This window comes from Benincasa hispida, chromosome 3 (assembly GCF_027475165.1).
Source record: "Benincasa hispida cultivar pf3 chromosome 3, pf3_genome.v1.1, whole genome shotgun sequence".
In the NCBI taxonomy this organism is placed as follows: Eukaryota; Viridiplantae; Streptophyta; class Magnoliopsida; order Cucurbitales; family Cucurbitaceae; genus Benincasa; species Benincasa hispida.
The window spans coordinates 3606999-3679087 of NC_143480.1; the positions used below are offsets into that span (position 1 = coordinate 3606999).

At 32.7% G+C, this 72089-nt stretch overlaps 4 protein-coding genes across 5 annotated transcripts; all 4 read right to left on the bottom strand.

Moving 5' to 3' along the window:
* Positions 1 to 11446: 11446 nt before the first annotated feature.
* LOC120074544 (uncharacterized) lies at positions 11447 to 16941 on the bottom strand. The gene is made up of 8 exons (XM_039027699.2): positions 16669 to 16941; positions 15488 to 15632; positions 15230 to 15398; positions 14137 to 14407; positions 13144 to 13409; positions 12834 to 13049; positions 12540 to 12642; positions 11447 to 11990 (listed from the first exon to the last, which is right to left on the bottom strand). Exons 1-8 carry the CDS (start codon positions 16817 to 16819, stop codon positions 11929 to 11931), a joined length of 1383 nt encoding a protein of 460 aa, XP_038883627.1. The 5' UTR covers positions 16820 to 16941; the 3' UTR covers positions 11447 to 11928.
* A 7726-nt stretch (positions 16942 to 24667) lies between these two features.
* Positions 24668 to 26927, bottom strand: PSAK (photosystem I subunit K). Its single transcript, XM_039027693.2, has 3 exons — positions 26790 to 26927; positions 26626 to 26709; positions 24668 to 24993 (listed from the first exon to the last, which is right to left on the bottom strand). Exons 1-3 carry the CDS (start codon positions 26868 to 26870, stop codon positions 24766 to 24768), a joined length of 393 nt encoding a protein of 130 aa, XP_038883621.1. The 5' UTR covers positions 26871 to 26927; the 3' UTR covers positions 24668 to 24765.
* A 4492-nt stretch (positions 26928 to 31419) lies between these two features.
* BRCA1 (breast cancer susceptibility1) lies at positions 31420 to 38431 on the bottom strand. Of its 2 annotated transcripts, XM_039025197.2 has the most exons (14): positions 38265 to 38431; positions 37952 to 38005; positions 37773 to 37843; positions 36929 to 37042; positions 36051 to 36517; positions 35556 to 35669; positions 34151 to 35464; positions 33930 to 34030; positions 33395 to 33581; positions 33203 to 33300; positions 32982 to 33102; positions 32732 to 32897; positions 32423 to 32541; positions 31420 to 32013 (listed from the first exon to the last, which is right to left on the bottom strand). In XM_039025197.2, the coding sequence occupies exons 1-14, from the start codon at positions 38318 to 38320 to the stop codon at positions 31663 to 31665; spliced, it is 3333 nt and encodes a 1110-aa protein (XP_038881125.1). In that variant the 5' UTR covers positions 38321 to 38431; the 3' UTR covers positions 31420 to 31662. The 2 variants fall into 2 exon arrangements, with proteins under 2 accessions (XP_038881125.1, XP_090167678.1); XM_090311552.1 differs by lacking the exon at positions 38265 to 38431 and having other exon boundaries at positions 37952 to 38188.
* A 5181-nt stretch (positions 38432 to 43612) lies between these two features.
* LOC120073941 (Tetratricopeptide repeat (TPR)-like superfamily protein) lies at positions 43613 to 45536 on the bottom strand. Its single transcript, XM_039026863.2, has one exon. The coding sequence runs from the start codon at positions 45466 to 45468 to the stop codon at positions 43639 to 43641; it is 1830 nt and encodes a 609-aa protein (XP_038882791.1). The 5' UTR covers positions 45469 to 45536; the 3' UTR covers positions 43613 to 43638.
* Between the last annotated feature and the right edge of the window lie 26553 nt (positions 45537 to 72089).

The following is a 72089-nucleotide window of genomic DNA, read 5'->3' on the forward strand; positions in this document are numbered from 1 at the left end:
TCTTATTTACGTCACCACAAGATAAAGTATTCATACTATAGCCATGAATTTATTTATTCGATTTTCATAATAGAATGCAATATCAACAATTTTATTGAATGAAATATTCAATAATATTTTATTGATGAGTAGAATGTTTAGCATGAAATTTATGAACTACGAGTTTTAGGACATTCCCAACATAAACATGTATGTAGAAACATACAGGTGAATCGTGTTTAAGTGATAATTTTAATGGTCTGTAATAGATGAATAAGTGGTGCAACCACTTTCAGGTGGATCATTGGTCCTTGATTGGGCGACCACTTTTGGCGCATCCTTTTGTTCTTCAGTAGTTGGCTCTTCGATGATTCTATTTTCCTTAGGCCTCGGCGTTAGGGATGTCTCCAAATTATATACGTCATTGATTTTCTTGACACCGAATTTGATTGTTGCATCGCCAATGTCTGCTCTATATCTATCTAAATGCAGCGTCCCATCATAGAACGCGCAAACCACTGCTAGTTTGACCGTTCTGGTTTCCTCACAAAAATCTCTCCACCCTATCACATCTACAATGTTTGTGACGTAGGTGGACAATGGTGCGTTTTCAGGGAGAAATCCTATCTCAAGCAAGATTAGTGGCCTCTTATTTGGTGCTCCCTCCTCCTTAACTATGGGCGCCTTGCCTTTTTCTTCCCTCTTCAACGCCACTTTTCTCAACCCCGCTTCTTTCTTTGTGGCTTTTGCCACCTTGTCCTTTGGCTACTACTTCTTGCCCGCCGCCTTTTTCTTTTGTTCTTCCTTCTTCAAGATCCTCTCTTCACCAAGATGACCATAGATGACATGATCTGAATCCTGTGTGAGATATGAACTCCTACCTATGAAGGCATTCTTTTTATTTGTATGAGCGAGAGTAGCTAGATCGCCGATTAAACACAAGCAACAATTTCTATTGTTGATGATCCAAGCCTACCAACTCCTACATTTGAAGTAGGTGGAGGATCAAGCATTGATAAGGCCGACGGGCATAAAGCCGACAAAAGAAGCCAACGCTAGAACCTCAATGTGTCTAAAGAATAAGTTGACCCAAAAGTTGATGAATGGTATAGATTCCTTCATGATGACCTTCGTGAGCCTATCTTAGGGGGTCTTGATGAATGGTCGCGGCAGTAGAACATGATCGCAACTCATATGAGCGGCTTGATGCAGCAACAACAAAAACTCATTACGCAACACAATAAGTTAAGACAATTTGTCCAACGCCAAGTTCAAGATGTTCAACGACAACAGACCGTTACGAGAAATTTCATTCGCTAGCAAATGCAGAGGCAACACGAGCAATTTCACTTCGTGATTCAGTTTTCCAAGACATCGTGGCTCGCCTTGTGGTTGGACCAGCCATTCCCCTGCATCTTCAAGCTCCTTTACAATTCCCAAAAGAAAATGCACCACTGCAGGAGCAAATCAACAATGATGCAAATGAAAATTAAATTTGGGGGTGTTTGCTTTTCAAATTTTTTTGTTATCTTTTTATTTTTCATCACAAACTTTTATAATTAATCTATGATTCTATTTTAAGCGCCAACTTTTCTTTGTCTTTTCTTCTAGTTTGTCTTTTGCATATCTTTCTTGATCGTTTAATAGTCTTTTGTGTTTTGTTATGTTCCACAAATGATCTCAATGATGATACTGTGTTACCAACGTAATGATTAATATGACTAGTGTTAGTGCTAAGCTTTAGGACTTTTCCTTAGGAAACATTTCTTGAAATTAATATACGTGCAAACTTTATCTCAGACCTCTTTTGCGATATCTTTTTGGAGTAATCGCATAATTCGATTTTCAACGAGGACCTTACTGCCCTCTAAATTTAGGGATGGGAGATTGGAGCTAAATGCGTTCAAAATCAAGTTATTTTTAAAATCTCCTAAAATCTCATTGTTATCTTTATCCAAATAAAAAATCATTAAAAAGAGTTTTTTTACGCAAAAAAAAAAACAATTAAAAATGAATTATAATATGAAACATCATTCTTGGGCATATTAAACAATACACAAAGTACAATAAAAAGATAACTCAAATAATGATTACACACAATTTAATGATAAAAAACGAAAAAAAAAAAAGTACTAATTATTATTATACGACGAACAATTATGAACGAAAATTTAAAAAATGGTAAATTTGTCCAAAAAAAAGTACAAAAAGCCTCCATTGGAAAAATACAAAATAAAAAGACATTTTTAAAAAATATGACTCAAACATGATTATTTATGTAAAAATATCATTTCTCTAAAATCTCCATTTTCTCCAAATTTCATAGATTTGCCCAATGCATGTCTTCCAAAACCCATAAAATACCACTATTTATAAACAATTTAACAAATATGAGGTGGATTACGTGTACACTAATAATGTGTAATGTTGAGACACATACACAACACTTTGAAAAATAGAGGTATAATACATGGTCAATGGACACTAATCAGCATCTAATGGTATATATTATCATGATATTTTTAATAATAAATACTTTTTTGAGGGGCGGAAAAAGACCCTTGCTTTTTAGTTCAACCAAAGACCATTTATTGTTTAGTTTTATAGAATGGATATTTGAAAAATACGAGGTATGTCAGGTGACCGTGGAAACGCGAGAGCAATAAATTGGCCATTGCGTATCTTTGAAATCCGACGGAACGTGTTTATCGTTCTAAACGTGTGTCTCGATGACCGTTGGATCTCTATTACATGTCGAATATATCCATTTTACCTACGTTTAATATATATATATATATATATATATATTTGATAATTGACGTGTATTTTATATTTCTTTAAAAAAAAGTTGACACTATTTTGTTACTTCAAGTCAGAAAGTAAAAATCAATAAATAATTGACGTGATAGAAGTATATCATTGATTGATAGAGGCTGATAGAGTCCATCGGTATCTATTAGTGATATAAACTTATAAAAGTCTAAAGTGATTAAATTTTAGGAAAGTTCTTATAAATAGAAAAATTTCAAAAATATTTACACTTTATAGCAAAAAGTTCTAAAAAATACTTTTTGGAACATTTTGCTATGAAATGTAAATATTTTTAAATATTTTTTTTAATATTTAAAAAGACCCATAAATTTTGGTATATTGTGTAAATAATTTTCCTTATTTTTCTATTTTTGAAAATCTTCATAAAATTATTAATAATAATTAATTGATATTACTTTATTAATTAATCAAGTCTTTATTCATCTCCCTCATATAAAAATGGAAGTATAGATGATATTAAAAAACTCGTGTCAAATGGATTTTAAAGCTTATAATAATATTCTGAATTTTAGAAAGTAAATCTTATGAAACAAATACAAATATTAAATATAAAATATCATGATAATATATGGGAAACAAACAGACTCTTGATGTTAGTTTTGGATGAAAATCTATGACAAGTTTTATTAAAAAAAATATATTCAAACTTTCAAAAGTTTAAATAATATTTAAAGATTAAAAATTAAAAATAATATTTTTACTATATATATATATATATATATATATATATCGTGAGTACCTTGTTTGAAAAATAGCTCGACTTTTTTAAGTTATATTAATTCTCTAACTTAAGAAAAATAAGCTAAATAGACATTTGTTGGAAAATAGAAAGAGAGAGAGGGAAAAAAAAGGCATAACCAAATTTGTATACCAAATAACTGCTTCCTAGCAACACGGGTGAGATGCATTCGAACTTTTCATAGATATATTATTTTAAGCTTTTTTTTTCTTTTTTTTCTTTTTTTTCTCACAAAACTATAATTTTACTACTCACATTATGACGTATTGGTGTCTAATTTGTAGATCACTCATTAGATCTGCTACTTATCTAGAGAATTGATATTTATTTATTTTCCTATTATTATTTGTATTGTTATATAAAAGTAGGGATATTCATAGGACGGGATGGATTTGATTCAATGACTTTTTAGACTCAACCCAATTATCACTTCGAGTGATAAATTACTTTAACCTAAATAATCCTCATTAAAAAATGAATCCTACCTATCCCAACTCAACTATGAAATGTTTGAATTTGGTTAGTTCAGGTTACTCGGATTATTTATTTAATTTTTTGTTCTAAAAGAAATAAAATGTTAATACATAAAAATTTGATTTAGTTATTTTTATATATAGAAATTAAGGTTAACAACTCAATTCCAATTTATATAATATAAAATCTCTGTCCAAAGTACTAAAAACTATTTGTAGGAGTTGTTAGGGAATAAAGCATTCAAAAGAACTAATGAAATTAAATAAAATTAAATAAATGTATGTCTAATTGTATCATAAGTAAAGAATTTGTTCAAGTTGACTTGGATTCTTTTAGATGAACTCATAACTTTTTCATTTATTTGAATCTAATTCAACCCAAAACAGTTGATAACCTAACTGTATGAATTGGATTAGATTGATCGGTTTTCTAGACGGTTTTTTTAATATCCCTGATAAAAAAGGAAAAGAGGGCAAAGTTGTCTTTTGAATCACACAAGCGGCAGGTCAGTGGAGGTTTCGTCAGTGCATACTGCATACGGCAGCCGTGGTGCTATATTAAAATAAAATGCGTAGCAAAGCAATGAACAAAGAACCCTTTATTTCTGCAAAGTCAAATCCGGCGGCCTTGACTCGGAACTAAATAATTCTTTATCAAAAGTAAAATTACTTTTGGGCTTATATGTAGATTGTTTCATTATAACAGTCAGAGAGATCCAATTTCTTATCGCTAACTTAATATAATTTCATTTGGGGCATTTTGGTCAAGATTATAATAACCATATCTTGTTATAATACACATTATTTTATATCTTTTAACTAACTACATTTAACATTATTTCAAAACTCTTATTTGCTATAGTTTTTACTATTTTACATTCATAATTTTTTTTTCTTTAATATAGTATTTACCGTTCTTTTCTCAAACTAAAATAGTTTACATCTCAAACATCCCCAAATACTAGGGGTATTCATGGGTTGGGTTGAATTTGATTGAAAGAGTTTTTAGACCCAACCCAATTGTTTGGACTGTAAATTTTTTTAACCTAAATAACCCTTATTAAAAAATAAACCTAACCCAACCCAACCATGAAATATTTGGGTTGGGTTGGTTTGGGTTAATCGGGCCATTTATTTAAAAAAAAATTCCAAAAAGAAGCAAAACGTAAATATGTAAAAATCTTATTTAATTATTTTCATATATTTAATTAAAATTAAGTTAATAATAATTTTGGGTTGGTTTGAGTTATATTATGTGAACTCATGAACAATACAATCCATAAAATTTTCATTTATTTGAACCCAACTCAATCCAAACCGCACGGGTTGGGTTGGGTTGATCGATTTTATCAAGTCATCGGGTTTTTTGAATACCCCTACCAAACACAGACTATAATAACCTAGGACTATAATAACGAATTCATGGCTCCAAATATCTCCTTTGAATTATGCTCGTTTTGACGACGAATGATTCAAATTGTTTCATACAGATTGATTTGTGCATGTATGTCAACTTAGTTCGTGTATTTTTATTTTTTATTTTTATAGTAATCTTATTTCAAAACTACAATACGATATTTTATATGTTTTTTAACCAAGTAGAGTTATCATATTTTTTTATCACGAAATAATTTATTACTAAAAGATCTATAACACAGCTGATTTCAAGCAAGTTTATTAATATCTCTATCAAAACATTATAGATTTTAACCCATTACACTATTACGAATTAATAAATTATTGTTGTGTTGTGTGTGTGTATATAAGGTAGAGTACTTTAAAATATATTATTTAATTATATTATCATGTCATTTAATAAAAACCTGGTTAAGCCTTTTTTTTTTTCCTTCTTATAAGTCTAAAGATTTTTATTTATTTTTTTTATTATTGATGTCACGATGAATTATGTAAAAACGAAAAGGAAAAGAAATAATAGGGTAGTTGAAGTATGGTATGGTTGACGACTAATTTCTTGTTACAAAACTTCTAAAACTTTCACGAGCACAAAAAAACTATTTTAATTTGGATATAAATAATTAAATTTGTTTGAAAAGAGATCTTATGTCATTTCAAAAGTAAAAAATAATGAAATTGTGTTCTGATAAATTACCATTGGATATTGATGTTGCATAATAGTTCAACTTATTTATTAAGATTTTTTAAGTGTTAATTAATATTTTAAGTTGAAATTTAGTTTATCTAACCCACTATCAAATTTATCACACATGATGTTATAATATTTCCGGAAACATCATAAATAAAGGCAAAAAATTAAAATCATAACAGAACACAAAGTTTGGTAACCCAATTCGATGCAACACCACTTACGTCCGAGGGATAGTTTGTCCATGGAAAGATATATTCACTAATACAGAGTCAAACAATTACAGCGATGTACTAATTTATAAATAAACAACAATTACAGTGACACTCGAATAGTCCAACTTAGAGAGCGATCACTTAGGTTCCCCTTAAGTGTGAGACTCCCTCTCAATGATACTTAGGCTTCTCCTAAACGTAAAATCCCCTCAACTTCAACGTACTTAGGTTCTCCCTAAGTATAAGAATACTAGTGAATGATCACATAGGTTCCAAGTGCGAGACTCATTTTCTATTAGTATATTTTCACCTTCATGTGAACATCTTTTCGAGTTATAACTTAGGCTCCCCCTAAGTTAGAGAATCTTTTCTCAAGAGATTATGTCATAGGCTTACCCTAAGACCAACTAATATTTTCATGAGTACGCTTCAATAACAAATAATGACACAACTTAAAGATCGACAAAGATTCTAAATCAAAGTTCTACAACCACAAAAACAAAACTCGTTTTGAACGAATCAATAAGATCTAGAGACACTCGAGATCGACAACGGCAAAAGCTTCACAATCTCATAGATTGACACGCTTGTGTTTTTTTTTTACACAAACATAAGACAATGACTCGTATATTTTTCAAAACGACCAACCCTAAAATTGAACAAAATCATCACATATTTTTTGATAGGGTTGAGAATATATTGAAGAAAATAATAAATCAACCCTACAAAGAAAAATACAATAAACCACAAAATCTGAAAAATCCTGCTGGCAAATAAGGAAAAAGTATTATGCAGATCACGTAATAATGTCAGAGGCATGTTGTATAACATATCGCAGAGGACAAAAAAACACACCAGCAAATACGCATTACAGAAATCAATATATAGGAACCAATCTCAAGGAAGAATTAACACGACATGGAACATGTTACATAAATATATTATTTAAGTTTTGCCTATAATACATAAGTCAATCACACTCCAATAACAAACACCCTAATATAAGTACATACTTTTTGGAAAAGGATTTTAAGCACATACTTTACAATGCCGAGTCCATTGGGAAAAATATATTTCGACTATTTTTTTAAAATGGAAAAGTACCCAATGAGTAATTTTTTTAAATTAATTAATATGTATTAACCCCAATGTCAAGAGTGAATAAATATTTAGTGAAAAAGTTGAAGTTAAAAGTATAAATTTTGAAACTCGTAGATAAACGAAAAAATAAAACTAATCTCAATATTAAAACTACAACATTTCTAAACTTTAATTTGAAATCAAATTCAATAAAATTATAATGTTTTAAAACTTAGAAATCAAATGAAAATAGAGCAAAATTTTAGAGGTAAAAAGTAATTTGATTTTGAACTTTTTGAGATTCGTGCCTTTTTTTTCTCCTCCTTTTTTTATCTCACTTCGTTTGTCTCATAAAGTTGAAATGGATATGCTTTCATTCATTTGTGGAAAGATTGGTGAGATATCAGCATCAGTTAGCATCAGCGTTCAACTTTTGGCCCCAACAATTCTGAATTAACTAAAAATAATCTTTAAAATGATTTTCTTGATTTTTTTTTTTTGGTGGAGATTAATATTTTTTTAACACAAGAAATTAGTTCATTTTTAAGAGAAGTTAAGTGGACGGAAAAAAATTGGGAGAATGCAACTACAGAATATGTGTGGATAGAAAAATTGAGAAGAGAGGAGCATATTTAGAAGAAAAATATTTGAATGCATTTTCGGTTGTACTATTTTCGTACATTCCATCTAAATACCTAATTACAATCTGTCAAGTGATAAATTTTTCTTTTTTCAAAAAAAAAAAAAATTATAAAAAATAATTTTTTAATATAATATATATATTTCGTGATTGGAAAGATGCATAGAGAAAATAACTGTTATTTAAAGCTCATCTAAATATTGTTCTATTAAAAAAAAAAGAAAAAAGAAAAAAAAGGTGCAAAGGCAGAAAAAAACAGTGAGAATAGGAAAAGGTAATGAACGGATAAATTGGAAGGAAGTGTATGAACCAAAATTACTTGTAAAAAAAAAAAAAAAAGTAACAAACTATAAATATTTGGACTTGTTGGATAATCATTTGATTTTTTGTTTTTTTTATATTAAGCCTAATCGTCTCCAAATTTCTTTCATTATTATTTACTTTTTATCGATGATTTAAAAAATCAAATCATTTTGAAAAAAATAAAAAAAAAAGTGGCTTTTAAAAATTTGTTTTTGTTTTTGAAATTTGGCTAAGAATTCAACCATGTTACTTAAAAAAGATGCAAATCATTGCAAAAAATTGAGAGGAAGTAAACTTAATTTTTAAAAACCAAAAACAAAAAACGAAATGGTTATCAAATGAGGACTTAATTATTTGAAATAATAGAATAAAAACTTCTTAATTAGGGTTTAATATACACATATACATGTATGTATATTCACACACATTAAAATACCATTTTGGCCTATATAAATTGAGTTTCGTTTCATTTTGGTCCCAGTATTTTTAAATGTCTAATTCTAGTCTATGTGTTTTTAATAAATATTAAAATTAGTCACTATATTTAGTTTATAGTTGATTTTTTATTTAAAAAAAATGTAGTCTCTTTTGAAATTTTCTTTGTAAATCGTGGAAATATATACGCATAATGTTTTTTTCTTACCTTAAATTATTATTAATATTTAACGAACAAACTTTAAAAATTTAAGATTGATTGAAAGAACGCTCGTCATCCTATACGTACATACGTATAGTATGTAACTTCATTGTTATATACATTCTTAAATCTTCATCTCTGATTTAAACAACAATATTCATTAGGGAAAAAAAAGACATGTAACCACTAATCACACATTTAATCTTAAATATATGATATAAACCTTCATTTAAAGTTTAATAAAATCAAACTTTATTGAATTAGTTCATCATTTTATCATTGACCAGAGAGACATTTGATGAAAAAAAGGGGTTCTAAACCTCATAATTTAACTCATTGAAGTGGGTACCATATTCTCATCTTTTAATTGTTTTATTCTATATGTGCATTTCTCATCTGCACATGATCATTACAAAAAAAAAAGAAGAAAAAGGACAAATATCAAGTTATGCAATTTAAACTCTAAATTAAGAATGGTATCAATTTAAACTATAAATTTTGAAGACTATCAATTTAAACTCAAAACTTTTGGAGTTATATCAATTTAAACTATAAACTAATAATTGTATCAATTTAAACCCTACACTTTCATAAGTACATCAATTTAAATCCTGGATTTTCATAAGTTTATCGATTTAAATGATGAACTTTCATAACTGTATCAAAATAAAACATAATAATGGGTCTAAATTAATACAATTATAAAAGTTTAGGATTTAAATTGATATAACTACTTATTTAACACCCATCAATACCTATCCATTGAGAAAATGACAGAAAATGACAAGACAGAGGAAAAGGAAAATGCTGCATGTTGGGATAATTTACAGGAACGAAGGTTATTTATTTATATTTATTTAATTTAATTTTAATTTTATTATATATATATATATATATATTGCATAAAAACAATATAGGAACGAAGGATTGACTTGGATTAGGATGGCTCAATCATTTTCATTAAAATGGTAACAATGTTGTCAGATTTACTTTTTGGCCAAGATATATAGCCAACCCATGGAATGGAAGGGTGCAGCGATGGCTTCTGCCATTAAGCAATTTTGGGTTAAAATATCACCTTTATTTATTTTTATTTTTAATTTGATCCCTATATTTTAAATTATTTAATTTTAATCTACGTCCTTTTTATAAATCTTAAATTAGTCCTCAATACTACTTTATTATTGGTTTTTAATTTTTTTTTATCTATATCATTTTTACTATATTTTACTGCCTACTATATGTAAACATATTTTATTTTCTTATATGAAAATTATTATCATTATTTATTTAATTTTGATAAAAAAAATAATTTTAAAGGACTCAATTTAAGATTTGTTAAAATTACCGAACTAAAAATAGATCATTAAAAATATAATGACTAAAATTGAATCAAAGAACCAAAATGGTATTTTTGACCACTAGAGTTCTACAAAGTTCTTAGAATCTGGGAGAATTAGGATTTTTCATGTATCAAGCGGTCTCAGTATAAAGTCTCTTTGGAACTCTTTTGGAATAACTCTTTTAATGAAAGAAAAAAAAACCCTTTAAGTTATTCCAATCTAGCTCATAATATTATGTAAGTTCACTATTATCCAAAGTTAATAATATTAATATTAATTTTCAAATAAGCCAATTTTAACATGGTTTTTTCTTTGAAAATTGAGTTTTTTTTCTCTCAATTTTTTAATATAATTTCCATCTCACTTAAACGAGTATTTTCAATTTATTTTTTTTAAAAAAAAACATTAATTACCAGAGGCTTAATTTTATTTATTTTTTTGGATAAAGGTATTGTAATTAAAGTGTGGAGTGGGAAATAGAACATTTGACCTCGAGCACTATACCAGTTAAACTACACTCATATTGGCGATGCTTAAATATTTATTTCCAATAAATAATCAAATTTCCTTGTTACATGTAATTCCCCAACAATACTAAAAATTAAAGCAAACTGCCCTTCATTGTCTGCATTTTTACTGCCTAGTATATTAAACATATTCTTTTATCTTTCTATAATTTTTATTTGTCTAAGTCTTAATCAATGATTTTTCTTGTTATTTTAGGAGTAATTAACCTGATACCAGTTTCTATCACTAATAAACTTTTATCACTTTCTATTATAGATTTCTACAATTTTTATCAATGATAAATTTCTATCCATTTGTATAATTGATAAATAGTGATGACTTCTACCAAAGTCTATTTGTGATAGACATTCACAACTATAATTAAATTTTGCTATTTGTATAAATATTTTATCTTATTTTTCTATTTTTGAAAATTTTCCTTATTTTAGTTCTTATCACAAACAAATAGTTTTCCCCACCCCCATAAGTAGGCCAGATTTGTTGTGAAAAGCCCACAACTATTAGTTATGGCTATTCCTCCATAACTAAAGCTACCAACACTCATATCACCCTAAGAAAGATTTAAAAGCAAAATTCAATAAATAAGTTACAAAAATTTAAATAATATATAAGGTGATGCATTAAGGCACAATAACAATTTCCATGGCAAAAAAAAAATAAAAAAATTGAGCATCTTCACCTAGATTTCACTGGGAGAGCACCACCAGCCATAGGATCTTGATTGGTAAAGAATAACAATTGCACTACAAAAGGCAGATTGATATCCACTCTGAAGATAATTCTTTGGAGGATATCATCCAATACACAACTGATAACTCAAAGAATAGAAACAGCCATGTGATGCTATATTCAAAGCTTTTCTCCTCCATCCTCTGTTCTTCTTTCTGATGAGTTGAGTGGAAAAAAAATGAGATCTCCATCCACTTTATACATTTTTAATCTTCACTACTATATAAATACCAAATCAAACAGTTATTTTCCGCTTTTTCGGTATAAGAATGAGTGAATTTCCAATTCTTGAACACCACATTTGGCACAGACATGCCCTTGTGAACCTAGGCATTCAAAGGCTCCATCTCTGCATCCTTTTCCCGGAAAATAGGCCTGATTTCTGTCTCTGATATAAGATGAACAATGTCGAGTTTAACATGAATTACACAAACAATGAAATCCTAATAAGAGATATGTATTAAAAACCAAGGTAGTATGGGATTCCTTTTTCCCACATTGGTTAGAATGGGATGGCCAATGTGGTACTTAAGTGGTTTGGCTCTCCCACCCCAATAACTAGCTTTTGGGGTGTGGTTCTCCAAGATGCTTAAGTACCTAATAATGGTATTAGTGGCCGAGTAAAGTACCGCCGGAGTAGCCGCCGGGACGTTTGCTTTCCAGGAATGGGGTATTGTTAGGAACCATGGTAGTACGGGATGCCTTTGTCCCACATTGGTTAGAATAGGATGACCAATGTGGTACTTAAATGGCTTGGCTCTCCCATCCTAATAGCTAGCTTTTGGGGTGTGATTTTTCAAGGGGCTCAAGTACCTAACAATCTCCTATGAGATGAAATATTTAAGCAATAGCAGTGCAGGCTTGACAAGTTTATCCCTCTGAATTCAGTCAAATTCATTAACTGAAAGGAAAAAGCTTGGGCGTCGAATTGACTTACTTAGCTTGTCTGCTATCACCATGAGGCGCCTTTGCAGGATGGAGGCTACAAACAGGAAAATTGAGCACATACCAAACATAACGGTGATCGGGAATGCATCAACCTTCAAGGAAAATGATAAGCAATCAATAACTGACAAGGGATAAAAAGAAAGAATATATAAAATGTGCAGAGAAATGTGCTTTCCTACTACCCAGTGGTTAGCTTCAGGTGGCTACACAACAGGAAGCTCGAAGGCTTCAAACCATCGTGAGATCATGAAATAGTGGAGAAGTATAATGAGATTATACGTACGTTATACAGCACGACACACACGAAGATATTGAGAGGAATGCGGAAGAAATTCATAATGGTGCTCCTCGCCTCTTCGGGAATGTACTGGGATCTCATTTTCATAATGGATGGCCAGAAAATACCCACACAAGCCTCAAAGACACAGAATCCAATCAACTGGATGCAGCCCGAAAAAGAGATGCTCCCACCTTTTACTTGGGACGGTGCTACTAAGAACTGTTCGGAATCCAGAAAAAGAAGAAAGAATGATAAATTGGAAGCTTAGTAGATCCTTGGAAATATAACGGGGTAAGGCATGGAACACACTTACACTTGTAACTATTGGGAGAACAAGAGATGCAGCCGAGACAATGAAAACAATCTGCATATAGTTCTCCACCCTTAACGATGCACGGGCCAGTAACCTAGAAGCTAGGGAGCTTCCTAACATAGAAGCTAACATGAACGTTGCAAAGATAAAGCCATGGGGAATCTCCTCATTATTCGGGCTAAGAGCAGGAGTCCAAAGGAAAACAAAGGTATACATTGAACCTTCAAACAGGGACTGAATAGCACCAAGGAGGGCGATTTTTTCATCTGATCAACAAGTAAGACGAACTAAATAATGGGAGTAATAATGGGGGAAAAGCCCACCAAACAAAAATAACATTTAATGATCCATGGACCATGACCAGAACAAATAGAATGGACAAGAAAATAGAACTCGTTCCCCTGAACAACTACAACATCTATGAAAACGTGGATGGATTCTATTAGAAATATGGGCTGCTTTTGAACTTCTAATAACTTTTTTCATTGAAGTGCCTAAATCTAATGTGTAGATAAACTAAAAAGCTTTTTATTTTTTATTTTTAATATTTATTAGAAGATGTTAAAAGGCAATAACAAGTAAAGCTAACCCTCGTGATCTTTCAGAACCTTTTAAGATCCCAGGGGGCCATTTAAACTGAGTTCATGGATCAGTAAAAATTAAAATGAGAAAAAAAGAACAATGCCCCTTTTTGGTTCCTTGTAAGCAAGTGAAGTGGGAGTAGGAGATAATTTTCAAAGTCCAGATGCATGTATACTGTATACTGTATAGGTAACCCTCTTGATCTTTTAGAACCTTTTAAGATCCTAGGAGACCATTTTAACTGTGTTCAAGGATTGTACAGATAAAAATGAGAGAATAATGGCCACTTTTTAGTCATTATCACTTCACTGAAGTGAAGATGCATGTATAATGTCAAAAAGTTCAGAGAGTGAAATCCAATCATTTTACTGATATATATATAAAGAAGAAGAAGAAGCATCAGGACTCTACCAGAAGCAATGGCCACGGCTGCACCCCTGAATTGCGTGAGAAGGTCTTTGTTTTCAGATGGATCTCCATAATTCTCTATCCATGATGATAAGATTATGGCCATACCAAGGGCAAGAAAGCAAGCAGCAGCATCAAAAGGTGCCACTGGCCCAAGAGCCAAGGAGTCAACTAGTACGTTCCCAAAAAGCCCAGATAAAATGGCAATAAGACCATTGCCAAGAAATATTGCTTTAGAGAATGTAATTGACAGCCATTGTTGCTCAAAGCCCCTCTGTTGAAAATGAACAGAACACTCGCAAGATTCATACTCATAGCAATTGACAGTCACAGTTGAGAAACATCATCATTATGAGAACCCAAATTGACGTGAAGAAACATACAATATACAGATTGGTAACCAAAATTTAAAAGCAGAGGTGTAGAACCAGACTAATCATTGATTTTGGAACTAAATTGAAAGACAATCTTTATTTATTATTATTATTATTTTTTTTTTGTAAGAAAAACACATTGAAAGACAATCTTTAAATAAGTTAAATGGCAGAAATGGGAAGATGAGCTGGTAAAACAATCGGCATAAGTGCTCAAGATTTCAGGCAGAGCAAGAGGTTGAAAAGACAAGCTCTGGAGTAATCAAGAATGGTCACAATTAGATTTACAGATCCAACAGTTTGAAAGCATACACACTAATTCAATGTGAATATGCACAATTGTTAATTTATATCCATTACAAAGGCCACCGTATAAAGAACAACTATGGGTAAGAAAATGTCATGTCACATCTGACTGCCTAGTTGGGCTGCAAACTTAAATTGCATCACCTAAAAAAACGTTACAAATTTAAATACTTATATCCATTTTACAATCTTGAGACATGCTAAGTTCCACATACATGTTCTTTATAGGTTCTCAATCAACTATAGTTGAAAATCATGATAGCTACATAGTACCGATCTCCTCTCTCTATCGTCCCAACCATTTACAGTGAAGAGGGGAAGAGAAAAGGGGAAAAAAAATTTGCGTACAGGATAATACATGGTATCCAGCTAAAAGCTAATATAAACTGGGAAAAGGCAGAGCAACAATGAGTTACCTTATTATGTTCTGCAACAAGCCACGACTCAAATGCTGAAAAGAGGAGAGAAGTGGCAATACCTCCCAAAATACGGCCCAACATCAAAACCTTATATTGGGGCGAATGCTTTGTGAAGCAACTCAGTATGTAAGTTATACAATATGTCACACAAGCTCTCTTTCGACCCCTGAAATAACAAGCATGGAAACAATATTAATATTCCATTTCCTTTGAAAAAGCACGATGGTGTTTCAAAGCTCAAGAGGGAAGAATTACTGTTTGTCAGCAAGTGATCCAACAATTGTCCCAAACAACATAGAGGAACCAAAACCAGCAATAAAAAGCTGTCCAATCTCCCCTTTCCCATAGCCATACTGACTGTAAAGATAGTACACATAAGGCCCCTGCAACCAATCCCCAGCTATGGCCAGAGAAGCACGAATATATATCAGAAAATCACTGAAGAAGAAATTCAGATACAGACAAGACACCGTCTAAAATTTGACGGAAATAGCTTTCGTTTTTTACAAAGGAGATAACAAGTCTAACATTTATTGTACAAATTTCGCAGCTTTATATTATATTTCTTGGCAGCTTTATCATATCCAAACAAGTTTACACGTGTTCAAATTTGAATATATTTTCTCTATTACCAATTTGTACACAATATTCGGCATATGTTCTTTAAGACATCTAGTATTTGCTTTGTATATTTGGAATGTGTTCCTTAAAACATATAGATAAACTGGTAGGGAATGCCACTTCTGCAAAGGGAAGGACCTTATGTCAATGGTGTATTAGCCACAGTGTGGGATTTTTTTGTTGGAAATGGACATGTAACTAAACTATTAAATAAATGCTTCACTAACAAGATATCTTGTGAAGCTTTTGACATGAATAATATCTATCCAACCTAGTGTTACTACAAACGAGTTTTTACAATATTATGAGATATATAAAAACATTTTCCCACTTTCCACATAATTAAGGAGTATAAGAAAACAAACTCGATGTTTATTTCATTGGCAATACCAATGGCTACCTAAGCCATCTCAACCCCATGTGAATTGCTAAACAAGAGTATCATATCATTAACGATAAGGATTTCGATTCCAACATGAGGGGGCAAAAAAAAAAAAAAAAAAAAAAAAACACCCACAAAGAGACCACCAATCTACTTATCTACCTCAATCTCACACCCATTACTAAATCAATTATACCAAAGATAGATTCCAACAAAATGGCATAATAAACGATCAATTGATCCAAATAACAACCTCAGAAAGCACAAGAAATTAGATCAGATCCACGACAAATCCCAGATACATCAACAAGGATAAGCTCGGTGAAAATAAACAACGAAAAACAACAATGGCGATGTCGAGTGAGATCCAAGGACCATGAAGGATAAAGATTCAGATCTGTAGATGAAAAAAGAAACCGGTGGACGTACGTACCCATCATGAGAGAGTATACAAGAAGGTAATTGTTCTTGAAGGAATTGAAAGCGGTGGTGGTGTTGATTCTGTCCCTGTTGTTTTTACTCAGCTCGATAGCTGCAACTATGGCACCCAGTGCCCCGAAAACGAGATAGTAGAAGACCTCCATTGTTGGAGAGAGATCAGGAAAAGCTTCAGAGCTCGAAATTTGTTGTATCTTTATAGCGAAAGCAAATTGGAAAATAACGAATGGGGCGCAATGTTTGGAGAGGAAGAAGAAAGCGGGGGTTTTCGTCTGGGGAACGAAGTAGAGTTGAGCCTATGTTATGTTCGCATTTAATTGGTCGCTATTTCTATGTATGGTTGACTCTGGTTTCAGTTTGACGAGTGTATCCGTGAGTGCACGTGGATTGCACCTCACTGTATTATATTTAATTTGCATTGATCTACTCGGGTAACTTAACAGGCAAATTATTTTAAAACACGATTTGACGAAAATATTTATAAATAATAATAAAATATCACCATTCCTAAATAATGATAGATTACTCTATCTATCACGATCTATATAGAGACAAATAGTACTCTATTGCAATCATAGTTCATCATATATGTTAAAATTTTACTATAGTTGTAAATATTTTGATCAATTTTCCTATATTTGAAAACAATTCTAAATTATATATAATATAAAATCTAATTGTATCAATTTAAACTCTAAATTTTAGAGTTATATCGACCTTAAACTTTCATGAGTATATCAATTTAAAACCTGAACTTTCATAAATGTATCTAAATAAACTATAATTGATGGTTTTAATTCATACAATTATATAAATTAATTTAAATTGATACACTCACAAAAGTTTTTGGTTTAAATTAATACAATTATTAGTTTGTGGTTTAAATTGATACAACTCCAAAAGTTCACGGATATAAATTGATATTTCATGAGTATATCAATTTAAACCCTTAACTTTCATAAATGTATCTAAATAAACTATAATTGATGGTTTTAATTAATACAGTCGTATAAATTGATTTAAATTGATATACTTACAAAATATTTGGGTTTAAATTAATACAATTATTAGTTTATAGTTTAAATTGATATAATTCCCAAAGTTCACGAATATAAATTGATATTTGTCCTTAATTTTATTTTAGTCTTTATGGTTCAATTTGAATACATTAATTTTAGTCTTCGACTTTTAATAGATCTTAAATTTAGTTCGACAAATTTATTGTTAACTTTTTAGATTTTTTTTAATCACTTATTGGTATTTTTATTATAAATTTGAAAAATGTATTTGTATATTATGATTTCTTGAATTAAATTATTATGATTATTTAGTCAATTTCGTTCAAAATTAACTTTAAAAGACTGAAATTTTACTGGAAATTCAAAAACTGAAATTAAACAATTAAATAATGTATAGATTAAACCTAAACAAAGTTCAAAGGATACAAATCAAAATAATATTTTAATATGTGTTTCTATGTTCATGCCAAAATAATAATAGAAAAATTTATAACTTGCTTTTGGTGTCTTAATAATTAAATTTTATATTTTGAGATTTTTAGTTCAATATATATATATATATATATATATATATATATTTTTACAATATGTGAGATGTAAGAGTCGAATATTTAAACTCGTGATCGATAATATAAATTTTATGTTAGTCGAGTTATATTCATATTACCTACTATTTTATTTATTTTATTCACAAATATTTAACGAAGAAAATGATGTACGTTAAAATCGATGAATAATAGGTTTGAAACGTGACCCAATTTAAAGATTTACATTCAATATAAGAATATTCAAATCAAAGAATGTTATTAACAACATATACTAAATTAGACTCGGATGATCATATTAAAAATAAACAATAATTTTTTAATAAAAAAACACATATAAAACAAAATAAAAATGCATGCAACCATTTAAACGTAATAAGTATTGTTTTTTTTTTTTTTTTGATTTTTTTAAATAATGTTTTTTTTAATAGATAATGACAAAAATAGGGTTGGAAGAAAACAATTTCGAAGAATAGGTGTTTTGACAAAGTATTGACAAAACTAAGGTAGTGGAATCGTGTATTGAGAACATGATTTTCATGTGGCATACTCGTGTACCCGGTACACAAGTACCATTTAATCCAGTCAGCTGACCACGTCGGCTGATTGGTTGACCGGTCAAGCAAACTCATGTATTCGGTATACGATTTGCTTATATATTTTTTTTTCAAGCTAATTGTTAAACTTAATTCCTTTATTGTTGCTTATGATTGTTTTTTTTTTTGTTAAACTTAATTATTAAACTTAATTTCTTATTATTAAACTTAATTATATATTTAATCTACAATGAAAACATCTTGCACACATATTTAAAAAAAAACCATGATATTAAAGAATATTTACAATTAGTTCTTTAATTTACAATTTGAAAATGATACAATGTGGGATTTAAAAACGACCCCTTGGCCCTTACTCCTTATGCAGTTGTCTTCGTGTCCCTCTAAATTAGGTTCACCCTATTGTCGTTGTCGTCTACGATGAATACGTCTTCGATCGATGTCAACAACATTGAGTTGTCTTGTTTGTTGAATAATATCTTCTATGTTAATGTTTGTTGACACATAGAATCCAATTCTGGTAAGTTGTTCTGCACTGAATATTGTTGAACATCGCCGACAAAATTATTCTGTACAATAAAAAATATATATATTAAACAATATTCATATCATATATATGGAAAATGTCTGATTTTAAATCTCTTACCATGCAGTAACAGTAAGCGTTGTCAGGTGAGATAAATCGCATTGTGATCAAATTGTACCAGGAAAAGTAGTCGTCTGATACAGCTGGCCCATTTGTTAATTTGCACAATGATCACGTCGTTCATGCCAGTAGGATAAATATTCCGAATGGATTTGACGTCAGTCTTGGTCATGCTTACCTCTTAAATCGATTTGGTGTAGTACTGGGAGTATATAGGACAACGAATGTATCGTTTGTCACATACCGAGCTGTCTCAGCACACGATCTGGATGATGCCACTCTACTTAATGGAAGCATATAAGAGGGCTAACAGTCAACCAGATGTCTTCACCGTCACGACAATAATCAGGCAAGGATGACCAAATCTGTGTGTATGACGTCCAAATAACCAGACAAAAAAATAATAATAAGTAAACATGTAAAATGTTTTAAATATTCATTTATATACATATTTACTACCTGATTGGGCATCAGCATGTCAAATATTGTTCTATATACGAGCAACATATTTGCTGACTATTCAGAGGCAATTAATACACCACTCCATCTAAAATTATAAAAAATACAATTAATTTATATTCTTACATAAAATGGTAACGAAATAATTATATAAATAAAATAATATCTAGTGGATGATGACTGGGGCCTGTAGTTGGACTTGTGGTGCTATAATTAGAAATCGATCATAAGCCATCAGTGGTCCCGCTATTTCCAACGCTTGTGCTTGGAAGCCTGATAAAGTTCCTAGTACAACCATGCAATACATGCACCGCCCCACGAGAAAGTACCAGTGTGCTCGAAATCAGATAATAATGAAAGGAACATGAGATGCACCAGAGTATTTGACTTGTTGGCAAATAAAAATCCTCCAATAAGTTGCAGGATGTATGCTCGTGTGTACCTACATACGCTAATATCATCGGCATCGGAAGGCAATTCGGGAAACTGGGACACCAACCAAGGGATACTCAATATTGATCCCTTCAGATCCTCTGGTAGAACGCCTAAGAGCTATTCACAAACGTTATTCCAGTCATACCATAATGAGCCTATCAGTGGTTGCCCGTCCACTCGTAACCCAAATTGTATGGTAACATCCTGCAACATAATCGTACATTCCCTATAGGGCAGGTGAAATGTGTGGGTCTCTGGTCTCCAACGATCAACTAAAGCAATAATAAGGTGTCAATCAAGCTGTATGAAACTAATTTGTGCAACCCCAAGAAAACCTGCCTCCTGAACATATGGAATAATGCAGTGATCAAAATGAGATAGTGTGTTGTGCAGCCTCTCTTCTTCGACAACTTAACGCTATAATGGAAGAACTATCCCATACTGTCTGTGAACGATGTGTGTTTTGTTGGTACAATTGTACATAATTAGAAGGACCATGCTCCATCACCTAAAAAGTTCAAATTATATCACATAATAAAATCCATGACATAAAAAGTACATAAAAAAATACAAGTACATAAAATAAATTTATTACATAAATTCATTAGAAATACATAAAGAATACAAATACATGAAAAATATAAATACATAAAGGATACAAATACATGAAATATACAAGTAAAAAAAAATACACATAATGACCCGGAGACGAAGCACCCAGTGTATGGTGTGGAAAAGTGTGTCTGTTATGTCCTTCTCTTTTACAAATTGTACATCGCACTTTTTTGCTTGCTTTTCTCCAATCCATTTCATTATGAATGCGCGTACTTTTTGGCCTACATCGTTCTCTTAATCATTTTGGACAAATTTCTATAAATGATAATTCTGGCCAATAATCTGGGTGTTGAATTGGATGAAAGCGGCCTTCATGACAACGCTTGAAATTGGACAATTTGTAGCACTCATCAATAAGTAATGGAATCTTGAATAATTGCCACTTATTGCAAGAACATGTTTTTATTTCAAACTTAAAACTCGGGTGTGTTGTCCTTTGTAGGGAGAAATCATACTACATATTCTGTATATATGTCCCCACGATCGAGTGCTTCATTGATTTCTTGTATTCGACGTTCAAAATACAATATTGTGTGATAGAATGTTAGCCTAACCAAAGAAGTAATTGGTAACATTCTAGCACATTTGAAAATATCGTTCATCCATTCCGCTGCATTGTTGGTCATCCACCCATAGCAGTACCCACCATCGTGTGATTGTGTCCATTTTTCCAAGTCAATGTCTGGAAAAAATTCAAGACATGTAGGGTGCAATTGTTTCAATTCTTTCATGCACCGAATGAACTTATGCTTTTGGTGTTGATTTTCGACCTTAAACACCAAATTTTTTAATTGCTTCGATTTGTATTTTGTATTGAAATTACTGGCAACATGGCGAAGACAATATTAATGGTACGCTCTAGGTTCATTCCAACCAATTTCTTCATTATTAATTGCAACAAGAATGCCCTTATGTCTGTCAGAAATCAAGCAAATACCCTCTCTTTAGATAACATATTCACGCAATGCCCACAAAAACCATGACCAGCTGGACGAATTCTCACCTTCTACGATAGATGTCCGTTTGCATCAATAGATAAAGCTGTCAATAATTTTCCCTTATACTTTCCGTAGAGTTCTATCAAGGATTAATGGCCTACAATGGTTGAACCCTTCTCTTGCAGTACCAAAAAACCAAAATACTCATCCAAAAATAGTCGTACCTAACACATCAGAGGGAAGGAAAAACCAAAATGTTTGTGTTCTTGGATTGTAATGAACAACAGCACTCAGCCAATACGGAAGCTCCGAATATGATTTCTTCCAATCGCCAAACACAGCAATTAACGCTTTTCTCTTGGCTTGCCACACCCGTCTATAATTGACATTATACCATATTGTTTTTTAATAGCTTATTGAAGTAGGGCCACAGATCAGCTTTAACCAGATTTTGAATTTTGATACTCATGAAATTTGAATCCAACTGTGAATGATCCCGTGTCAATTATGCAAACAAACATGAGTGTTCTCCTTGAAGTTTTGTAATTTCGAGCATCCCATGAGTTTTGCGCCGACATGCCCGTAGCACAACCGTCACTCCATGATTTACATTTAACATACCAAAGATCCTGATTTGATTCCACTACAACAATTTCGTAGTGTTCTGCCACACGATATTTTTTTTACAGCAAGTTGTAAATTTATTTGGCATTAAACAACATTTTTTTTTTTTTTGTATTAAACTACACTTATCTACTCCTACATTCATTTCTTCCAAAGTAGACCCTAGTTCACACGTTGATTTGTCATTTTCCAATCTATTTGGGTGAACATTTATACCGGTACCAACTCAAGATCATGTTTACCACTACTGTCGTTTCCAAATAATTCATCGACTTCAACGTCAATGTCACTATCTCTATCATTTACAGCTTCAAGAATTACTAAATCTTCACATATTTATTATGTTTTTTTCAAGTGTTAGTTGACAAAAAATATGTTAATATGTCAACCCAACAAAATCCAATTTCTAGTTTTAACATATAACATCTAAATATTATACATTTAAATCAGACCAGATCTAAGATTTATAAATTATATATTTAAATCCGCCCAAACAAATAAACAAATATAAGATCTAAGATTTAAGATCTACAAACAACCCAACAAATACATATAAGATTTATAAGTTTAACATACATATATTTCTAAGTTTAAATCAACCCAACTAAATAAAAAAAAATTAAAAAATATATATATAAGATCAGCCCAAAAACATACATAAAACTAGATCAATCCAAAAACATACATATACATACAAATAAAAAACATACATAAACTAAATCAGTCCAAAAACATACAAATAAAAAAATATAAGAATTTCATCGATCAGCCCAAAAAACATACAATAAAAAACATACCAAAAAACATACAAAAACATACATATAAATACAGATCAACCCAAAAATATATATAAACTAGAGAAACAATTCCAAAAACATACATATATTTCTAAGTTTAAAATATATTGAAAAATAACTAGAGAGAGATATATACCACAAAAGCGAAGGTATGAAAATCGAGCAACACGACCACTATAATGGAGGATTCGGTGAGGATCAAATGAAGGACTGAAAATCGAGTAAAATCGAAATTTTAGAAGATTTCGGTGAAATGGAGACCTTGATGAAGAAAATCAACGAGATTTTGGAAAGTATAAAGCAAAATAGAAGAAGAAATCGAAAGCAAAAATCGGTGAGAGGAAGAAATCGTTCATGCAAAAACAATCCAAACGGTTTCGGTGAGGAAGAAGAAGGGGCAAACAGAGTTTTTGGTAATCGTGGACCTGGTACACGATTCCCTTAGTCAAACTTGCATGACTGTCACGCTAGACTGTGTGTGCCAGGTGACTAGGTACTCGTGTACCCGATACACGATTAAAAACCTGTTTTTTGGAATAATTTCCCTCAAAGCCTATTTTTGTCATTATTTATTAAAAAAAATATTATTTAAAAAAATCTTTTTTTTTTTTAATACTAAACCTACGTCTACTTTTGATTAACCAATTAATTTTATCGTATAAAAAATGACTAATCTTTTTAGCATGGTTTCGACGCTTGTTATCTTTGAAAAACTATGTGGTCGGGCAAGTCTATTGATACGATGATACAAGGTATTTCACTCTCTATATCTATTAGATTAGAGCTATGATAGAAATGATATCTTCGATACAATGTAAAATATGACAATACCCTTTGACGTAAGCATAATCTTAGGGTTTTTTTTTTAAAAAAAAAATTGGGACATGTCATTAATCGTTTAGGTGGTTGGAAATTGGCCATCTATACAAAAATTTATTAATTTGCTCAAGTTGTAAAAAATTTAATATTGAGACATCTATCAATCAAATTGTGTTATTTCATATAAATTTGGATGTGAGACTCACTTTTTTATTTCCATCGATTAATTATGTTTTAAGTGGGGTACAAGCGGCATCAATTCAACGATTTTCTTTAAAGTTAAAATTTTTTGTAGATATAAAGTTCAATTTTGTGTCAAATAAAATACTTACTCTCAAATCTGAATCCAAACAAAATTGGACTTATTGAAAACATAATTAAAGCTCACAAATTTGTTAAACACAAACCAGTGATTTGAGATTTTTTTAGACATCTAAAGTATATACTTATTAAACACCAACACTTAAAGAATTAAATATTTATCTCCAATATTAAAAAGTGGAATTAGAAGGTGAAATTATATGTAAACTAGACTGAAAATGGCAAAGACATCATTAGATTGAACAGCAGAAACATACATGTCTTTGTATTTTCTTGAGTCATTTTAATTTTTTTTTTTTTTAAAAAAGAGAATTTTTTTACAGTGAACCAATGCTCTTAAGGCCAAGAACGACACCGACGCCAATGATGTGGCCGACACTGCCACATGCCAGAGTGTCAGCGAGGGTGAAACCCGCTGGGTCACCCGTCTGTAACCCAGAGTCCCTCACCTCCAGCTTCAGCCCTGCCGTTGATTTCCTGTTTGCAGATGGAGCCAATCCGAACCGTCCAGCGAACAGCATCAGGCTTGTCGATATCACCATTATCTGTGACGTGTACACATATAATTCGTCTGTTATTTTATGTCACTTGACTTGCTCCGTAATTTTATCACTTTCAGAAAAATAACCCATGGAAAAAACAATTCAATTTTAACCACAAGGCCCATATTTCTTTTACTACATTCTCTCTCTTCATTAAATTGAATATTTAGATTCCAAACCTATAAATGTTAAGAGGCTATTGGGTTGAGAATCTGAAAATAAATGATTAAATAAAAACGAATTTGTTTTTTATATTTTTAAATATGTGTTTAATAACATAATTCAAAAATTGAATTCTAATTTAAATAATTGAAAATTAGTTGTAGTTATCCACTAAATATTAGTTAATAATAAACTATTTTAATTTATTTATGAACATTGTTAAAAAAAAATTAAAATTATTATTTTGTATTAATGTATAATTTATAGGATAAATTGAAATTTTTGTTTCTATAGTTTGGAAGAAGCTAAAATTTAGGTCTTAAGGATTAATTTGAATTTACCCATGTGTTTGATAAAAGCTTCATAAATAGTCCTAGGGTAGAGACTAAATTTATACTAACCATAGGGACCAAATTTGATATTTAACCTAATTTATAATATATTACATAATAAATATTTTAATTATTTTAAAAAAATTGAATTGAGTTTATAAACATATACTATATTTCTAAATATCTTAACATTAGTTAATATAGCTTTATTATCATTTTTCTTTAAAAATTTATTGATCTCATATTGCACATATGCTTTATAATTTATTGTGCACATTAAAGAAATGTTTATTTTGACAAACTTGAAGCCATAATTGGATATAGAATTAACATGACAACAATTTTTAAAATTAAAAGGTTTAGATACAATCCTAAGTTTAAAGTGTAATTTGATGTGAAAATGAATGTTTACCATTAAAGTCGAGTGAAAATTGTTTTTTTTTTTTCTTAATAAATATTTCAAACCACATTTAATTCTTTAAATTAGCACCGATGGTTTATAAAAACAAGATCAAAGACCTCTGTTTGTGAAAATAAGGAATTACATTTTCCTCCACATATTCAAATCCAACGCGTTTTGTTTTTATTGTGATTCATTGTCTATGTACTAAAAATTAAAATTTATCTATAACATCTAATTTGATCTATAATTTTTAATTTTTGAAAAATAAGCTCATCACATATTTCTCCATGTTACTAAATGGAGTTCTATTTTTTTTTTCCTATTGCTCTATTAAACGCACCTTACTCCTATAATTCATCCTCAATTTCTACGATCAATATTCAGACAATAATAAATATTAACGAAAACATAAAAATAATTTAGCCTCTATTTGGTAACCATTTGATTTTTGAAAATTAAGTCTATTTCATTCATATTTTCTTACCATGATTTGAATTTTTTTAAAATACAATTGTTGAATTTTTAGCCAAATTTTAAAAATAAAAATAACTTTTTGAAAGTTGATTTTTTTTTTAATTCTCAAAATTTGATTTGATTTTTTAAAAATTAGATAACAAAGGAAAAAATTTGAAGATAAAAGTAGTATCTATAGACTTAATTTTTTTTTTTAAAAAAACAAAATGATTAAGAACTGAGATCTTAGAAATTAAAATATTAGTAATGAAATTTGAGAGTTACCAAGTTGGTGGGTGAACCAATGTAATCACCACAACGAGCACTGAGAGCGCCGCCGCCCCTCCGCCTCAGCGGTTGCACCGCCACCTGCAAAATCAAACAACATCAGCCATTTTCCGATCATTCAAAGTCCGACAACGACGACTACGGCGGCGATGGCGACTTACCAGGCTGCGAACCGGAGCCATTGAAACAGTGGGCCTGAGCCCATTAAACTGAGGGATCGAAGTCATCATAGTAGCTGCCATTATCTTGCTGCTAATTACCACAATATTTTTTTCCTCCCTTATTTTTTGTGTTTGTTTGTTTGAAGGATAAATGGATTTAAGAGGAAGAGAATGAGAGATTCTTCTAATTCGACATCCACTCAGCCACAGGGGCTAAATTTGTGGCCTCAGATTGGTGGATTTGGATACAGTTTTAGATCCTTGTTGCTTACGTGGCTTTGTTTTATTGGATTTCTCTCAACGGATAAGGTTTTGGGTTAGAGGCCTGTGGGCCAGGCTTGGCTAGGGCCTGAAAATGGTTTGGGCTGATAGGTTCTGGATTCCTATTCTTAAGCCCAATGAACATGGGCCGACTGGGCTCACACAGATTTGAAACTAGAGTGACTGGACGACTTGGAAGACGTTTCTTTTGAAAAAATGGTCCATTGTATTTTGTCTTGCAAAAATGGCAATTAGATTGACAGATATACCCCTACAAAAATTGGACATTATTTTCAAAACAGTAAATCAAATCTCTAACCAAATTTATTTGTAGATATTTTTTCAAAACCATGGAATAGAGAGTCTTCATGAGATAAATATGGAAGAAATTACTGAAGTGGGCCCCTCCTAAATGATTTTGGCCACAGTTCAATAGTTTGGAAAATGGGCTATATTTCAAAACTCAACTTTTCCTGTTTTTGGTTTTTGAGTTTAGAAATTCAAGCCTGTAAATACTGCTTTTTAGTACAGATATCTGCTATACCAATTATTGTTGAGTTTTCGAAATTTTTGTATGAATGGCCCCTATTTAGGGACCTTCTCGAAATTTGGTCTCGTTTTAGAAAACGCTCGAAATTTGCCCTTCTATTTACGTTAGCCACGTGTAAAAATACCGTTTTAATCCCAAAATGCATGCGAAGCCGAGCAACCCAGATTTCTCACTCTTTCCTCTCATTCCTATCACTCGTTCATCTTGCTCCACAATTCACGTTGCTCTCCTTCTTTTTCTTCCTTGAATTTTCCCCTTCTTTTGAATTCTTCTTCTCACTTCTTCCTCTAGCTTTTTCCTCGTCAACTTGGTAGTTTTTTATTTGAGTTTTTTCCTTCCTTCATTCTCACTCTCGCTTCTTTTTCTCGTTCTGATTCACGCTCCAACTTACATCTTTGATTCAAGAAGAAGAAGAAGACATCGACATAAACAGAAGAAATCACCAGAGAGGAGGGAAATTGAAGAAAAGAGCGTGGGAAGGAAATCTTGCCGAAAAATTGCATAAAAAAATAAGAATGCAAATCGAGAAGAAAGAATGTGGAAAAATCGCAGGAGGAAGAAAAAATATCAACAATGGCGACTGCGTACGAATCAAATGGAACAAAAAGAAAAACCTAAGTTTTTAAGAGTTTGGTCATTTTATTTTAGTAATTTTACTAAATATTGACATAAGTAAAAGATTTAAAAAATGATTTTTAAAACCTGTGCGGAATACCTTTAAAAAATGGTCATCGATGCCATGCTCACTTTGCCAATATCTTAAGAAATAATCAGAAATATAACAGTAATTACACTATCATTTGGAAAAAAGCAAAAGACGGAGTACTTTTGAATTATAGCAAAATACATGGATATCACATGAGTCTAACTTTTTGAAATCCTAAAATGCCCTTATCGTCTCTTTTAATTTCAGTGTAATTAATTCGATATCTGTATTAATGAGATGGTAATTAATTACTCAACTATATATCCCAGCAAACCTTCAACGCCAACTAACATCATTATTTCAAGTCGATAATTTTCCATAAATCTCACGATTTAACCGTTGTTTTGAATTTATGTATTCAATTTAATAGTTAGTTTGAATATTTCAATCTTCTACACTAACTAATTTTCGACTTGGTTTGAAATTTAAAATATCATATTATCTTATTTTTTAATTGTTTCTATGATTATCTTGTTTTGGATTTCTAAATCTTATCTTATATTAGTTTTCCTAACTAACCTTTTATATTTAGGGTAGATTTTCTCTTAATTATACATTTTTTAAATTATTTGATGATTATCTTTATTATAAATTTGTTTTAAATGTGAAATATATAAAAAAAATCTCACTTTTATTAATTAGTTTTTTTTTTCAATTAGAAAAAGAATTAGGTGTTACTTTGGTCGCACCTATCTTATGCATTTCAAGTGATTGTCTAACAAAATTTAGACACATGGCAAATAATTTTTTTTAAAAAAATTATTTTATGTAATATTTTTGTCTGTGTGTAAGAAAGGACGATGTATATGATCAAGTGCAGTAATCATTGACCTTTCAATTATATATATAGATAAAAAAATAATTTTATTTTTAAGCTACAAAACTTTTGATGACCAAAAACTTTATGTACACTTATTTTAGTTAGTAAACAAATCTAAACACAAAATTAAGTCTTAGGGTGGGTGTATAGGAAGGGATGTGTGGTTGAAAGAAAAAAAGGAGACAATAATATTTCCTCTTTTATTCCTTTCTCTCAACTCAGATTTTCTTTCCTCTCTAAACACCCCCCCGATGTGTTTTCTTTCTCCCATGTCCTTCCTCCAATCCCCTCTCATGTTGTCTTTCTCTAACAACGATAACAAGTGGAGTCGTTTCTTCTTCCTTCCACAATGTGCGACGATCATGTGTGACATTTTTCTATTAACTTATGAGGGAGAGAGGGAGAGAGCGAGAGAGCGAGAAAGCAAGAGAGTTGGAGAGCGAGAAAACGAATAAGAGAGAATAAATATTATTCAAGAGAAAAAATCGATCACACCAACAAAAGATTAGAAAGCTTTATTTTGGAAAAGAAAACATTAATCTCTTCACAAAATTTTAGTTCATCTATTAAGAAAAAATCACAAGAGTAGTTTTGGGACAAAAATGTGATCTCCGCTATTTTCTTTTTTATTATCTAGGGATTGTTTTAGTTTTCTGTTTTTAAAATAGTATTTGTTTCCTCTCAAGCTCGTTAATTGGTGTTGAGTCATACTTCGATTGTCGATTTGAAAGATTTTTTTTAAAAATGTTTGATCATATATTTACAAACAAGAATTTACGGTTGAATCTCAACGATTGTTTATTAAACAAAGATGATGAATGTCATTGATAGCACCATAAAAGTGTTATCTTCTCTAGCTTAATTCGAAGGATTTTACGTGTTTCTTATGCTATTTTTTTATATTGAGCAACTAAGAGGTAGAACGGACCATTGGAATCAAACGGGACAAAAATGAACCAAAACGAAGCCTCATAGTACCAACCATGAAGAAAAGAAGAAAAATGACCAAAATATCCTTGGCGAGAACATGGTTACCCTTTACAAAATGCAACATTACACTCAAAGACAATCGCTACTGTTTTACGCAACATTACAACGCTCCAGATTTTGACAGAAGAAGGCAAGAGGTACGCACGCGAGTATAAGGCTTGAGTATCACTACACTAATGGCTTACGCTGCGGCAACTAAAAATTAGCATAGCTACGCTCTGCACTTTATATAAAAGAATTTTTGCCCGATTTAGGTCATTTTATGCCCGATTCGACAGTCACAAACTTCATTCTCTCCGTATATTCCCCTTCCTAGACATTAATTCTTTTGAGTTCTTCATTTTATTTTGATTTGGAACTTCATCTTAGCACATGAGCGATTAAAGTATATGATTTTCTAACTTAAGATAGGTCTAAAACTCATAGATTCTTGATTGTGAGACTTAATCTAAACTCTAGTTGCGGCTAATTTTTGTCTTCTTGATTGATTATGACTTCTACACTTAGCTTAGGAAATATTGATGGTTTGATCACCCATTTTTATTTTCTTTGATTGTTAGAAAAGAATGCATAATTGTGTATGAATCTCACTAGAGCATAGGGTGCTGCATGTTTGTAGCTAATTTTCAAGTTGTTTAGCGCAACTCTTATTTGCTAATTGCATGACTTACCAAAATCAAGAATTAAATCAATTGGTAATATGGCTTCCCAATTGTCAATTGTCTTGGTTAGATACCTAGACTTAATGCATATGTTGAATTAATATGGACGCTTGAACCCAATTAATTGAGCATATGGGATAATTGAGAATATCATGTAGTTATTTTACATCTATAAATAAAAATGACTGCCTATCAATATTAAATTATTTTTGAGTTAACCACAAGCTAAATAATATAACTATTACTCAATCTCTTTTTATCGAATACCTAGTTGGGTTTTATTAGGTCGAATACTGTATTTGATACCAATTAGCAACGAAGGGAATAGCCCATCTATCTTATAAGAAGTGTGGAATCATTTGGTTTTTTCAAAGCGGGATTCTCCAAAAACGAAAATGATGTTTTAACCAAAATTATTCTTATAAAAAAATCCTCCTCATCTAATTTTTAGTTAGAAGTATAACATTATCTTTCTTAAATAATAATAACAATAAACATTTGTCAAACAATCATCCAATCCAGAAAGAAACGAAATAATTGGAGGGAAAATCCCCATAAAAAAATAAACCTGAAGCATGAATTTACAAGTCAAAGTGAACATAGTGTACGAAAAAAGAGGGTGAATCTACAAGAACAAAGCATAAAGAAGCAAAGTACACTAAATTCATTTATAAATCAATAGATACAAGATATGTACGCCATAGTTTGAGTAATGACAACATCTGAGCTTGTCATGCTTGGCCACTCTCAAGTAATAAGAACTATGTCCATTCAAATGTTTTTTAGTTATTACTGAGTGATTGTATTTAGACAGTGCTAGATTCTTGCAGAACTATACGTTAAATGAGTTCAGTAGGGAAAATATACATACATGGTCGACGAAGTTACTCTTCAAGGCTTGTTAATTTACTGCCTGCAATCGAGTTTAAAAGCCACAAATTGGTGGCAACTTTGGCTGTGGCTGACTTAGCAAGCAACTCGGCATCGAAACGCCTGCGACAGAGAATGTTATTCTTTTCAGCTGGATTGCATTGATCAGGAAGCTCAAGACTGTAAATGATGAAAACTTGGCAGTTGGGTGAAGAACAAGAGATGTTTTGGTTGTTGCTTGAAACTGGTTTTCTAAGCAGAATAGTTCCTTCTGCAGCAGTCACAAGTTGTTGGAGATATCCTTTGTATGAAGGTGCAAAGTCCGCCATAAAGAAGAACTTGAATCCAGAAAAAAGTTTTGGTTGCTGCAAAGAAAAAATAACTGTTAACTCTGCAGTTTAAAAACAATGGTCATACAACGTAACTTGGTTTTTTAAAACAATTACAAAAAGTAGACTACGTAAGAAAGTACAAAAAAGTATTTATAAGTTTAATATTCAAAATCCAAGGACCAAATAATCATCAAACAGGGCTCATGATTTTTTTTCCTTTTAGTTTATTAAAATTAAGCTTATAAACACTACTCACATTCCTAGAATTATTTGTTTTTTTATTCAATTTCTAACCGTGATTTAAAAAAATCAAGTCAAAGTTTTAAAATTTTAAAATCTGTTCTTAGCTTTGGAATTTGAATAAGAAATTGGCAATAGACGAGAACCCAGCACAATAAATGCAATTCACTGCATAACTATAGCTTAGGCAAAAGGAAATTACATGGTTCAGGACTCTTAATCTTCCAAGTTGAGGGCCATCTCTGATTCCATGGACATCAAGAGTAATCTCAAAGCGTTCTTCCTCTATTTGTTCCATGGCTTGTATACAAGCCTTAATCCCTGTACAACGACAATGAGCAAGAATGTACCATATGTAACTTGTCCCATTCATGTTCCACCAAATATATGTTATTACATCATTTTCCATCGACAATTTTTTTCCTTTTTTGATGGAGGACAAATTATTGTTGTTATCATAAAAAAGTCAAACCAAAACCTAAAATATCATGGGTATAGGAAGAAAACTTACATTCAATTCCCAATATCCATTTTCCCTTCAAAATACCCATCAAAATTTTGAGGGTTCTTTTACATGCTCCATTTTCATCTGTTGATGCAATAATATGTGTAACGCTATCATCCCAATTTTTTAACACTGGAACTCCAGATAATCTCTGAAATTCATCTACAGCTTCCTGCAATCCGACCATCAGGACACTGAAATTCAGGTAGGGAAGAAAAAAGCTACACGTGAACAATATTCTTTTAAAAAATGTTACCCTTTCTGCTATGGTGAGAGCTGAACAGCACAGAACCAATTTCTTAGATGATTCACGAAATGTAAACCTTCCATTATTGCTGATCTCACGGGCAACAGCTATACATTTAGTGTTCGATTGTCTGCAATTGAGAAGGCAACAAACTGAAGCATATAGAGTACTGTAATAATTCAAATGCAGACCAGCCAAGACATTTTCCAAATCAGCAAATATTGAAATACCGCTTAGAAGCGCAGCTGCTTTTCCGTTCTAGGTGCCCTGGATCTTGGCTTGGCAGTTTAGAGTCTGGATGAAGGGGGCATAACATCACGAAATTTTCCTGCTCGAGCGATCAGAACATAAGATGATGGATACAAAGAAAAGATGCTGGACAAAAAGTTATGCCATAAGAATTCATGTAAAGCAGCACTTACGGTGTCCCATTGACATTGAGGCATCAACTTTGCACAAGGAACGTGAAAGCTCTTGCGACAATTCTTCTCATAACACCCAAGAGCAGCACCCTTATTTCCACAGCAACCACATTTAATTCTTCGGCTTCTACCGAGCTCAGCTTCAAGGTTAATTGCAGTGTCGCCATCAAAATAAACATTGGGGGCCCTGCACATTAAATAATGGCAATATAAATTTACTGACATCCGTACAGAAAATCAGAATGACGATGATCACCCCATGGCCCCATTTGAATCGCATGGAAGTATATACAAGGTTTGACTTTTAAGCACTTGCTTGTATAGAGCAACCTATAAATTAGAGGCAAGAAAACCTCGTGCATTTTCATAGTTAACAACTTAACAATTAACATGCTGAATATTTCCTGGGTATGTAAATCAGCTTCAGTACACTTCAGTAATTAGTAAAGCATAATCAACTCAAATGCAGTTTCTATGAACTTAAATGAAGCAATTTGAACTATATCTTCTTGCAAAGTGTGAAGGATTCTTTTACCATTCAACACAATTCCAGTGTGCATGTAGGACCTTTGAGTTTTTTATGTCATGTGTATCAATCGGTTTCCCATTGAAATAGTGGACCATTCTTCCAGAAGCCTGTATCAGTTTCAAGATAAAAGTGGCGTTTAAAGCAACCCACAGCAGAAAAAAATTGTGTATACAGGTGAAATAGAACCAATTAAAATGATAGAAGTAAACTAGGGATAGTTGAACTACCTCTGACTCTTCTGATGAGCGACAGAAAGCACAATGAAATTCATTATTGAATCCTCCATGTTTTTTTGAACAATCTTTTTTGGTCATAGAATCCAATTTTTTCGCATCGGTACGGCACTGAAGCTTTTCAGAAATCTGACTTCGATTTGCCTGAGCACCGTCATACTTCTCTTGAGTGATGTTACCATGCTCGCTAGTTATTGCACAAACAGAGGAATTTTTCTCTTGTTTCTTGTGTTCCCTCTTTTGATCAGTTGAAGTAGCAATCACAGAAGGTGTGGTGGTCAATCCAGGAGTAGCACAATCATCATGCTGATTCTGATTGAAAGACGGGTTCTCTTGCAGGTCATCGTCAACTGAATCCAGCTTTTGTTTCTTAGACTTCCTACAGCATTGGACCATACCCTGTTCTCTGCGGACTCCGCCATTCTTGCGATTTTTTTCAGGAAATTGACTAACCTTTTCCACTTCTTGAAAAGCTAATAACTCTGTTCCAAAATTCTCAGGACCATTGTTTGGAGTTCCTAAACTAATGGGATGGGCAGGAATATCTTCAAGAATCCTCTTATTAGCATTGTTACCAAAATGCGCTTTCTTCCTGCCTCTGGTTTTCGTGCAACTATTTTCAGGGAGTTGACAAGCCTTTTCGCCTTCTGGTAAAGCTAATGTCTCCGTTCCAAAATTCTTCTGTCCACCATCTGGAGCTCCTAAACTAACCAAATCTGTAAGAGTATTATCAGGAGTTGCTTTATTAGCATCAATACCAAAGTGCATTGTCTTGCTGGCTCTGTCATTATTCCTCCTCTTTTCCTGGATTTGATTGACCTTTTCCCCCTCTGGAAAGGTTCGTGTCTCAGTTTTGAAATTCTCATTTGGAGTTGGTAAATTAATTGGAACGGCAGGAACACTTTCAAGTGTCGTCCTATTTGCAGCAGTACCAAAGTGAATTTTCTTCTTGCTTCTTTTGGTTCCAATTTTCAAACTACCAAAGCTGTTAATAACATCGTTCTCCTGCTTCTGACTGAAGCATTCAGTTCCGGTAGCTGGATTGGAACAATTCCCAGTCGCTGATTCTGCCAATCTTTTAGAACATTTCTTCAGTGCAATTCCCTTTTTCTTCCTACCTCTTTTGGTAAGTTTAGCACACCTAGAATGATCCTTCATACTGTTGCCTTCCGGAGGGAGCACATCAGGAACCAACTCATCCCAGATACCACCACGTTGATTATTATTTCCATTTGGATTTTGCTTTCCTAGTTCTTCATTCGGTACTGCTGCTAATAAATCTGTTTCAGTTCCAGAAATATCTTCATCCTGCATATAATTATGGCACAAATTAAATGGAGTGTATGGGGGAATTCTGGTAGATTTCTGACTTCGAATGAGGTGATAAAATCTTCGATACCTGCAGTTTAAAGGGACTTGAACAAAGTTCGGGGGAACAGGCTCTTTGAGTCCATTCAAACATTTCACTATCAAAGAGATCCAAGTCATTGGATGGATTGCCACACACTTCCTCCTATGTCCAGAAAACGAGATAAAATAAGCAAAATTATAAACGTCAAAAACTAGAGGTTTACTAGCTTTGTTTCTTTCTCCTTTTTAATAAAACAGACGTCAAGTTTGTATGCTGCCGCAGACCCACATAAGACATAACAAGAGAGGTTGAATAAGTATATCCTGCAGCCTATATCAGTGCTTAATGGTTGTTTTGGTGTCCATTTGTTTCATATGCATTTTTTTTCAGAAGGAAGTTTTGGAAATGGTTGTACTAGAGTTTCATTACTTGAAGTTATTGCAATGGCATAAAAGTTTTTGAGATTGATTGCATTCTTTGTTGTACTTGCTTGTAGTCAATATCCACAATGATTTAATCACAATATGTTTACAGTAAACTTACCATTTGGGGCTTTGAAGGGCTTTCATCCAGTGAATCCTTGATATCACTGAAGGCAAGAACATTCATCGCCCATGAGTCAGTAGGTTGATCCAAATCCGACTGCTGATTCGACTTCTCATCTTCTTCTTCTCTTTCTCTCAGCCAAAAAAAAGGTGAAAGAACTGGCTGACCTTTATCCTCCGAAGCAACTGTACTTTTTCTTGGTTCTTCATTCACCTCATTACAACTACTTGCTAACTTTGCAGGTCGAGTAGGTGTTTCTGAAAGGGGACGTTGTGGCACCTGAACCCTCTTCTTTCTTGGAAATGAAGGTTTCAGAGGGGAAGAAGCAGAAATCTTCCGCTTGGATTTTTGTATTGTTTGTGACTCTTTTTTCAAAGTTCTTTGTATATAAGCTGTGCTCTCGCTGGTTTCTGCATTAAGCCGTTTTGAACCATTGCCATCACCTTCTACTTGTTTGTCTCTATCTTCAGTGTGGAGTAGCAAAGAGAGAGAGTGCACTTAGAAATTTTACCAAATATACAAATTAAGACAGCTAAAGCTCACTCCATCACATCCTGGATCCAGTCTAGTTAATAGCTGGCTGAAACTTATGAAAAGTAGGGGTGGGGGAGAGGAGGAATAATAACCAAGTATAAACTCTGGAAGGAAGAAAATTGGTTTGGTCTTTAAAAGCTTCAAAATATTAGTCATAGTCCTATTGAAGGAAGATAAAAGAAAAAATCTAACATAATCTTGATATCTTATCTTCAATGTAATGGGAAGAGAAGAAATGAAAATGTCTTCTCCTGACATTGCATAAGTTCCATTGCAGGACATGAAGCTAGAGTAAGAAAATGTAATCAATTTGTGTTCATGTCCATGGACTATGATCTTACCAGATAACTTAGCACAAGACAAATTCTGAGTAACAAATATGTTCATTCCTGAAGCAGCTTCCATGCTTTTGTAAATGCTCACCAAATTATCCATGTGTGGAGCAGGACGAACTTCTGCAGAGAAGAATGTAAAAAGTTTAACATTAGTAGACGTGATAAAATTAGACAGCAACCATATTTCTTGAGGAATAACATGGTTCAAAAGGAACCAAAGGGTCTTCCAAGAAAAGTCACTATCGTCGTTTGATCGTCATGAAGTTGCAAGATTCGATGCATCCACATGGTGTTCTCCCTCCGAACTTTTTTCAAGTTCTTCCGTGCAAGATATTTTTTTTCCATTCATTTTCTTTAATTAATTTGGCTCTCTATCTTTTTGGATTGCAATAGCCTGCTCTCCTTTAGTTACTTGTGTTTCCTTATATATCTTTGTATGTTGAATATTAGACTTTTTTTCATTATATCAATGAAAAGTTTGTTTCCTTTAAAAAAAAGAATCTCCTACAAAGAATGGATAATGATTTTGCCATTTTATTATTCCCTAATGAATTAGAATGTCAGCAAATGAGCGAAGGGAATTTCTTCAAAAACTAGAACATAATATAAGATATAAAAACAGAATGTGAAGTCTTACGGCATAAATTATTGAATGGATAAACTTATTATACAGGTGCTGACTGTTTGTACTAAAAATCTGAGGAAGTGTTAAATTTCGTAGTTCTCAGTTCTAACTTCATAGCTAACAGAGACTAATAGCAGAAATGTGCCCGACTGTTTTACTATGAAACGGAGACATATAATATGGGCAATTTATGGCATCTAAATGTTAATTAAAAGAAAACCATACCTCTTCGCCTATAAGGCACCTTACAAACTGGGCAGTTCGAACCCGATTTCATTGATTTCTCTATACATACACTGAAATTCACAATAAGTAGGAGTTTAGATAACGATAGGATTCCATCGGCCAACGTCTTTACAAAATAATTAAACACGAACGAAAATCAATTGTGTTGGGAGGCTTACTTGCAGAACACGTGGTTGCATCCCAGCGAAGCGGCGGAGTTTAAAAGGCTCAAACTATAGAGAATTTCCAGCAAATTTCGCGATAGAAGTACCGAAAAAAAGAAGAATGAGATAAACATACATCATCAACAAACAAACCTATGAGAATATAATCTGAAAATTATCTCAATTGGCCGCTAAGAGTAAAAATAACTGCAACATACTTTCTTCCGGATTCATCATCATTTGTTGGGAAAAAGAAATTCGAAGCAAAGAAAGAAGTGAAAAGAGAGATAGATGATTATAACATTCAAGAAATCGAGAGGAAGGTTACCAAATCGGGCATTTGAGCTCTCTTCCCATCTTCTCCAGGTGGCTGGGATCCCCCATTGAGAGAAACGATCAAGAATAATGTAGCTAAGTACAAAGTAGTGAAGAGGAATTGGAGTAAGAAGCAGTGGATATGGCGGCCTTGAACGAAAGCGTGGAGAAGAAGATGCCGAGGCGCGAGAATGCGGCCTCTATATATATCTTTGAATTTTTACGCGAAATCGACGCGCGCCTTTTGTTTTTCATATCTTTTCATTTTCTTCGTACTGTTTGACGGAATCGCGGGTTACATTTTCTTTTACTTTCTTTTTGTTTTCTCTGTCTCTTGGATCAAAATTTTAACTATGATGATTTCGTTTTTTCGTTTTTGGTTTTTAATTCTTGAAAAACTATTTTTAGTTTTCTATTTTGAAAAGATAAAAACCATATGTATTTTTCTTTTGTTACCATTATAATTTTTTGTTTTTCAAAAAAAAATAAAAAATAAAAAGACATGTTCGATCATTATTTTTTATTTTTTAAAAATTAGAACAAAAAAATATGTTTGATGATATTTAAAAAAATAATAAATTAAGTTTGATGACTTCTATAGTTTTATATTTTTTAAAAAAAAAATGAAAGCGAACTATTTTTATAAAAACTTTTCAGCTGATATACATAGTTATAGAGTTATATCTTTATTTTTAATTTTAATTTTGTGTGTCTTTTCGACCAATATTTATTGAAACATTGACAATATTTTATATGCACGTATTAATCACAAATAAAATGAAGAAAAATAACATAAATAAACATATCGTAAAATACAATAAAATAGGTTCATTTAAAATGTGATAATGAAAACAATTAATTTAAATCAAATGAATTTATGTTGCGTATTTAAGACAATTTTATTTACTCTATAGTACTCACAACGTGTCATGAACAATTGTCTCTCGAAAATAAGACAAATTACTAACGTTTGAATCAACATATTTAAAATCTATTAAAAGCAATTCAATCATCACATGTTTTTAGAAAATACACATTATTCCATAAAGATTATGACATTCCAAACAAAATGCTCATAAAATTTTATGGAGAATTGTGCTTTTCTAAAATTTAAGACGATGATGATGACGACGACAATAATAATTGTAACAACATTTAAATTAATTTGTGCAATTGATCGTTTCTTTTATTTAAAGGCCAAATTTTAGGATTTTTTTTATTATTTATTTTGTATTGGTTGGAGTTTTTGAGAAAAGGAGTTGGAGGTTATATTTACCTATTTGTTTTTATCTATTTACTTTGGGTTGTTTTACCTTTTCCTAAAAAGAAGTAGGGGGAAGCTAGTAGAGAAAAAAACATAAAGAATTTTCTTCTTATTCTCTTCCTCCCAATTGTCAGCACCCCTCCAAAATTTGTCTTTTCTTCCCAACCGATCTTCTACTTTCAGCTGCGCGAGGAGTCTGTCGCAAGTCCAACCACCCGCAGCCGCACTTCGTCTTCCGTCCGACGTCCGTCGCTCGACCGCTGTTCTCCGCCAACCATGTAGCTCGACCGTTGCTTTCTGCCAGCTGCATTGCACGTCGACGCTTTCCGCCAACCGAGTTTCTTCGATTTTTCGTTCTCATTCTTGTCGTCCGCTAGTCACCGACCTCTTTTGTTTTGCCAGGAACACTTTTTTTTGTGAGATTTAAGTTTATGGTTTTTAGTTAATGGGTTTTGAATGTATACCGATTTTGGTCGGATTTAAGTATACTCAGGATGTGTTGCTCAATTAAGGGTTTCAAAATATTTTTCATTACTGTCCAGCGACATCAAAGTTCGCTTTGGGCGCCTTTTGGTAAGCTATAATGGTGGTTTTGATTTAAATCTTGTTTTTCCCAATTGGTTTGGTGAATATTTGTGTTAATTGGATTTTAGGATTGAGTTTAGAGTCCTTTCAGTCTGGCTTATGATTGGTTTGGATTTCGTACTTGGAGCTCATGTGTAGTTCTGGTTAAGTCAACGTTTTTGGGTAAGTAGTTTGGAGACTTTTGGTGCATTTTGGGTGAGTTAGGTTGTAGTTATAAGGATTGACATTAAATTGATTTATTCTAGGACGATTCAAGCATTTGACTAAAGTTAAAAGAGGGATTTGATTGATAGTTGGAGTTTTGTTTGCTGATTCTTCGACATAAATTTGAGATAAGTGGTTTATTACCGGTTTGCCCTCAATCCCAAGCATGTGTTACATATTGGCTCCTTAGTTTGAATACAATTTTTTGATATGCCTGTTGGTCAAATGAAAATTTTGAAAGCTCACGTTTATGTCACCATATTTCAATGTTGTATGTCATTGCAAAGTTTGATGGATGGATAAATTGTGAACTGATGAATGATTTTGGCATGATTTATGACCCTGTTTGCATGCTTATGTATGTTTGAGATTCTAGTAACTGTTAGTGTTTCCATTGGGCTATGCACATCGCATGTTGTGAGCCTTTGGGCCACACCCTATGCTTATGTACGATGTCCTTTTAGGATCACCGCTTATGTTTATGTTGTTTGTGACCTTTGGGATCATACTCATGAAAGCGTGCCTTTGGGTTCGCCTCTTATGCCTACGCCTGTGATGCCCTTGTGCACTTCGGTCCAATGGAAAGACTAACAGATCACCGACTGAGTCCAATAGTGGGCCGCTTACTGAGTATACTTTTATACTCATCATTTTCTTTTCATGTTTTTTAGGTAAGGATAACGATAGACCGACACATGACAAGAGAGATCCGTGACCTGACCATTTGGACGGTTTACTGCTTCCGCACTTAGGTTTCATGTACTAGAGTTTGGTTAGGAGTTAGACATTTTAAGATCTTATGAAATATTCATTGAATTTATTTAATTATTATTTATTTTAAAGTTGGGTTAGGGATACCCCTAACAGTTTTTTTCCTCTTATTTGCCTATTTGAGCATTATTTAATTAAATAAATATTTTATCTCTTTTACATCATTATTCTTTGAGAAAATGTATTGTCACGCTTATGCATTCATAAAGTAACGTCCTAGAAAAATACTAGAAATTTGGGTCGTTGCAATAATTGTATTTATATTTTTCAACAAAACTCTGAATTTTAAAATAGTTTTGAAAAAATATTTAAAATATTATTGTTAAAAAAACAAAATGAAAAATTAATGTAGAAGTGAAATGTAAAACAATAAGATATTTTCAGAATCATTTTTCATTTAAAAATATGTATCACCTACATTTTGAACTCAAAATCTCATGACTACAGATAATTGGTAGTCCACCACTATACCACCAATATATATATACACACGATTGTACAAAAGTATTATTAGTAGTATAAAATATAAAATATAATTTTTTTGCATAATCAAGGAATTGATCAAATCCAAGACTTAGAAGATATTATGATCTTTACTATTCATCAATCTTTTGACAACAAAATGAAAGTAAAACTCTAAAAACCTTTTTTCCGCTTCCACAATTTCCCAACCGTTTTTAAAATTGTAAAAATAAAAATTCAATTAATTACCAAATAAGTTTGTTTTTGAAACAAAAAAATAGAAAACCAAAAAGTTCCTTATGTTACAATATATGAATTTTTTGTATCTTATCCTTCCTGAAACTTTAATTGATTTTATTTTTAATAAATTTTTAAATGTTAGATGTAAAATAGATAATTTTATTTTTCGATCTTTTTTATATGTATTATTATTTTTCAAACATCAAATGTGAGATACGAAATGGAAATTTGAAATTTAAGTCCGATCCAACAAAAATAAATTCTGTCAACTATGGCTATGGCTGAATTATGTACATATGGTTTCGATTTTTCTAATCATTGATATTATTTTATTTATATCTTGTTCCTTAGAAAAAAAAATATTATTTGTATCTCGCCACTCACTTTTCGCCACGTGGATGATGTGTCCATCGAATGCTAATTCTTCCGCGAGAAGATTCAGAGCTAGTGGATTAAAATTTTAAATTTTCGCGCTCTGAACTGGCATTTTGTCCCTATACTTTTCTCTTTCCTCCATGATTTCTACGTTAAATTACATTAATGGATTAATTGTTATACATATATATGTATATGTTAGGTTTTTTAATCAATTAATTAATTAACTATATATATATTTATATATATTTAGTTCAAACAGGAAGAAAGGCAGGGAAAAAAAACATTCCTAAAGTCCCACCAATATTAGAGTCTCGTTTGATAACCATTTGGTATTTTATTTTGTTTTTAAAAATTAAGTTTATTTTATCCACATTTATTACAATGATTTGTATATTTCTTAAGTAAAATGGTTGATTTCTTAGCCAAATTTCAAAACCAGAAGTAACTTTTTGAAAACTATTTTGTTTAGTTCTCAAAATTTGGCTGGATTTTTTAAACCATCGGTAAAAAAAGTAGATAACAAATGAAAAAATTTAGAGTTAAAAGTAATGTTGTTTAATTTTCAAAAACAAAAACAAAAAATAAAATGGTTACCAATCGAGCCTTAACTTTTCAAATGTTTATTTTTTGAAAAAAGTTGAAGGGTATTTTTTAATTAACCTTTTAAGGGTTAATTTTGAAAACAGTCATTGTGGAAAAAAATTAAAATATTTGATAATCACTTAAAATTGTTTTTATCAAAAGAGTTTAAATAAAAATGATTTTGTTGAGTTGAGAAAATTGGTTGGGTCGAAAACAAAAATATGAGTAATTTTAAATTTTATTTTATAAACAAAATCATATATCAAATTATTGCATACAAACCCATGATAGATTGACATGTATATACAATTATATCAATTTATCAATATGTTTATAATTAGTAAGATTGCACTGTTGTTGTGAACTTAAATTTAACTCAACTGATTTGTACTTACTATCAAGGTTAGCGATTCAATCTCCATAACACCACTAGACAAAAAGAAGAGAAAATTATTTTACTTTTGTAAAAATTATTGAATATATAAACTAATCTTGGTTATTGTTTTTTTAGTTTATAAATACATAAGAATGGGAAACTTGAACCTCTGAGCATTTAATCGACAATACATATTCTATAACAGTTGAATTATGCTTATACGCTGATCAACATTATTATGATTCATTAAGTTATACTCATGCAGTAAATGAACGTATTTACGAGCTAGTATGGTCAGACCACTCTAAAGCACGGTTCATTTGTTCTGAAAAAAACTGTACAGCTTCTATTTATAATGCTTTTAGAACTATCCACTAGATACTCTAATCCATAGAGGAATTATCATTAGTTAAAACACAACTAGCCACTAGATACTCTAATAATACAATGGAAAATTCATCTCTCTTAAAAAAAGTTGCAGACTCGATGGAGGTATAGGTATAGATAAACAAAATACCATTTAGATTACCAATAATCTTTACAAGAGCACGAACCGTCTTTAAAATGATGAAACCTACTACGATCCCTTATGACAATCTCACGTTCAAAAACCTTGGATATGATTTTGATTGCCAGATGACAATCTGCACAAATTCTCAAATTCTTCATGATTCTAATTGGAGTTTTTGGTGGGGTGTTAACCAACATAAAAGCAATAGCAACTTTCTCTGTGTGATGAGACAAAGCTGTCTCCTTTTCTTCCTCTTCTATATCTGCAAGAACATTAACCGTGCGAGGAACATATCCTTCAATTTTCAACAACTCGGTGATCTTCGTCAGCATTGCATATGTCTCCTCACTTTGAGGATGAGATCTATCACCCATGATAAATTTATAAACACGATTTTTCAACTCGACTAGGCTATAGCCAGGAGTTTTCTTCACTCCTTTCATAAGCATCATCCTCCTCACGTTTTGCACGTCCAGCCAACGACGCTCCGATGCATAAAGGTTCGAGAGAAGGACAAAGTCGCCAGTGTGCTTTGGTTCTAAGAGCAGGATTTCAGCTCTTGCAACCTCACCCAGTTCCAAATGGCCATGAATTGTGCAAGCTCCCAACAAGGTCCGCCAAATTACCGCATTGGGCGGGACAGACATGTTTCGAATATAATCGTAAGCATCTCCGACCTTGCCTGCCCTGCACAACAAATCAACCATACAGCCGTGGTGCTCAATTCTTGGCAAGATCCCATATTCTTCTTTCATCCTTCTAAAGTAATTGAAGCCTTCATCAACCATACCACAGTGGCTACAAGCATACAAAACTCCAACAAATGTGATCTCACTAGGCTTCAACCCCTTCCTTTCCAACTCCCCAAACAGCTCAAGAGCTCGATTTCCCAATCCATTAACAGCCAATCCAACAATCAGAGAAGTCCAAGAAACCACACTCCTCTCTTCCATTTCATCAAACATCTTCAGTGCATCCCTAATGTTCCCACATTTGGAATAAAGATCAAGAAGGGCATTGCTAGCATGTAGATTCTGTATTAAACCAACCTTCAACATATACACATGAACCCTCTCCCCCAAGGCCAGTGCCCCAAGCTCAACACAAGCAGATAACAAACTAACCATAGTGAACCCATCAGGCTCCACGCCCTCAAATCCCATTTCCCTAAAAAGGGTCAGAGCTTCATTAGCCATTCCATTGAGAGCAAAGCCATTAATAACAGAGTTCCAAGCCACAAGATCTCTGTCAGACATAAACTCAAACACCTGGTACGCACTCTCAGCAAACCCAAAAACAGAGTACATGTGAACCAACGAATTCTGAACAAAAAGCAACGAATCAAACCCATTTCTAACAACAACAGAATGAATTCCCTCGCCTAGCCTAACATCCATCAACTTAGCAACAGCCTTGAAAAGAAAGGGAAAAGTATGCGTATCAGGAAGAATCGAAGACGCGGCGCGCATTTGGGAATACAACTCTATGGCCGGACTGGGATTCTCACTCTCGGCAAATCCTCTAATCATGGTGTTCCAAGTGAAGATATTGGGGGCTTGAATCTGATTGAAAATTAGGGTCGCATAGGACATTGGGGCCGAGAGGGAGACGAGAGCGAAGATTAGGTGCTTGTTGAAGTCGGGATTTGGGGGTGGGACGCCATGTCTGATGGAGAATGCGTGGATTTGCTTCAGCTGGGATTGGGAGGAGCCGCATAGTTGTAAGAGAGAGATGCATTTTCTGAGGATGAAAGAGAGGTGATTTTCAGGGAAATTTTGTGAGGAGGAAGTCGAAGCGATGGAACGTGCAGTGGAATAGAGGAGAGATCGTTGGGTTGAGCGCATTAGTACGTGCTTGGATGTTTGGTAAGTGGAAAAAGAGAATAAAATCCACTCGATCTACCAATGCCCGTGAATTATGAATGAGTTCGTTTGCGTCAACTTTTGGACCCAATCCAATAATTTAGATTATTAACTTATTTTATCCAAATAATTCTTATTAAAAAAATAAATACAAGTTAAAGTCATAAAATATTTGGATTGAATTGGTTCGGATTGATCATATTATTTTTATTCTAAAAGAAAGTAGGTTGTTGTTAGGTAAAAATTTGATTGAATTATTTTCATATGTTAAATTAAAATTAGCAACTTAATTTCAACTTATATAATGAATATTTTCTTTCTAAAGTACTAAAGATTATTTTTAGGAGTTATTGAATAATAAATTATCCAAAAAACGATAAAACTGTTGGATGTATGTCCTAACACTCGTAGTTTGTAATGTTAAACGTATTTTATTATTAATAAATATGTTATTGATAGTTATTCAATAAAGCTGTTATTGAATATGTGAATTGCGTTTGTAAAGTCTAAATCCAATAAACTAAAGATCTATGACTATTATTTGAATACATTAACATTACGTGGAGACATAAGAGTGAATCAAGTTTATAAATAATCAAAGCAATCTATAGTATACAAATAAGGTTGGTACCTTATTCTTGTGACACTATCGGATGCGACCCACATTTGGTTACATTCAACTTGCTTCTCAAATTATAGATGGTACTCAAAATATAGATGTTGGGATTGAAATTATTTACTATATTTGTTCTCCTTTCTTGCTATTTTGACCGATAAAGAGGTGAGGATTGAGAGATTAGAGGAATTGAGTGTAAGATATGCGTATACAATGCAGTCTAGAAAAATATTTTATTTTCTCATGTAAACTGCTTATCAGTGAGTTCTTGGAAACTTTATATACTTTCTCTATATTTGTTGTAAGTTCTCTCTCTTGTTTCTTATATTTGATGACTCCAATTTCATGGAAAAGCTTTGTTATCCTAATTATATAAGCCAATTAGAATTATTTTGACACACATGCACATATATCGTGGCAAAGTGAGAAGCAAAATGGAAAAAAATTTGAAAAAATAGGACAAAGAGATGTGAACAAGATAATTAGGGAAAGATAGAGATATGGATAAAAGAGTTAGAAAATATGTAAGGAGAAATTATTAAATTAATTTAATATTATGATTTTTCTTTTTTAGAATATTATTGTATATTCATTAATATATTTATATAAATTTGAATAAATTTATGGATGTACGGTTAACTAATACAAAGATATGTTAATTGATCATTTTCTTCTTTTCTTATATTAATAAAATAGAATAGTTTTGTATTTTTATACTTCCCTTTAGATTTTTTTTTTTCTTTTTGACGGTGTTCCTTTAACAACGTATTAAACAAACTCAATATTTTGAAAATAAGAATGGAAATCTACTTTAAAAAATAACTTTTTTTTTTTTAATTATTATTCTCTTCCAAATCAAAGATGAAGATGCGAGATAAAAAGAAAAAGAAAAAATAGGGAAGATAGAGATATAGACTATTATGGGAAAATTAAGATATGCATAGATATTTAGGGAGAGACTATTAATATTAATTTAATATTCTTTCTTTTTAATCTAATTCTACAATATAAATTTTCTCCCATTTGTTGTTGATAGAATAAATTTTATAGCGTCAACTAACACCAAGGACTCTTTTTTCATTTTTTAATTAATAAATAAAATAAATGTATGATTATTCCCTAATACAAGGTATATTTTCCCATAATTTAATTATTCTATTTTTTTGTTTTTGTAAAATAGAGATTATAGGATAAAATGTAATTTTTATAAAAATAAATAAATAAATAACCAAAAAAAAAAAAAAAATCCCCCTCCCCTCCTTTAAAAAAAAAGGAAAATAGATGTTTATTAAGCCTCATGGGTAGAATTAGAATCGGAGTTCTGTTCGAATTAAAAGCGCACATGCAGAAGCAATTAGAATCTTAAGTACTTTAATTACATTAATTTTGAGGATTAAGTATGCACGTTCATAATATGAAAATAGGGTTTTGCGATTACAATCTTTTTAGAAACTCAAAATTGATGCAATTCCTTAGTTAATTATGATCACGAACACGTCCTAGACCACAGCTAGAGTCTTCTCCGCTATTCTCAGACTTAGAACTAATTGTGGGATCCAAATTGTGGTGAAATTGAAGGGATTTAGAGAGTTTGTGTGTTTAGAACAAATTCTTCCCTAGTTTTCAACTTTGCATGAATTTTATTTCAATTAAGTTTTCTCTTATTTATAGAGAAATTCATGCAATTGATATTGCATGAGAGATTGATACCAAAACAACATGCACAAGTGGGGATTGAAGTGTTAAAATTAGTGGGAAATTTAGGATTTTTCCTCTAACCCTAATTGATTTTCACAAAATCAATTTAAAAATGAATTTAAATTTACACATCCAAATTTGTAATTATAACTTAAAATAAAACTACTTCAAATGATTAATTTTAAATAAAATTTATTTCTTTTAAAACAAAATTTAAATAAAATTAATTATAATAATTAATTTTAAATCAAATTAATTTTTAGTAATTAATTAAACAATTTAGTTAATATAAATAATTTAATATCAGACATTAAATTAATAAATAACACCAATCCCGAACATGAATTAATATTCATGTGTCATATTTAAATCACATTTAAATATTCTCTAACTCTCTGATTTGTTTAATTCGACAATCAAACATCAATTATATCACATATAATTAACAATAATTCCCTAAACTGAATTTGAATGTGTCAAATTCTCTCATCACATTGTCATAAGGTTTAGTCTGATATGATCTAGCAGGGGAACTAATGGACCTACAGATCATGAGCTCCAACGATATGAGATTAACCAGCTCAACTCTTTAACCTAATTAACCAACATTTGTTAACTACCGAGACACTCCACTAAAGCGCAGTAGTTGTACTCTCCTCACTGTAGATATATTTATGTCCATTTGATTTAACCATGATTAGTAAGTCAATCCTTCATGGTTGTTCATAATTACAATTGGGTCAAAATTACCGTTTTGCTCATGTAATTATATCTTGCTCCTTAAGTCCAACCGATCCTTTAATGAACAGTTGGTTCATGGTCCAACCAACAAACCAAGTCCCTCTCGGGCCAATGAGAGGGTGGGACCCCTTGTTCAAGACTCGGAGTCAGCACATTAGAGAACAACCTATTTACTGTCCTTAGAATTAGATATGAATGAATTTTATTATTGCAGTACTATGTCCCTAACTATCTACCCGGTCTTGCCCTTAAAATGGAAGACTTATTGAGTCGGCGATGTTGAGCTACACTTACCCATGCAAATTAAAGGATAATCCCAAATAAACAGGCATAATTAGCTCAGGATTAAGATATAGTTACCTAGGCCATCAATATGAAATAGTCAGTTTTATTAGTAAACGACGTTATAAAGTAAAAGTGACTATTTCGTGGTTCGGTCTTATGCAAACTCATTGCATAGGATGTCCCCACTCGTATATCTCCACATGAACGATTCTAGATTACATCGTTTGCATCAAAGACAAAGTGAGTCGCATCCATAGTGTTTGCAGGTTAAGTTATCCAACCCTATCTCTATACTATAGACCGTTTTGGCTATTACTCGAACTTGATCCACTTTTATGTCTCCACTAACATTCAAGTATTCATGTTATATCCAGAAGTTCTTAGTTTATTGGATTTAAGGTTAAAAAGGTACAAATCACATATTCAATAACATTCTTACTGAATAACCTCACAATAACAACTTTATTGTCAAATAGAATATGTTAAATGTTTACAAACCACGAGTTTAGGACATACAACCTAATAAATTTCCCTCATTCGACACAATTTCAACAGTCGAATGGGGGGAAATCAGACCACCAAATATCGCTTAAAAGAAAGTCTCTTGCACCTTTGCCAATACAATTAGCAAGCAAATTAAAATTTCTATTTATGTGAGCAAAAGAAATATCATCGAAGAAACCAACTAATCTTCAGATTTTTTTTTCAAGCCAGCAAACATCTTCGATCCACATTTCAGTTCTTTTGGTTACCATATTAACAACTTAGAAGCAATCAAACTCAAGAGTAACATCTGTGGTTGGATAGATCAAGGTCGCAAGTTGAAGGCCCTTGAGAATAGCCCTTATCTCTGCTGACGGCATTGGGTAGCTCATATTTAACGATGAGGCAAACATCGCAATTAGCTTATCGGAGGAATCACAAATTGGAACTCTGAAACCAGAAGAGGATGAAACCTCCTCTTAAGTAGCATCAACGTTAATTTTTAGCCTGTCTTGATAAGGAGGAATCCAAGAGTTGGGCTTAATGATCATGCCAACAAGATGAGCTGATTTAATCAACCACGCAACAAACATAATCATTTTTATATCAACATATCTAGTTGCTTCATATCTAGCTGGATGGAATTTTTTCACCCTTATTTAAGTTGTTTGTATTGGACCAAATTACCTAACAAGCAATTGCAATCAGGTTTAACTCTTCCTCAGTACAATTATTGTTCAACATAAACCATCTATCAATAAAGCTACAATTGAAATTAAACTGCAGGAGATGATTCGAAGATATGTTCTGCCAAAAAGAGCGAGCTTGAGTGCAGGAAAACAAAGTATGGTCGATACTTTCATAATCATATGAACAGATAGGGTCCAGGGAGGAATGTTTTATAAAAGTCAATTTTATTGGTAAGATATTTTGCAATGCTCTCCAAAAGAAATGTTTTATTTTCGAAGGAACTCTCAAACTCCAAATATTTTTCCATACCTTTTCCATAGAATTAGAGCTTGGGGACTGAGCATAAAGTTGAGATATTTGAAACCATTTATAGCCGCTTTTAACTGTGTAAACACCATACTTATCAAAGTGCCAGATTACTTTATCTTCAATGGAAGGATTTAAGGGAATTTTCTTAATAACTTCCATATCTTCAAGCATGATAGCTTTCTTAAAAAGCTCTATATTCCAATTGTCCCCTTGGTCGACAAAATCAGCAACAAAAAACTATAAAACTCATGGTTAATACAAATAAGCTTAAAAAAAAAAAACATCGAATTGAATTCCTTCTTGCTACTCTATATTGATTCTTTTCCTTTAAAAAACTACCACCCCTTAACAAACTTTTCCACAAATATGAAGCTTTTGGACAAAGAACAACATCCATGAGAGAGCAATTGGGAAAATGCTGTTTAAGAATCTAGATACAAGACTATTTGGATTGGCATATATTTCTAGAACTATTTGGCTACCAAAGCAATGTTAAACCCTTCCAAATCTCTAAGGTTTAATCAGCCCATAGCCTTAGGAAGACACAAGTTTTTCCATTTAACTCAATGGATTTTCTTCTTTTCATTAGAGGAACCCTACCAAAATTAGCAAACATACGGGTGATATTGACACAAAAAGTTTTTGAAAGCTTAGAGATACTCATTCCATATGTGGGAATTGCTTGCCCTACACTTTTAATCAAGACTTCCTTACCACCAACAGAGAAAAAAGAACGTTCCCAGCCATCACCAACTTTCCATACCTTGTCTGCAATATATTGAAATCTTTGCTTTTTCTTATAGATAAAGAAAATGGTAGTCCTAAGTATAAGCCAAGGTCCTCAACTAATTGTACACCAAGAATATTTCTGAGGAAGCTTCTTCTATCTTTTTTCACATTTGGGGATATAATGATGGCAAACTTTGAGTAGTTTATTAAAGCTCTTAATGCCTCCTCACAAACCTTGAAAACATTTTAAGGTTAACAAGCTTCACCTCATTTGCACCATAAAACATTAAACTGTAATTAGAAAACAATAAATGGGAGATCACAAGGCATGGGGAAGCACAAGAAATTCCACCAATATTGCCTCTTTTCATAACTTGCTGCATAATAAATGAAAGGTCATCAGTAATAATAAGGAAAAGATAGGGAGAAATGGGATCACCTTGACGAAGACCCCTACTTAGAATAATGTTGCCCTTCAGTTCTCTATTCAGTAATAATGAGAATTGACCGTATAAATGCAGTTACTCATGAGATCAATCCACCTAGGATGAAAACCCATCTTAAACATAATGGCTTTCAGGAATGACTATTCAACATGGTCATAAGTTTTATTGAGATCTAGCTCGATAGCAGCTACCCTTCTTCTAACTTTCTTATTTTTAATAAAGTGTATACATTCGTGACCAATCATAACATTATCATTAATGGATTTGCCAACAATGAAAGTAGACTATGGTAGAGAGATTATATCACACAAAACATTCTTCAACCGGTTAGCAATAACTTTGGATAAAATTTTGTAGTTGACATTATAGCTTATAGGACAATAATCTTCAACCTTAAGGGGGTGTTTGGCTCACCAACATGAGTTAAGTTGAGTTGATATAATATACCAATTTAATGTTTGGCCCACTAACTTTAAATATTGATGGAATTGAGTCGGTATATTTTACTAACTCACTCGACTCTCCCATCTTCCAACGTTTTCAATAGCTTCACTTACGGTCACTTACGACAACTATCGTCGTCACACTCTGGAAACAAACTCTTGGCTCTGACAACTACCTCTGATGAAAACTTTGGTGACCGACTCCCGACTCCGACAACCACCTCCAATGACAACTCTGACGAGCTATTTCAAGCTATGACAATCACCTCCAATAACCAACTCCGATTACAAACTCCATCGAAAATTACTTTCGAAGATCAACTTTATGACCACCTTCGAGCGAGCAACTCCAACGACCAACTCTAGCTTTGACAACCACCTCTGATGACAAACTTCGGCAACTAACTTCAGTACCACCTTCATGTGACCAACTTCTGGCTCCGACTACAAACTTTAGTGAAAATTATCTTCGATGATCAACTTTGACAACTACTTCCGACTATTATAAGATTGATGACTGTTAAAATATGTTGTAGGGTACTTGATTATATAAATAATAGTATTTTTTCTATATTAAGTGTGATATTTATATGCAAAAATTTGTAAAATATATTTTTATTTAATTGAATTCACATATCAAATGAGTGCTAAGAATATTTAGAAAAGTATGTATGTAGTTGCAAAATATGTAACACATAAAATGAAAATTTTTTAGCAAGAATTAGTAACAATTTGAGAATTTTTCTTTAATGAATCCTCCAAATTTGGAGGACCTGAAAGTGAATTTATTGAAGAAACGTGGTGGCATTCCATTGGTTACTAAGATGATGTGAGAGATTCAATCAAAAAATTGATGATAGAGTAAAAATATATAGCAATAAAAGAATAAAAAGAAGAAGATATAAAATTCATGGAGAAAAGTTAGGAATCAGATGTTTTAATTTCTTTTTTATTTCTCATTTTATTTAACCATATTTCTACAATAAATATATTGGGCAGTTGTTATTCATTGCCAAAAAAAAAAAGAAATAAATAAATAAACAATTAAAGAGAAAAAATTGCAATCCATATTTTATTCAGACAAAGATGATTAGAATTATCGAATAAAAAAGTTTCAAAACAAAAATAGTAATCACAAAAGTAGATTATTTAGAGTTTAAAAATTTGTACCAGATATCCCAAACATATGAACTCAACTCTACACCCCAAAGACAGACATATAAACTGAGACCAAATAACTATGCACCCCAAACTCAGACATATGAACTTCACAGACATACGAACTCCAGTCATCCTATCTCAACTTAGCATCCCAAACAACCCCTAACAGGTTTAGGAACTTTGGGGATTAAAACACTATTAGTTTTATTCCACTTTGCAAAGCTCCTGAAATTATTCAAAATCTCAAAAAAAAAAAAAAAAAAAAAAAAAAATCTTCAATTGTTTTTGGCCCTACAGCATCTCAATATTTTTTGTAAAAAATAGTCGAAAATCAATAAGGTCCTGACGCTTTTTTTAGGAACATTTGGGAGATAGCCATTGTAACGACCCGATCAGGACTCAAGTTAGGCCGTTACTAAACACATGCATGCAAGGAACTTAAAACGACATGAAATAAATGCTAAATAAATAAGGTAAATTCAAAATACCTTTATTAAATTCAAATATTAAAAACAAATAATAGGGTACCCATAAATCATAAATGATAATAAATAGGTCTGAAAACAAATCTTAATAGTAAGTTTCAAATATCAAAACTGAAAATTGAAAAAACCATGAAAAGAAATATAAATATCATGAGGGAAAGTATAAAACTGGTCCCAAAGGCTCGATCACAAATTCCCCTTGTCAATCGTCGGTGTATCTCTATCTTTACCTGAAACAACAACAAGAGAAAGGATGAGTATAAAATACTCAGTAAGTAAGCCCACTACTGGGGTCAGGCTAGGCATATGCCCTCTAGATGCCTACCTCTGGTGAAAACATATAAATTTCTCTAGTCCTTATGGGACACATACATACGTGGAAAACTTATTTTTATCCTACTGTAGTTAAGTATGCCCACTACATCTAGTAAGTCTCATAGGACCCACAACCTCTGGTGAATCCCGAAGGAAAGCACCACCTCTGGTGGATCCCGAAGGAAACCACAACCTCTAGTGAATCCCGAAGGAAACCACCAGCTCCGTTGAATCCCGAAGGAAACACAACCTCTGGTGAATCCCGAAGGAAATACAACATCTACTGTGCATCTAACTAATCAGTGATGATACTATCAAAATCTCAACATCACAAGTATCATAACATGGTTCCATAACATACATATACACCTCAACATCATGGCTCTACAACATACATATACCTCTTGTCATTCTAGTCTCATAACATACATATACATCTCATCATCATGGTTCTATAACATACATATACATCTCGTCGTCCTAGTCTCATAACACACATATACATCTCATCATCCTCAAATTCAGTAAGATCTCCAAGAATAATAATATACTCAAATTATGCTAACATTCAAACATCTCTATGCGCACCTAGTCTTTTAAATCCTCGTGTCAGCAAGGCATACATAAATATCAAACCATCAATATATCTTCAGCAAATCATAATTATCAATAATTGACTCTAATCCTTTCAAACATTAGTCAATGAAGGCATATATGAATATCACGTTAACTAATGATCCTCTATAAATCATAATTATCATTGCATTGCACTAGAGCAGTTCCAGTATTAAGATTACTTACCTCAAAATTATGCCTAAGCGACACGCAAATTAATTTCCTCCTAACTTAGATGAATCGTGAATCGTGCCTAAACATAATCCAAATTTACAATTAATAAAAATGGCTTAGTTCCAATACCCAAATTAACCAAATAATTCCCAATAATCTGACCCAAAATGTGTTGGTCTGAACATCACCTCATACTACAAAATCAATACAACTTGACAACTCTAGTCACAAATTCAACCTTTAATCTCGATGGGCAGTCGCTTTGAACCTTCAATTCCAACCTTCAATATCACAATTGAGTCAATAAATAAGCAATTACTGAAGGATCTCTTACCGTAGAGTTACATGTGTGCCTTCGGATCACTCCGATCTCACAGTGACCGAAATACATATTATACATTCATATGCACAGTTATGCAAACAAATATTAATTAACGGTATACTAAGAACAATAAAATAACAAGGGAATGAGTGTCATACCAGTTGAAGACAATCTTCAAACTTCGGAACTCAATACAACGGAACCCTCCACGCGATCTACCAACGCCTAGCAGCAGCATCAACAACAGCAACACAAACAACCGCACGAACACGAACGCCGTGGGGATGACACCACCAGAAAAGAACCCCCGGTATTCTCAGAGTGAGAACCCAAAGCGTGGTCTTTGGTGAATTTGGTAGAGGAAGGAGGAAGCACGAATCGTGTAGGTGATAAGCAAGTGGAAGGGAAAAATGTATTATCGCATAGCACGCTGCTTATCGTTTAGAAGACACTACACGATCGTGTAGGTTTTACTGAACGATCGTTTAGGAAATGGTATACGATCGATTAGAGAAGCTATGTGATCGTGTAAGAATTAGTGTGCGATCGTTTAGGCGCGAAGAGGACGATCATTTAGGTGGAGAGTTACTATCGTATAGGCTCTCGAAACTTTAAGCGATTGTTTACGATTCACCAACACACGCCTGCGATTTATTTTGGACGATTGAACAAACTCTCCAAAAAAATGAAACAATTTCATTTTTATTTCATCGGTTACAATAACCAACTCACCTCAGCTCTCAAATCAGACGAATCTTCAAAATGGTAGGTTTGAATCGGCGACCTGGCCATTTGCACCCATACAAATCAAAGGAACTCCTGGAGTGAATTCCATCTTGTGTAGCTGAGTTTCCAGCTCCCAAATCAGACGAATCCCCAAAATGGTAGGTTTGAATCGGTGATCTGGCCACTCACACCCATAAAAATCAAAGGACCACCCTCAATGGCAGGAATTTCCAACTCATTCAGGATTGAGGTCATGTTACCTATGGTCATCCTACTGAAGTGAAGTCTCTGTCATGAACAGTGTTATATAACAAGATGTTAACACTTCGTGGTCAGGTCTTATACAAACTCTTTGTATAGGACGCCCCCGCTCGCATGTCCCCAATACGAATGATCAGAATCAGACCATCTGTGACAAGTCACAATACTTGTGACCATTCCACTGTTGGGATTGGTGTCCTAATTCTCCTAGAGTCTTGTTGTTTTGTAAAGATACACATTGTTCCATGAATAGGATGAGTGTTATTTAATTATGACATTTACTTGTATCCAATAAACAAAGCTCATCGGTTATCTTATGTGAACTTAAGTATGTATATGTGATATACAAGTGGATCATACCTTAAGTGATAACCTAAATATGTTTGTAATATAAGGATTAAGGTGGGATACTTGATCCTGGTCATACTACAGATACGGCTCGCTTTGTAGAAGTTTGCAAGTGTTGTAAACTACTACAGATAGTAGATCCTGACCATTCATGTGGAGACGTGCGAGCAGGGGTGTCCTATACAAAGAGTTTATATAAAACCTGAACCACGAGATGATTAGACTCTGTATATAACGTCGTTTATACTAGAGACTTATATCTCACCTAAACTACCACAGGTGACACGACCTCAATCCTTGGAAGCATGAGTGCATCCTTGTCACTTATGTTCTCTTTTTTTATATATACTTTTTTTTAATAATAATTTAATGTTATTTTTAATAAACAATTTTGTCTAAAGTTTTTGTAATGTATTTTTTTAAATAAAATAGTTAATATTTTCATAATAGTTTAATGTTATTTTTGAAAAACAATTTTACTTCCATGTTCTTGTAAAATATTTTTAAATAAAATAGATTAACCATGTTTTCTTCAAATATTATTGTTTTTAAATAGTTTTTAATGAATTTTTTTAATATAATATTTAAAACAAAATGTGTTTTTTTAATGAATAGAATGTAAATTTTTGGAAATGTTGACAATTTTATTTATGAAATTCAATTTCAGGTAAGCATTGCTAGAAATAATTTTGTTTTCTAATATTGATCCATATAATTTAAGTAATTAATAATTGTTATTTTTGTACACACAGTAAATATTACCTAAGTTATTATTAGTGGTGAGCAGGTAATTGTCCGAAATGTGGGCAGTTATCTAAGTTAGCGGTGAGTGGGTAATTGCTTGAAATGTGGTCAATTGACTATATATATACGTGATAGAAAGTTCTTCTTGTGTGCTCTCTCGCAATCTCTGGGTGAATTAAATAATATACGGTATTGGGATTGAAAAATATCAATTTAAAGAATTTTGGATATTTATTATTGAATCATCGAGTAAGTGTTCATTTAGTTAACATATGTATCTTGGTTGATTTAATTATCCTATTAGAATCCATGAGTGATAATCTCTTTTGTATTTGAGTTTAAATGATGCTAACAATGATGTTACTCTATTTTATTTAAAAAATAGATTACAAAAATAAAGTTGTTTAATAAAAAACAACATTTTATTATTATAGAAAGTTTTACGTATTTATTTGAAAAATACATTACAATTTATTTTCAAAAATACATTACAAAAACTTTGAAATAAAATCGTTTATGCAAAATAACGTTAAACTATTATTATTGAAAAAGAAAAAAAAAAAAGTGAGAGGGGATGCACTCCACCAAGATCCCGTACACAATTTTTTTTTTAAAAAAATAATAAAATAAAAGAGGGGACATGCTGATACTGTGAAGAAAGAATAATAAAAGATTAATTTGAAAAAAAAAAGGTGAAATTCATCTCTTAAATAGATACATTCCAATAAAGACAAGATTTTATCCTATTTTTCTAATATTTTTCAAAACAATTTTTTTCCTCCCCCAACCAAAAGTACCTTATTCATTCAATCGACCACAAAATTAAAGCTAGATATCACCGTTGAATGAGAAATTTTGGACTAATCACAAGTCACCACGTCGTTTGCTAAATTAACGACGAATTTCTAAATTATTGACTTTAGGTCCAATTAGAAGTTGACACATGTTCCGAATTGAATTGAAGACAAGTTTCGATAACATCACGCGGATGAATCAGATAAGATTAAATTGATGATACCCATGGCCTTGCTGGAAATACCGATGTCTGGATGAACTTGCTTCAACACCTTGAAGATGTAGATCTTCTACGTTTCTACACTCTTCTTCGTCCTCTTCTTCTTCTTGTCTCCGGTAGCAGAGTATCATTCCTTCTTCAGCTTTTAAACGAATCGAATTCGATTCTCAAATTAAGTTCCTGGTGAAGTTGATAGGGTATCGCTGGTAATGGCTTGGTATCGCTGGTAATGGCCTGATCTTGCTAGTAACGGTTCGGTATCGCTGGTAATGGCATGATCTCGCTAGTAAGGTTGTCTTCCAATACGTTGGCTCTCCAAAATCTCTTCCATCTAAGTTCAAATTCACATTCCATTCAAATTAGAATTAAAATCAACTGTTATTCCAAATCTCAGTCTAAAGCTTCTAATCCAAATTTTTATTCTAAATTCAAGCCAGCCAAATCGGGTGAGATAAATGTCAAATCCGACCCAAATTAAAATTTGGCCATATCCCAAATTTTATCAATATTCGAATGGTTAACCTTGATATTGAGTTATGAATAAAATTCCGAGTCAAAATTTGGCTATATTCCAAATTTTATCTCAAATTCAAATCAACCTTAGTTTCTATACTCATTTTCAAGTAAAATTGAGCATATCCCAAATTTTTATCTCAAACCAAAATTGATCAAGATTCAATTTCACTCCAAATTCTAGTCCGAATTCGAATTAAATTAAAATTGCAATTAAAGGGGAACATAAATTCTACTTTAGTTCAAATTAAAGTTTACTTAGTGAAAGTGTGTCAAACGGACAAGATTTCAAATCAAAATTTTGAGCTAAATTCTCATATTTTGATCATGATGATGCATCAAATTAAAATAGTAAAAAAAGTCATACTTTGATCTCAAATTACATTTTTTTTTAGATTCATCCACCCATATACGTGCATAAATCTCGAAAAGAGGCATTTGTTGAATGAGAAATTTTGAACCAATCACAAGTCACTACGTCGCTTGCTAAATTAACGACGAATTTCTAAATCATTGACTTTGGGTCCAATTAGAAGTTGACACATGTCCCGAATTAAATTGAAGACAAGTTTCGATGACGTCACGCGGATGAATCAGATAAGATTAAATTGATCCAATTTGATATTACTATTTGGGCTTAAAGTCCAAAAAAAAAAAAAAAATTGAATTGGACCCAAATTCCAGATCAGGCCCAAAACCAACTAAACGGGCCTAAGGGTCAGACCCATGGACCAACCAAGCCCACGAAGTCCACCTAAAAACTCTATAAATAGAGAAGTTCTTTTCATTTGTAAGGGCAACATTTTCTACACTCAGAAGACCCAGAGAGAATTCACTAACAAGCAGAGGACTCCCAAGACTCCCGAAGCTGCACTACTATAAGGCAGAAGACCTTTGAAGACACATATACTCTTCCAAGACTTCTACTTCAAGCTTCTAAGACTCTTGAAGCTGCACTGCTATAAGGCAGAAGACCTTTGAAGACACAAATACTCTTCCAAGACTTCTACTTCAAGCTTCCAAGACTCTTGAAGCTGCACTCCTATAAGGCAGAAGACCTTTGAAGACACAAATACTCTTCCAACACTTCTACTTCAAGTTTCCAAGACTCCTGAAGCTGCACTCCTATAAGGCAGAAGACCTTTGAAGATACAAATACTCTTCCAAGACTTCTACTTCAAATTTTCAAGACTCCTGAAGCTACACTCCTATAAGGCAGAAGACCTTTGAAGACACAAATACTCTTCCAAGAATTCTACTCCAAGCTTCCAAGACTTATACTTCAAGAACGTTCGGTGCTTTCCTTCTCCAAGTCAAGCATATTCACCCAACTGAGAGAGAATTAGAGGATCAAGTATTAGAGAGCGAACCACATCGCATCAAATCAACTCCAACATCAACACTAACTCAAGTTCAACTCCACGAAATACGTTTCTCCGGAAACCTCGTGTGAACAATCACTAATAGCAGCATCAATGATCATCCATATTGGTAAAAGAATAAAAAGCCCATGCAACCCACCATTTCACGCGCTTCTTCTTCCAGTTTTTTCAAACTGAAATCTATTATTGGCAACAACTATCAGTGATAGCTTTCAATTTGAGAAATATTAATATAACCTCGAAATATTAACACTTGAAATATCAGCTTTCAATTTGCTACTAGTTATTAGTGGTCATCAATGATACACTTTCATAAATTATAATCAACCTTTAAATATTAACACTAAGACTATCAAATATGGTAAAGAGTACCAAAAACTTGACTGACTTTTCACCCGAAGAAAACAAAAATGCTGGGAATTACTTGTTTGATCCAGGAAAATAATAGTACATCTTCAGTATAAGACTGTAGAAATTTAGCCATTAAACTTTAGTAAGATAGCATTTTAACAAGAAAAATAAGCATAACCACTGAAATCAGAAGATTTCGACTATAGAAACGACCATTAAAATTGAATAATCACAGATGAATTTTATTTTCACAGATAAACTCAATTTAGAAGAATCAAAATCTAGGGCAAATAAATGATTTGGTACTTATTCAGTTCAATAATCGTAGATAGAGAGAGAAAGGAGAAGGGAAGAGCATGAAAGGTTTATCGATGTACCTTCTCGTATAGACCAGAACCAAATGACAGAAGGCGGGGGAAGCTAAGTTCTAGGGTTACGAGAGCTTTCTTTTATAAGAAAGACTGATAGGTTTCTAAAGGGTATTTTGGAATTTCTTTTTGGTAAAGTTATTGGGCTTTTACTCCGATAAATATTAATGAGCTTTTCCTCCAATAAATGTTAATGGGTTTTCTTTCATAATGTTATTGGGCTTCATTCAGTAAGTAGTAGCAAATGGTGCCGAGAGAACAGTTAAAGCCCGAATTGGGGGGAAAAAAACAAGAAAAAATCAATATCTTTAACTTTAAAACCTTAAATATAACCTCAAAAGATGCCAAATATACCAAATACTTATTTTTACTATGAGGGGTAGGGTGATAGTGATAATTGATAAATCAATAACTTAGGGGTTGGTTGCACAAAAAAAAAAAAAAAAAAATCAAGCCTCAAATAAAAAAAATGTAGCACAATATTAATATATTAGAGATATGGCACAAAATTAAGAATTTATTAGATAGAAAAGGTGCTTAAAAAAAAAAAAGAAAAGAAAAGGGTTGCTCTGATTTTTTTTTTTTTAAATAAAAATTTTGTTTTATTAAGAGGCGCTGTTGAAGGAAAAATTTTAGACCAATCACAAATCACCACGTCATTTGTTAACTTAATGAAAGAATTCCGAAATCGTCAAATTTGTGGCCAATTAAGAGTTGACATGTGTCTTAAATTGAAATTGAGGACAAATTCTGTATTTTCGTCGCAGATGTCAATTGAGTAAAATTAATCTCGACCAATTTGACGTTATAATTTAGGCATTGGCCCAGTTACGCCCAAATATGGGCTTAATGTGGGCCTAAAATGTTAAAATAGGCCTAAGCTCAGTTAATTGGGCCTAAAGACTAGGCTCAAGTCCAATTAGTTAGGCCCCAAAGCTGCCCAAGTCCAATTAAATTAGGCCCAAAGGTCAGGCCCAAGCCCATGAAGCCCATTAAGGAGCTCCATAAATAGAGCATCTCCCCTCGTTTGCAAGGGTCCCTGAAGTTGACCACACCTGAAGACTGAAGTCCTTCGAAGATATAGAAGACTGAAGTCCTTTGAAGATGCAAGCATTCTGAAGCCTTAAGTCCTTTGAAGATACAAACCTTCTGAAGACTGAAGTCCTATCCTTTGAAGATAAGAGAGCCTAGAGAGAGTTCATCAACAAGCAGAAGATTCCTGAGACTCTTGAAGCTGCACTCCTAGAAGACAGAAGACCCTTGAAGACACAAACACTCTTCCAAGACTTCTACTTCAAGAACGTTCAGTGCTTTTCTTCTTCAAGTCAAGCACAAAAGATCAAATACGAGAGATCGAACCACATCGCATCAAATTAACATCAACATCAACACCAACTTAAGTTCAACTCCACGAAACAAGTTTCTCCGGATGCCTTGTGTGAACACTAATCCTCCAAGAAGATCAACAACTCCAAACGCCGATTGTCCAAGAAGATTAATAAGCCCAAAAGCCGATCTTCCAAGAAGATCAACAGGCCCAAAAGCCAATCATCCAAGAAGATCAACAAACCCGAAGGCCGATCATCCAAGAAGATCAACAAGCCCAAAGGTCGATCGTCCAAGAAGATCAACCAACTTAAAGATTATAGTTTATTTTGAAAGCATCAAAATAATATGTATTAGAGATTGTACTCACTTTACACAAAATTAATACAAAAACAAAGTTCAAGTTCCACAAAATAAATTTATCTTGAAATCTCGTGCGAACAGGCGCATTTCCTTTTTTAATTGTTTTTTTTATTACTCTGCTATGTACCATATCAAAATGTCCTCTCTTTTATTTATTTTATTTATTATTATTATTTTTTATTTTGTAAGGGAAGCATGAGTGCATCCTTGTCATTTCTTTTCTCTCTCTCTGATATATATATATATATATATATATATATATATAACTTTTATAATAATTTAATGTTATTTTTAATAAACAATTTTGTTTAAAGTTTTTGTAATGTAATTTTTAAATAAAATAGTTAATCTTTTTATGATAGTTTAATGTTATTTTTGAAAAACAATTTGACTTACATGTTCTTGTAAAATATTTTTAAATAAAATAGATTAACTATATTTGCTTCAAATATGATTGTTTTTAAATAGTTTTTAACGAGTTATTTTATATAATATTTAAAACAAAATGTGTTTTTTAATGAATAAAATGCATATTCTTGGAAATCTTGACAATTTTATTTATGACATTCAATTTCCGGTAAGCATGACTAAAAATAATTTTATTTTCTAATATTGATTCATATATTTTAAGTAATTGATAATTTCTATGGTTGTACACATCATGAACATTATCTAAGTTACTATTAGTGGTGAGTAGGTAATTACTCGAAATGTGGGTAGTTACCTAAGTTAGTGGTGAGTGGATAGTCACATGAAATGTGGTCCGTTGACTATATATATACTTGTGATAGAAAGTTCTTCTTGTGTGCCCTCTCTCAATCTCAAGGTGAATTGAATAATATACGGTATTAAGATTGAAAAATATTAATTTAAAGAATTTCGGATATTTATCATTGAATCATCGAGTAAGTGTTCATTCATTTAACATATGTATCTTGGTTGATTTAATTATCCCATTAGAATTCATTGGTGATAATCTCTTTTGCATTTCAGTTTAAATGATGCTAACAAGCATGTTACTCTATTTTATTTATAAAAAAAATAGATTACAAAAAGAAACTTGTAAATAAAATTGTTTAATAAAATAACATTTTATTATTATAAAAAGTTTAACTATTTTATTTGAAAAATACATTACAATTTATTTTCAAAAATACATTACAAAAACTTTGAAGTAAAATTGTTTATAAAAATAACATTAAATTATTATTATTTAAAAAAAGGGAGAGAGGATGCACTCCACCGCGATCCAATACACAACTTTAAAAAATAAAAGAGGGGACATGTTGACATCATGAAGATCAAACTAACAAAAGATCATCTCTTAAATAGATGACAAAATTTTTACCCTCTTTTTCTAATATTTTCCAAAACAACTTTTTTTTCCTCTCTCTCTCTCTCTCTTTTTCCTTTCCAAAAGTACCTTATTCATTCCATTGACTTCAAAATTAGAGTTAGATATCACTAATAGCAGCATCAATGATCAACCATATTGGTAAAAGAATAAAAAGTCCACACAACCCACCATTTTGCGCACTTCTATTTCCAGTTTTCTCAAATTAAAATCTATCGTTGACAACAACTATAAGTGATGGCTTTTAATTTGAGAAATATTAATACAACATTGAAATATTAGCTTTCAATTTGCAATTAGTTATCAGTGGCCATCATTGATACACTTTCATCAATTGGAGTCAACCTTTAAATATTAACACTAAGTCTATCAATGGCTATCAATGGTAGATTTTAATAAGTAGTTATCAACTTTGAAAGGAAATTGTCAACTTCCAAAAATTAATGTTTAAAGCTATAAGTGATAGAAGTCTATCAACAGGAGGACTATAAGTGACTATCGGTGATATCTACCTAAGTCATATGATAAGACTCCGAGTATGTGGTAATATCAAAACAAAGAGAATAAAAGAGAAAAGGGAAGTCAGCGGTTGAACCGGTTAAGAGTTATTGTAAAGATTGTTGGGAGAAGTTGAGGTTTAAAAAGAAGGAAGGAAACAGAAGGGAAAGGGGATTCTGAATAGTCAAAAGTGAGTTAGATGAGCTCTCAACAGTAGGAGTTCGGAGGACGTTGTCGGGGAGAAGCCATCGCAGTGTGTCGCTTATCATCTACTTCTACTAGGTGATCGTGTAGCAGAATTAATGTCACGACCAGATCCTTACATACTATGGTCCGACCGCTACGACATGCATGCTTAGACTTTTCTATTATGAGATGAGTTTTCGTAAAAATCTCAAAAGAACATATCTAAGATTTTATTAATTAGGCAGAAAACTATATAAAAAGTTTATTTTACAAAACGCCAGGATCCATAAAACACTAGCGTAGTCATACAAAAAATGCATATGCCTATAATAGTGAGTTTGATGGTTGGCCATTTGAGCGACGTCCAGTTCTACCACCTACGTTGTGTCCTTACCTACAAAGTCTGTAAACATAGGATGAGTATATAATATACCCAGTAAGTAGTTCTCACATAGGGTAGTGACCAAATGTACAATCACATGCAATATGTTCTGAAAACATATGATCGGGACCGAAAACGTATAATAACATGTGGTGGTCGGTTATGCTTCTAACATAAATTTCTCCGCCCTGATAGGAAGATGAGGACTTAGGCGGAAACTAGCCATTTGATGATTAGCGGGTTATGCAATCAGTAGGGCCATAGTCGCATCCAACATCAACCATTAACATAAGCGTAAGATTGAACTAGAAGGGTGCAACCATACATACCCTGTTAGTCCCTAGCATAATCATGACATAGAATTGGGTCTAGAAGGGTGCAACCATATATGCCCTGCTAGCCCTAGAATAATCTTGACATAGAATTGGTCTAGAGGGGTGCAACCATACATGCCCTGCTAGCCCTAGAAGCATGACCTTTATCTAATTAAAAATTTAATCTTATGAACAAACATAATGCATGGGGTCCCTTGTCGATAAACTTATTTTAAACATGTAATGCAACATAACAATAACATAATTATGCAACATATTAAAGGTACACTAGTTATTCCTTATTATTCCCTATGGTTTGATCAGTAGAGCTTTCCCTCTTAAACTAGAAGGAAATTTGGGCAGCACCTCACCCGAGCTTTTATCTCTTCTAACCTCACAGAACTTCCCCACTCACACGATTCTTTGTTACTGAGATTTGTTTGAGAATGGGTTAAATCTTCCGTCAAAGGGTCCTATTTATAGTGGTTTTCGGCTCTTCTCAGTGTGACAACTCATCCTACAAATGGCTTCTTTAAAATTACTTAGGTTTAAGAATTTCTCTTAATAAGACACCTAATTTTGGCTAACGTTTGCCCCTACGTCTTCAATCTTTGTTTGTATTCAATTTTAAGGTTCTCCATGTATAATCTATAAGATTGTGGCCAAATTCAACGCATAATCCACGCTTTTGTCCAAATCTTGCTCTCTTTGTTCTCAGAATCTCGCTGGTTTAGCTCTCGCGACTCTCGCTGTCGCTGTCGCTTGTCTCGCTCTCGCTCTCGCTCCCGCTCCTGCTCTCGCTCATGCTCCCGTTCTCTCCCACTGTCTCGCTGAGAATCTCGCTCTCTCCAATTTTCTTTCCAATCTTACTAGTTTTCATGCGTGGTTGCCTTCATTGCTTGTGGATTCCACTTTCTCTTTTTAACTCTTTCAAATTTTAAGAGTATATGGGCAATTAATTCACCTCAAATTCTTCCAATGAACAGTGCCTAAAAAAAAGTTATCTACTGCCCGTTGTCTCCTGAATTAGCTAGCGTTCAACTTCTAATTAACCCTCCCTGATTCCGCTCCCTTATTCATTATTTTTGGACAATGAATAAATTTCCTATTTTTTTTTCATTCTAAATTTCCACCCAATTTTTCTATTAAATTTATATATTTTTTATTCTTAATTATATATTTTATTTATTTTCCTGCTTTCTAAATTAGGGTTAGGGTATTACATTTACCACCCCTTTAAATAAAGTTTCGTCCTACTTAATATTTGACATTTAATTTCCTGTATGCGTACAAATCTGGGTCGTTACATTCTTCCCCCCTCAAGAACTTTCGTCCTCGAAAGTTTCTTGGTTCTTAAACAGATAAGGGCATTTGACTTTCATCTCTTCTTCTCGTTCCCATGTAGCTTCTTCTACTTGCTGATTTCTCCAGAGAACCTTCACTAAACTTATTTTCCGATTACGAAGTGACTTCTTCTATCTTGCTAGGATGCAAACTAGAGTCTCATCATATTCCAAGTTTTCACTTATTTGTAGAGGTTCATAATTTACTACATGTGATGGGTTAAACACGTATTTTTGAAGCATCGATATATGAAAGACATTATGTATTGTAGAAAGGGTAAGTGGTAATGTTAATCGATAAGCTACTTGGCCTCTAATATTTCAAATGGTCCAATAAAGCAGGGGCTAAGTTTGCCTTTTCGTCCGAAACGCATAATGCCCTTCATTGGTGCTACCTTTAGAAATACGTGATCTCCTACTTTGAATTCCAACTCTTTTCGACGGTTATCAGCATAACTCTTTTATCTGCTTTGAGCTGTTCACATTATTTCCCAAATTAGCTTAATTGACTCTGATGTTTGCTGCACCAACTCAGGTCCTAGTAGTGTTCGCTCCCCGATTTCATCCCAGTGTACAGGGGATCTGCATTTCTTTCCGTATAAGGCTTCGAAGGGAGCCATACCAATTGTCGCTTGATAACTATTATTATAAGTAAATTCTATAAGATGTATCTGCGAATCCCATGCTTCAGTCTATCAATGGCTATCAACGATAGATTTTTATAAGTAGTTATCAACTTTGAAAGGAAATTGTCAACTTCCAAAGATTAATGTTTAAAGTTATAAGTAATAGAAGTCTATCAACAGGAGGACTATAAGTGACTATCGGTAATATCTACCTAAGTCATATGATAGGACTCCAAGTATGTGGCAATATCGAAACAAAGAGAATAAAAGAGAAAAGGGAAGTCAGCGGTTGAATCGATTAAGAATTATTGTCAAGGTTTTAGGAGAAATTGAGGTTTAAAAAGAAGGAAGGAAACAAAAGGGAGGGGGGATTCTGAATAGTCAGGAGTGAGTTAAATGAGCTCTCGAGAGTGAGAGTTCGGAGGACGTTGTCGGGGAGAAGCCATTGCAGTGTGTCGCTTATCGTCTACTTCTACTAGGTGATCGTGTAGCATAACTAAGCGGTCATGTAATGGAGCCCAGTGATCGTGTAGCATTTAGTAAACGATTGTATAGAAATTGATGTGCGATCGTATAGTAACTGGGTAAGCGATTGTGTAATAGTTTGTAGGTAATCGTGTAGGAATTAGTGAGCTATCGCGGAGGATTCAGTAAGCGATCATTTAGCAATACTGAGCGATCATGTAGAACTTGTAAACAATCGTTTAGCGTTTGGTAAGCGATCGAGTGATAATTGCAAGCGACCGATTAATCTTGTTTGGTTCCTATCGTGTAATAAAGAAGTTGTTCACCGTTCAATTGTTCTTTCCGGAAGATTGTACCTACGATTACGTTAATAAAGAATTCAAGAATCAATTTCCTAACAAATTGATATCAGAGCAAACACTTGGGCAAGCATGGTTCAGAAACATTTTGAAGAAAAATCGGAATTACTAGAACAAGAGATCTCAAGATTCAAAGTCGAAATACAGAAACTATCGACCATAGAGGAGAACTTGGCGTTGTTGGCGAAGAGCGTAGAGAATTTGGGATTGCAAGTAGAGAAGCATCGACAAATGCTATTTTCTCATGTTACAGAACTGGCCAAGGGAAAGGCAAAAGTGACGGAAGAGGTAGAAAGATCGAATACTCATAATATGTGCGAAGCAAATTCAAGAAAGTCGAAATGCCGGTATTTAGCGGAAGCGTTCCAGACGCGTGGTTATTCAGAGTAGACCGCTATTTCCAAATTCATAAGTTGACTGAAACTGAAAGATGACAGTGGTAGTTGTGAGTTTCGACAGCACCACATTAAATTGGTACCGGTCGAAGGAGGGCAGAGAGCCATTAAAGGACTGGGAATACTTGAAGGAAAGGATGCTTGTGCAATTCCGATCTTTAAGAGAGGGATCGATCTGTGGAAGATTCCTGGCTATTAAACAAAGAAACAACGGTGGAAGCATATTGAAATTTGTTCTATAAGTTAGTAGCACCGTTGCCGCATCTACCGAACGAGGTTCTTGAGGAGACATTCATGAATGGTTTGACACCAAGGATAAAGACGAAAGTTGAATGCCGGGAATCCACCGGGTTAGCGCAAATGATTTCACTGGCACAACATATTGAAGATAGAGAAAATGGCCGAGCCGAAGTTGGACGAGCGCAGATATATGGGGGTAAGTTCCACAATTCGAACGCTTCAAAATTCAATACTGACAATGTGAATAAATCAGTAAGCGTGAATGATTCAAAAAAGGGGGAGAAGACCAGAGGGTCGTTTCCGATGAGAACCATTACATTGTGAGGAACATCGAGTAATGATGACCGAAGAGAAATTCCGGCAAGAAGATTAACAGATGCTGAATTTCAGTCGAAAAGAGAAAAAAAGGCTATGTTTCCGGTGCGATAAAAAATACACTGTTGGACATCAGTGTAAAGGGCAGGAGTTGAGAGAATTGAGGTTGCTTGTGGTGCAGGCATCCAGAGAGGAGTGGGAGTTGCATGAGGAAGACGAAGCAAGAGAAACGACATTAGAATTGAAGAATATGTGAGAGTGTCATTCCACTGTGTAACATCACATCCACGACCAATTACGGAATAGTTTTGGGATCGGGACCTGCTATGCGAGGCAAGGAAGTATGCCAAAATGTAGAAATGAGGCTGGGAGATTGGAGAATGTGTGATAGTTTCATTCCATTGGAGTTGGAAGGTGTTGACGTTATTTTGGAGATGCAATGGTTACACTCTTTGAGAAAAACAGAGGTCGATTGACAAAATCTGACAATATCATTTGTTCGTGAAGGGCGAAAGATTACTCTAGAACAGTGTGATGAACAAATTTGAAGTGTTCAAATTCGGTTATATACCTAATGTTTAATTGTGAATTAAACATAAAGAGATATAAAATAGGAGATATTTAAATAAGATTTAAATATCAAGGTTATGAATAGGGATTCATATTCATTGGAATTATTGTTAGATTTAATATTAAATTAAATTAACTAAATTATTTAATTAATTATTTAATATTAATTGAATTTTAAAATTAATTTTTAAACTAAAAGGAATTGGTTAAATTTGCATTAAATGTCAAAATTGTTGACTAGGTAAAAAATGCAACGAAGTTAGTGGAAATATCCAATAATTGTGAATGAGAAATGTCAACTTTTGCATTGCTAAGTGTTGTCTTCAATTTGAAGACACTTGCCCCACAAATCCCACTTTGAGTTAGTGGATTTTTTAGTGTCAAATTCTCATCAAACTCAAAGTTGCATGTTTTGCATAAAATGACCTTTAAAAGGGAAAGATTTATGTTGTTTAGAACTCTTGGCCAGGTGGAAATTTATGAGATTATGTGATAATCTAATAATTATTTTCTCTCAAAGACTTGACCTTTTCCTCTTCAAATTACTGCTCACTGCCCCACCATCCCGTTCTAAGGCTGAAGAATATTCGGGAAGACTCTCGTGGTGGTCTACGAATCGTTCGTGAGGATATTTGAACTATTTTGGAGAAGATTCAGGTAAAACTTCATAAGAAGTTTGCAAAGTTGTTTTACAATTTTCAATTTTGACTTTAAGTCTTTGTTCAGCTTCCTTCCCTATTTTGACAGCCTTTTCGAACACAAAACCACACTTTTATCAAGCTTCTTTTGATCTTCATTGCTTGACAATTTGCCATTGTTATCTATAATTTGCTTTCACTCATTATATAGAGTCCAAAATTCTTCGAACTTAAAAGATCCCTTAGTGAATCTTCTCCCAAGTGGAACATTAGAGAAAAAGAATTGAATTGTACGATGGTCTGAAAAGAGCCAATTCAAATGCATCACAGACTTTAGGTTGAATAACTCCCAAAATTTGTTATTGCAAACATAATGATCCAACCTTTCCCATATACATACAAAATTTCTAGTGCCTTGCCAAGTGAATAGTGAGCTTGAATACCTCAAATCCATTAAGCCACAATCATCAAGATAATCTATACATTTTTTCAAGTTACTTTCAGATTTAGGAGATCATTCCCTCCTCTCATTATTTGCTGGAATATCATTTAGGCCTCCTCCAATAAGTCAAGGTAAGTCATAACCATTTTGAAGTCGATAAATTAAATCCCAAGTAAGGATCTTTTTTCTACTTTCAGGATAACTATAAATCTCTATAAAACATCATCTAAAGTCTCCCCAAGTAATATCAACTTCAATATGGTGGGAAGAAAATGATTTTATGTCCACAGCCACTGTGCCCTTCCAGAAAAGGCATAAACCACCCCTCAAACCGAATCTACTAACAGGCAAAAAAAAACCATCACATTTACATCTATTTTTTATTCTCTACCAAACATCATATCCAAATTTAGTTTCTGTCATGAACAACAACATTGGATTCTTATGCAGGTCAAGGTCACTCAATGATCTAAATGCTCGAGATTTTCCCAAACTACGAGCATTCCAGCAGATGATATTTGTAACGACCTGACCACTCAAGTACTCTAACAAGGGTCGTTACTACCAAAAGCACATTTTCATTCAAACATTTTGACCAACATATCATAAGTTCATTGACGCCGGAAAGACTATTTCAAACAAAATTTTTAAATTGATAAATAAATCAAGTAAACAAAATATATAATCGGGGTAAGAAAATGTTTACAAAGATATTATTCAAAACAAAGCAATAAAATATTTCGTCTGATAACAAACTCAAATCTCAAAACAATTAAGTAACAAAAAAAACATGGACTATGCGAAAGCATTTTCTATTGTTCGTATGGCTCTATCACGAGTCTCATTTTTTTTTCGTTGATTCAATTCTGTCATTACCTGGAGAAAACATTAAAGAAGAAAGGATGAGTATAACAATACCCAATAAGTGATCCATTATTGAGCCCTTTAGGTAACCTATTAACCAGTCTATCTAGGCATCTGTGTACACCCATATCATATCAGTCGCAATGATCCTAAAGAGTCACATATCAGTTGTAAACGTGATCGTGAAGGAACATGTATCAATCATAGTATGTATCATAAGGGTACACAAATCAGACGTAAGCTTGATCCCGAATGAACGCGCATCAGTCATAGTGTGTATCCTAAGGGTACACAAATCAGTCGTAAACGTGATCCCAAAGGAACACACATTAGTCATAGGTGTATACCTGAAGGTACACATATCATTCGTAGGTGTGCCACCAAGGAGCACATATCAGTCATAGGAGTGTATCCCAAAGGTACACAACAGTCATAAATGTGCACATATACAGTCATGGTATGGACCCGAAGGAATACATAATCAGTCGAATGTGTATACCTGCCCAGATAAAAAGGTTAACTGAAACCATATAAACTTAGCATGCATTAGTACACATATCAACCCTTTAACATAAAAAAAATACATAACTTAAGGATAATATATGGTGACGTAAATTTGGAAGCGCAATATATGATGCATGTCTTAGGTTATGCGTTTGTTCTCATGCATCGGTGGTCATGCATTGAAATGGAAAGTATGCAT

Excerpts from the sequence above, each read along its gene's own strand:
- LOC120074544 (XM_039027699.2), bottom strand. The coding sequence starts at position 16,819 with ATGGAGGTCTTCTACTATCTCGTTTTCGGGGCACTGGGTGCCATAGTT. Across the intron at positions 13,410-14,136 it reads AGCCGTGGCCATTGCTTCTG|ATGAAAAAATCGCCCTCCTT; the intron begins GTAGAGTCCTGA and ends CTTGTTGATCAG. Across the intron at positions 12,643-12,833 it reads TGTGTGTCGTGCTGTATAAC|GTTGATGCATTCCCGATCAC; the intron begins GTACGTATAATC and ends TTTTCCTTGAAG.
- PSAK (XM_039027693.2), bottom strand. The coding sequence starts at position 26,870 with ATGGCAGCTACTATGATGACTTCGATCCCTCAGTTTAATGGGCTCAGG. Across the intron at positions 26,710-26,789 it reads TGGCTCCGGTTCGCAGCCTG|GTGGCGGTGCAACCGCTGAG; the intron begins GTAAGTCGCCAT and ends TTGATTTTGCAG. Across the intron at positions 24,994-26,625 it reads TTGGTTCACCCACCAACTTG|ATAATGGTGATATCGACAAG; the intron begins GTAACTCTCAAA and ends TACACGTCACAG.
- BRCA1 (XM_090311552.1), bottom strand. The coding sequence starts at position 38,070 with ATGTTTATCTCATTCTTCTTTTTTTCGGTACTTCTATCGCGAAATTTG. Across the intron at positions 37,844-37,951 it reads TGCAACCACGTGTTCTGCAA|TGTATGTATAGAGAAATCAA; the intron begins GTAAGCCTCCCA and ends TGTGAATTTCAG. Across the intron at positions 37,043-37,772 it reads GGTGCCTTATAGGCGAAGAG|AAGTTCGTCCTGCTCCACAC; the intron begins GTATGGTTTTCT and ends TCTTCTCTGCAG.
- LOC120073941 (XM_039026863.2), bottom strand. The coding sequence starts at position 45,468 with ATGCGCTCAACCCAACGATCTCTCCTCTATTCCACTGCACGTTCCATC.